Here is a 71,386-nt window from a genome sequence, read left to right as displayed (position 1 = left end):
GGCACGGGCAAGCGGAACCTGTTTTGCCTACCATGCGAAAGTCGCTGCTAACATCAGCGCCACCGCATCTTCGTGACGTCGCGGGGTGAAGGAGGTCCATAGAGATCTTCTGGGACTAAAATAGTTTTTGGCTACGGCATGGACCATCGCTGTATTTCCTTATTAATCATAACTTATAATTTAACCACTATATTTTTGTTTGCGGACAAGTCTTTTAAACTTCCTACAGGAAGTGCGCCGGTAATAAAGGTGAGAAACAAATTCTTTGTCATAAACCTTATTAAGGCTAGGTCGCCACCTGTGACAATGTTGTCTCAAGACTAAAGAATAGCAGAGAGCTGGTTTGAAGCTTATTGGAGTCGGTCTATTGTCACTGCTTTCTTTGTTCCTGCCGATAATAAAGACGGATAAATCTCCGAAGAGATAAAAAAAATGGTGCAATCACGGACCTTGCGTTTAATGTGCGTAACCACCCCTCCAATTTTTCTCTGAGGATAGAAAAAAGAAGGCTAAAGACGCCTGCATATTTTGTCGCGACAGTCGAACCTCGAACATAATTTTCATATGTAAATATCTCCTTTCGAAGAAATGTCGCGACGATTATTTTTTCCCCCGAATAACCAGCCTATTAATATTGCTTTCCTCAGAATTCCAAAAATTTTCTTCCTCAGAAGTTCTGCGGTTTTTGCACTTTTCGAATGCGCGATAAGGGTGTACCTTGAAGTCTCTGTGCCTTATTACCACTTATAAAACAAGCAACGTTTGCTCTTTTTCTTTGTGATGTGATAATCAGGGCCATAGTTAATACGCAACGTGTATTTTGGATTTAAGACCCCAAATACTAGAGGGGGAGGAGAAGAGGAGGAAGGAAAAATAAAGGAGAACGGAGAAAAATAGAAGCACCAGCTGAGAAATTGCAACAGGGTTGGCGCTCTTGGCAGTTTTGTCAGTCGCCATGCATGAAGGAGGAACCATCCTTTAATTCCCGACGCAATCAAACCCACGTTTTTTTAATTTTATTCGTGTATAGGATGAAAGCTCTCACTAAAAAAAATAAAGGATGGAAGGACAGCAACACAAAAGATCCTGCATGAAAAGCAGCCCTGAACTTCAGATATCGTGGTTAACTGGTTACAGTTCTTAAAACTTTCATTTAGTTAGGAAGAGGGGTATTGAAATATATTTGTTTATTTTCGCTCAGGTCCATGATATCGCAAATGGAAGTGAGTTACGTTGGATCAATGACATTTAGAAATTTTAAATGAGTGCGTCAGGTTACACATTTTCGTTTAGGATTGTCTCGAACACATGGACGTCATTGAATATATGAGGCGGAAGTTGTTCCAGTCTGATCCATTTTTTGGAATTAAAAACGTCCAATTACTTCGACTGCTGGGTACGCCAACCTTGATCTGGCGGTCGCTGGGGGATGAAATCAGTTGTGGTTCGAAGACAAGGGGTTGAACTAGCTGGTAAATAATTTTAAATAGGTACAGGCGCGAGATGCTTGGACATAAAGATAAATTACGGAAATCGGGATTATGTTTCATCAGGGAGGCCCTCACAGGTATCCTCGTGGCTTGATAATAAAAACGTACAGGCCGGTATTAAATAGTTTCAGCGTTAAAGAGACATTAAGGACAAATTAAAGTTGGCCTGTATCGCCATATTGACAAAAACACTCTTTTCACTGAAAACGAAGCCTTTATACGCTAGAAAAGTTCAAGAAATGAAATACAGGTGTCACCACCACCAGCCGTTTTCGCGAGCAAACTGGGGTGTGAACGTTTTCATTCGCGAATCTCCGAGGCTAGACTACATCACCATTCACTTCAAAATGGGGATCACGGAGCCCGCCCCGGTCTTGACGCTACGAGTTTGAATCGAGTGGCGGCAAAATTTCCAAATCCAATTTTCTCAGAAATAAATGCGTCTTGCTTGCTGCTAGACAAATATCAATAGAAGCCATGTAGCGCCAAAAATCGAATTTTAATAAAAATAACTTGGCTGAATTTGTCCTTCATCTTTTCAGTTGTTCCTTTAAGAACGACAGTATTGATATGAGGACCCCAAAAAAATGCGTCCTCGAGCGCCGAGCGAACGAGGCTTTAGTCGAGCATCAAATTCAAGTTATTGAAGTTTAAAATTTAAATGAACTTTGAATAATTATGAGAAATGTATTAGTCGCCAACTAATTTTCTTGATCTCTTTATTTACTCAATCTTAGCGGTGCCCGAGACGACAGCGGCGGAAGACTTAAATTAACAGAGATAATATGCTGCGCATATGTGCAGTTACTTCAGTCTGCTTGTGACACCCATGACATGCGTTAATACAGCCTCCCCACGCACAAGAGGTAGACGACTTGGGCAGTGAATTTCTTAGCAAGGCCCTAATTGCAGTGCCCTAGTCGCTTTTTGAGCAGAAGGCAAAGAACTGAAAACGGAATTAATGTGCGTTTGTATTATTTTTCAATACGTGTACACCTACCTTACGTAATACGCCGGTATTCAGCACGTGATGAGTACAGGGTCAAGAAGACGAGCGCGCATCTCACGCCATCGTTGGCGCACCGTTGGTAACGCATTCTACGATATTGATGGAACTGCATAAACTTATGTAAAAAAAAAATAAACAGACCCTACTATGGTAGCGGATAATCAGACAACATTCAATAATACGTTTCAAGAGATGTGCTACAACCTCAGGGACTCAAAATAACCCTTTCCAGCTACAGGAAGCTCACCTATTCCTATTAGCATGTCACGCGCTTCCAGGGGACAGATACATTGCACTTCGGGCACCGTTATGAACTGTGTATTCGAATGTGTTGCGAACTCGATACTGTTTTCGGACGCCTTAGAAAAAAACCAGTGGCCCCGGAACGAGACAGCGGGAAAAGGGTCGTGGATGGCTGACACATCATCACCTGATGTCGCAATAGAGAGAGGCGTCTGAAGCCGAGCAAACGCTGAGCGCTTGTCAACTGACACATGACGCGATGGCAAGTCGACCGTTATTATTGGAGAGACTGCTGCCTTTTGATATCGCTATTTCTTTTTCGCCCGTACCACCCGCGTCCGTCTCGCCCGACGGGTTTCCTCATCCAGGCGCTGTCTAACCCTTTTATCCTGTGGCACACACAAAAGAGGAGACAGGAAAAAACGTCTGCCGCCACATTTGTTCCTCTGCGGCTGCTCTCTTGATCGCTGAACTGCACTCTTCCAGGCGCGGTCGCTCCTCGAGTGTTCGACCGTGACCGAAGTCGGGAGTAAAGCAAAGTCTACCGCTCCGCCGCAAGATCTCCGGGGGCTTTCCCAACTTCAGGCGAGGAAAGAGTCCGGAAGACTCGACCGCTTGGCGTGATGGAACGAAGCGACGCGTTCTGGTCTGGGCGCCTGCTTTGGTTAGCTATAGATATACTTAGATAATCTGTCCGCTGTCGAAAGAACACAGCGCAGGTCAAGGCTGCAGACATCTCCCAGCCAATATGGTGTCCGCCAAACGCAGGATCCGTGCGTCTCCGTGGTGCTCATATTTGTGCACCTTGAGAGAGTGTGCGTGCTCCACTGCTGCAGGCAGATGAAACCTTGCGTATTGTCAGCATTTGTCCACCCCTGGGTCCGCTTGTCCCGTGTGCGGACAAAGAACGCCAGCGTAGCGTCGAAACACTGACATCCCTTGGCTCCACGTGCACCTGACGCAACGCGACGGCCAGAAGACATATCGACACTTGGCATAAGGCCTCTGAAGAGCGCCAAGTTAGAGCAGAGTGTTCTACACATGCAACAACAAATCGAGCAATGTCTAATGTAAACCATGCTAAAATATATTTCCAACGAGACGCGATGAATTCGCTTTAATATATCTTGAAGTGACGAAACTGAGAGTGCAAACTTTGGTTATCTTACACACTGTGCTCACGTGGCTATCAAAATAGCGTGCTGTCGATGCAGGCTTTGTGGATCCTGTCTGCACCGACGACAGTTGGACATCGGTGCAGTATACGAATGCAAAAAAATAAGAAAGAAATCGCTGGATTTGCTCAAACATTACTGTCATCATGCACTTCCTCATGTTAGTGTTTTGATTTTTTGTTGTATTTTGTTTATAAACGGGGGTTGCTAGACATCTGGGATTGAGAAGAGGTGCTAATCGCACGAATAAGAGGCAAGAATGAACACGCGTGTATTGGCTGAAAAAAACAAAAAAAAACAGACCCGTCTGTTTCCCTATATTCACTACAATCGATGAGCCATGGTGGTAGGGTTGAACTGTTTTCGTCCTAAATCATATTCGCATGCAGTGCACACTGGCAAAGACGCTAAACACTTAGTTTATTTCGAGTGTCCTTTACTGCTGGCAACCAGGGGCAGAACCAAAATTGTGGTTGTAGAGAAATCCAAGGACATGACCGGCCGATTACTGCGAATGCAGACGTTAAATGCGTCCTCGCATAGAAAAAAATAAAAACAAACAGATGCTTGAGGAGGCGAAGGAAGGTTACTATATGCGTAAAAGACTCAAAGATATTGTCAACACAAATAAAATTTTTCTCGCCCATTTTTTTTTCAAGCGTAACAAATAAACAAAAGAGGCGCGCGCATGTATTTCTGCACTTGCTGCGTGTCAGAAATTACTTCTTTTCTGTGGAATGAATCCCGCCGCCACTTCTCCACAAGTAATCGCACGGTAGCTTCTTTTATTAGTACTCTTATTAACAGAAAAAAGTTTGACTGCTGAGTGTTTTAAAAGACTACTCACGCACTTTCTTCGTGTCTGCTTTCTCCATCTTGGCGTACGTCCACACGGAGCCCTGTGCGTTGCCGGCTGGACTCGGACTGAGCTTTATGGACCAGAATTGCCGCTTTCGGCAATCGTGTCCGCCCGTACATGTACACCACCAGGAACAAACGCGTCGTGTAAATCCTGCAGGCTTCGAGGGAAGATTGCCAAAACTGCCTGCGAGCTGAAACAAAAGCAAACGTCAAAGGCGCAATATATGTAGTAGCATGAAGTACTGTTATGTTGCGAAAACGGCCGTTGCTCAACATGGCCTCAACACGGTCCCGTCCCGCAGACATCGTTAGTGTTTTTGTTTTTTCTGCCACTGCTCGCTCCTCTATTACTCAGAGCGCCTTGCCAGCAGCTGCCAGGCCTCCGCCGCTCAAAGGCAAATTAGGCAGACAAGTTGGGAAAGTTATGTTCGAAGCGAAGGCGGGCGACGGATTCGGGCTGAAGTCGGGGATTTGTGTAATGCGGACATGCATCGTAATTTGCTTGTTATTTGATTTGTTCTGCACGATATTTTCCGCTCGGTCGTGCTTGGACTTTTCAGCCTGTTCTTTTATGGTGCAACTAATGCTGGGCGTTTCACCCAGCACGAAACGAGGGTCAAAAATATACTGGCTATATCGAGGGACTGGAGCTCAGCTGTTCTTGACGGTGGACTATTGTTACCAGCGGTATTTCGATTTCTCTACTAATTACTTAGTTATGATTGGCCAACTTTTAAACCAGCGAAAACTCGTGAAGGCCTTCAGTTAGAGTGCAAGAGAGCATCAAGGAAAGCAAGAGAACGCCTTAATTTGGGAAAAGGTATAGCTTTTGGCAGAGCTAGCTGAACTAAAGGGCAGAAAATGGACTTGGGCGGAGACATGCGAATGCGAACAACGAACAAACGACGGTCTATTAGGGAATACAAAGCGCATTGCAAAGGAAAAATAAGGTAGCATGGGGCGGCAGTGCATTTTTAGTGAGAAGAGAATTGGGAGGTTTCCTGGAATAGGGTTGCTTCGGCTGACTCAGGACAGAGCTAAGCGGATATTTTTGGGAGAAAGCCTTCTTGTATAGACCCCATAAACCGGAATGAAGGCGATTGTAATGATGCTGATGATGATGACGATTATATTGAAAAGTAACCCTTTGACAACTGGAGGCACGTAGAAATAACCAGTGATAATGCTGGACAGCGTTAAGCGAAACATCAAATAGCGCAGTTAGCAGCTGCGGCTGTTGGCAAACTTGTGCGCGCTGTGGCAGCCACCGTCAGACGCGGATTTAGCGAGACAGGCGCTTGTGATGCATTCTCCTTTTCGCATATATCGTTCGGAACGTTTTCTTGACGCTCTGTGTGTTTATAAGGACGACACCACTGATGGAATTCCGCGACTCTTTACACCTACTGATTTGAACTTTTTCTCGAAAGGGTTGAAGTTTTAATATGCACTAATTACTCACTTGGATAAAATGATTAGAAATAAAATTGAAGTATTCGAACCTTCGACCGAATGACGTCCTTCTTATATAGATTAAAGGAGTGAGAATATTCGGAATGTTCGAATAGTGAATCGAATATCCTCTTATTCGATTCGCTGAATGAATAAACTACCGCTCTCTCAAGGTTATCTGAAACAAAGGGAACACGATCGTAGGTTTTCGAATAATTTTAGTATGATAGTCGAATATGGTACGCTGTAGTTTTCTTCGACGGGTGTTCAAAAAAGGGGCCACTTTGACTCCGCACAGTCTGCTGCCGCTACGCGGCCTGTTCGTGTGGAGGCGTTTATGGTGCGCATAGATATGGCCTCCATGATTGAGCGACGTGGCAGGGTTCAGCAAGGCTCAGCAAACCCTGACTTCTTGCCCGATTTCACAGACCACCCTTACAAAAATGGTCTATAGGCAGTCTATAGACTTCTTATAGCCTCTATTCCCTTCCTATAGATATTTATTTTTGTCCATTCATAGTCTATAGACTTTCTATACACAAAAGTCTATTAAAAGTGTGTGACCATAAATCTTTAGATTTTCTATAGACTGTCTATAGGGTTTGTATTGCCTGTAGACTGTTCTTTAGGGTTTTTCTATAGAGAGTCTATAGACTTTATAGACAGATGTCTACGGACAGACAGATGTCTATAGACAGTCTATAGACTGCCTAAAGAAATTCTTGTAAGGGCGTGGCTCATAACTCTCGTCTCTTTGTCACCCACTCAGATGTGGCGCTAGTTCGTTCGCCGTCGTCGTCGGCCTGTAAAGGTAGCATCACAGTGCGCGTGACATAAAGGTCACAGAGTTATTGTACTGTCTTCATGTTGCGTGACCCGTGCTACGTCTTCCGACAGTTACAGCTTTAACTCCACGAGTTATAGCGCCGTCGCTGGCGCTTGAGCTGTTTCGCATGAATATTGGTCTTGTACGAATATTCGCACTGCTAGCGAAGAATCATACGAATATTCAATTCGTATTCGATTCGGTTCTGTCACTATTCGACTCGTAGTCGATTCGGTTTCGAAAAAGCAGTATCCGCCCACCCTTAGTACCGATCCCACAGTTACGCGTAGAAAATCAGGGCACGAGAACCGCCAACGCTGCGGAATCGGTTCTACTGTGACTCTTATCTTTGATCCACTGTCTAAAAGTTTAAAAGCTTGCTCCAAGCACCCACTACTGCCGCGCTCTACACGCATGACACGCTTTTCGTATAGAAACGGCAATTGTCCTCATATTATTTATACAGGACCTGATGATGATGATGATGATGATGATGATGATGATGATGATGATGATGATGATGATAGAACCACCATTGCACGTAGCATGAGAAAGCCATTTCTTAGGGCGCCCTGATGAGGGTGTGCCGCCTTAGGCCTGATTCGCCAGCAAGTATGAGAAGAAAAGTTTTTTTTTTTTAATTGGTTTTTTTGGGGGAAAGGAAATGGCGCAGTATCTGTCTCATATATCGTTGGACACCTGAACCGCGCCGTAAGGGAAGGGATGAAGGAGGGAGTGAAAGAAGAAAGAGAAAGAGGTGCCGTAGTGGAGGGCTCCGGCATAATTTCGACCACCTGGGGATCTTTAACGTGCACTGACATCGCACAGCACACGGGCGCCTTAGCGTTTTTCCTCCATAAAAACGCAGCCGCCGCGGTCGGGTTCGAACCCGGGAACTCCGGATCAGTAGTCGAGCGCCCTAACCACTGAGCCACCGCGGCGGGTAGAAGAAAAGTGCAAGAACCTCTTTCTACACATGCCCGACGATTGTTCCCAATGTTGGCAATGGCTCCACAACTGCGCGTTGCGGCAAGTGTCAGCAGATTTTTTCAAAAGCTTCTGTCCTTCCTTTGAAACGGGGAAGGAGAATTCCTCGTAAGGTGCAGATGCTTGGAGGCGCAGCTGTTGCTAGTCTAGAATCGATTACGCGGAAAGTTTCATGGGCGCGCGCCCGGAGGAAGGGAGTACAATTTCGTAGTGATCGGGAAATGTTTAGGGCGAAACATCGCCGAGATGTTTCTTTCGTTTTGATGAGCCGCCCTGCAAGACCGGATGAAATCTTGGACGAACCTGAAGGGGTGCAGATGGAGAAACACTAAAACTGCAGACGTTGAACTGAAACAATTCTGTGACTAATGCGTTTTATAACATTTACTAGGACTGCCTTTAGACCCATGACATTATACTTTTATTACCTTTTCGGACATTATACTCTTCGTTTATGAACAAAAAAAATCAAACAAGAAAAGGTGTTGATAGGAACGATTCTGTTACCCTGGCTATTAGTCATGCAGTGAGATTTATTAATTAAAAATAAAAGATTGGCATGAAGCGGGAAAGAGTTAAATGCGTTGGGAAAGCGAATATGCGCTCCTGTTTATTGCTCCTTTGCCAGTGATTCGCTCGTGCATTATTTTGTCCACGTAGCTGAAGCTTGTGCAGCCCCTGTACAGAAACTTGAAACAAACAGGTGTGAACAGCTCAGTACCACTTCAAGCTTAAGAATTATGTCGTTCCCAAAGCTCGCAAACTAATCCTTCCATTCTATCAAACTTAATCAGTGTAGCAATGAGCACTATATAATGAACAAATAAAACTTTATTGCGCTTTCGAAATAGCATGGGCGGTGGTATCCCAAAACGCTCGCTATACAAACGCATCCCAGTTCCCACTGGTATTTCCTTTTCAACCACCGTGTTTCTTCAACGCTGCGTTCAAACCTACACCTAACTAATGTACAGGCAGAAATGACGCGCGAACGAAAGCAAAGCTGAAAAAAGAAAGCGTGAGGGATGATTTAGGAACCCGCCCCCTGTTTGGCCGGTACGCGTGGCCGCTTGCGTGTTTCTATCCTTTCTTTCTATCTTCTTATTAGCGGGACCATTTAGCCAATGGGCGCCGGAAACGAAATGAAACGTGGACGCGTAGAGGCCAGGAAAACGAAGTGGGTGGCCTCGACGAGCCGGAAAAAGACCCCGGATCGATGGCGTCGTCTCTGCCGCCGTCGCCGCAGCTGCGTCAATTCGTCTCGAGGCCTCGGCAGGGGCGCGCAGTGCTCGACCCAAGCGCGTGGCTCTGACACGTACTACAGAGCGCGTGGGTCTGCGCGTGCAGGAGGGCTTGTATTCCGGTCCCATTGGCAAGCACGCCGGCGAGCAAGAACGCACCCTGGCGCCGTGAAAACAAGAGACAAAACAAAGACCGAAAGAAGAAAGAAGCTTGGAGACGATAGGCTATGTTCTAAGAAGAAGAAGAAGAAGAAGAGGAAAAAGAAGAAGGAGAAGACGACGACGACGATGGTTCTAGATAGCTTGGCCCGTTTTTCGAGGAAATAAACGAGTAGATTCACCATGCTTGATGGCCAATAAGAAGCGTTCTGCTGAGGCTGTTCGTTGTGCTGTACTTGCGCAAAACATGTGCTTCAAGGTTGTGGATATTCAGTTAACCAAGCTAGCTTGGTTAACATAACGGTCGCAACTGTCCATGAAAAGTTCTGCAAAAAAAGACGCCATCGTATTCGTTGGCTAATAGAAGATATAGAGAACGGGAGCTTGTTGCGACTTCTGCACATGACTAGCCCGTTGTGCCTGTATTCTAAGCATGGACCTTGGAAGTCAGAGCAGGTCAGGTGAGCCTTCGATTTTGTAGAGAGCTGCCAGTCGAGACGAATTCATGCATCCCTGCCTGGTAATGAGACGGCCCACGAGTTCGCCCGAGGCTTTTCTTTCCGGGCGGACCCGAGCGCGGTGGTCTTTACAGACAGGGATCGCATGGTGACCTACAGAGAAATTACACAACACTATCGTTTGCAACGAGCTAGACTTCCTCCAGCGGATAGATCCTTGTCCAGATACCAAGCCATCAACTGGCGCCGGTTACAAACTTACACATTTCCAAACCCGGCCCTCTGGAGTCTTATGTACCCAGGGCAATTTTCAGAAAAATGCGCGAACTGCGAACTTAGGGCCACCTTGGACCACATACTATGGGAATGTCCTCATGCTCCCCGGGAGGGACGAGGCATTAACACAAAAGATCAATGGGAGACCTTACTACTGAGCTCCGACCCGGCGACTCAGTTACAACTCGTCCGACTGGCCGAAGCCGCCGCCGAGAGTCAAGACCTTTCGGCCGTCGTCTAGGCGGGTAGCCCTCTGGCTACCCTCTTTCTGTTGGATATTAAAAGTTTTCCTATCCTATCAGAGCGATCAGATGGTTCACGGGACTGTGGACAATGTAATTCCCCCATGCGCTCCGTGAGGACCTCGCGAACAGAGCAGAGAGCGGAATGGAGCATCGACTGCTGTGTATTATCAGTGAGCTATAATAGGGCCACTCTGGCCACATAATGTGTGCAGAATTTTTTGCTGAGAGTGACTGCACATGACGAGCGAACCTGCCTCGTCGTCGTCAATTTTCTTTCATGCGACGGAAAAAACGCCAGACAGCGCAAAAAAACAAAAAAAAAACAAGAAAAGACTGACTTCGTCGTCATCATTATCCCAACCATGTCTAACATTCTTCGACAAAAATTTTGAATTTTGCAAAATTGTGAGGTAGCACTGCGACAATATTGAACGCAATTTTCCATCCTTACAACGTGTATCGAAATCTTTCTTTTAAACTTTTTCCATCGTTCGCATCGAGCAGTTAAGACTGCCACAGAAAACAAGTGGGGAGAACTTTTGAGAATAGAAAAAATACTTTAATAGTAAAAAAAGCAAGCCTGCCGACAGGAGATCAGCGGATATATATTGATTGTTACAGTGAAATCTCACAATACATGAAAAAGTTGCGTTCATAAACTCTTTCTAGGTTAAAAATGGTTTTGTTCAGAGTTGGGTCTGTCCACCACTGGACAAACACTGCTCCTATTTATGTCCAGTTAACCCGGTCGTCCATATAAGTAATAAGTGATAACTGTGGGTCGCGATCTGCTCAGGAGACTTAGACAGAAGCACGTCATGCATGCACAAGCACAAATGTATTCGCAGGTGGCACGTGACAAAGCGAAGGCAGACGGGACAAAATTGACAGGTACTATCGGGGACAGAACTGCCCAGGACGTGGCTCCAATGGCTGGAGCAGAAAGAACTGCATCGCAGCGCTATCTAATGATGATCCACCTGGTTCAAGATCAAAAATAAGCGCTTGCGCGTCCTAGCTTGCCTACAAACGTGTACTGTCTGTCGCCTTGACGCGAGTTGCTTTTTGCCCACGAATCTTCCGCGAGATGCCGCCATGAAGGCATCGCTTGAAAGCGTCTGCTTCGGTGGTGACCAGGCCGCTTTCACCTTTCCTCTGCGGCCGCCTGTTCTGCTACCCGGGCCCAAAAGAGTGAAATGAATGAGCATGTGGCGACCACACGCAAGCGCTAACAATGACGCTGCCAATAACGCCGCATGTGCCTTGCGTTTAAAACTGGATCGCAAGCAAGTCACGCTATTAGCCAATGCCCACATAGCGGCATCTCGCGGAAGGTTCCTGGGGCGAAAAGCAACTCGCGCGAACGAGCCAGCAAGTACAGGCTTACATCCAAGCTAGGGCGCAAGCTTGATCTCGAACCAGGCGAAACATCGCTAGATGGCGCAGCGATGCAGTCTGGCTTGCTCCGGACGTCGGAGCCACGTCCCGGGAACTTCTGTCGGCGATAGTACGTCCCATAAGCTACAACAGCAAGTCTTATACTGTTCAGAGAGCGACCATTACTGGTCGTGCCGGCTGAAGGTCACCAGCGTTTGTCTGAACGAACTCGACCATGCTCGCACGATAACGTGCGCAGGACTCCACTTTGTCGTCAAAGGAGCAATCCAGTTCATGACAGGCATCGAGCTTAATATGTAAGTCGGCCACGGCGACTACAGTCATAGACAATAGTGATGGATTAGCGCGATGATGCAGTACACTGAACGCATAACTCCGTGAATTATTTTTCCGACTTTTTCCTCGAACATAATTGAGTTGTAAACTGGAATGCTCATGATTTGAGCTTGGAAATCGTTTAACTTCTTTTCCTTTTCACGAACAACTAACTTGTCTTGTTTTCTGCTTCATAGCTTAATGTCATCTTACGAAAGCAGTTTTTTCTGGTCTCCCGAGCTGTTAAGAGTGTTGTCTTATATTTATACTTTTCTACTGTCTTGAAGAAACATTGTCTGCAGGCCGGTCACGTAGGATTGGGTTTCAGGGACGATAGAGTGTGGAAGCAAACTTCCAACTCGTGAAACTGTACATTTCACCTTTACGGCTGGTATTGATCCTCGTGCTGCTGTCTGCGGAGATAAACTTTCGCAAACTTTGAGAAAGAGATCTTCAGAATTCCATCGACCATTCCTTCTCCCTGTCGTCACTTGGGTATTCGAAGTATCTAAGACACGACATCCAACGAGTGAAGAAGAGGGTGCTTGAATCGGTGCTTCCCTTGCTTTTCGGGTTTTGTAAATCGTTCAGGCAACTGGCCTTGAAGAACGATCGAACGAAGTTCGCACTGTACGAGGAAGACGTAGTTGCTATGCTCCACAAGTCTTAACATATATGTCCTCCCTCACCGCAAAGAGTGGAAACAGACGCTGTGCACTTTGCGTTCATTTCAGACGGCGGGTTTTGATTCACTTACTGGTGTTCTTATAGCTGCTTGCAACAAACAGTACTCTGTGGAACTTAGGCGAAAGCTTGCTGAGCAACCACTCTGCTTGCTTTGGGCATGCGAGGCTGGCGCTTGGTTCACACCTCCTGCCAGCTTGTGTTGCAGGCATCTAGAAATTTCTGCGCAGTGACTGCAAGCAGGAACCAGCGCTTCAGCATCGCCATCTGGTAACTGCGCTGGACTTTATTCGGCTAAGAATAGCCCATGGTCTATGCGATTGTCTCTCAGACCAAACCGTTGCGTCAGTGATTCAGTGATTTGTTTCGTCATCGACAAACTTACATCCGTCTGCGGAGGTAACTAATATGCGTGAGCGTTTTTGGCCGAAACAATCCACTCCGTATGCGGGGGAGCATCGAGTTTCAATCTCTGCGCAGGCAGGATCCCACAGGATTCCTAATGAATTCGACCGTAATCCAGTCTGGTGCGCAGCTTTTTCCGGGGAGATAGACGAGGAGTGGTAAAGCGGATGGAATCTGCGCTGCATATTTTCCAAGGCTAACCCACATGAGTGATCCTTAGTCCTTCCTAGGCTAAATAATACGGGTGCAAGTTAAAATCATCTAAGTGGTCATCTCGCTCTCTCGACATGTAAAGATTGCACGCCTCGCCTGCGCCATATTTAGCCTACTGTAACGACCTAAGGCGTAGCGAAATCTCGGGATAACGGAAACAAAAGGTGAATTTGAATTGATACAATGTGCCTTGTGAGCAGCATCATAGGAGACTTTATCGAAAGGCACATTTGTAGTACGTTACTGCTCAGTCCGGTAGTTTGCATGTCTCGTATTGGCAGTCGCAACACATCGGATTTGGTTTTGACTCGGTTCCTCGGTTCATTTGCTTCGTTGACGATCGGAACATATCCGATTGGGTTTGAAAACAATCACTGAACTTTAAAACCCATCAGAGCATAATCGCTTAATAACTCTTCCGAATAATAATAATAATTGGTTTTTGGGGAAAGGAAATGGCGCAGTATTTGTCTCATATATCATTGGACACCTGAACCGCGCCATAAGGGAAGGGATAAAGGAGGAAGTGAAAGAAGAAAGGAAGAAGGAGGTGCCGTAGTGGAGGGCTCCGGAATAATTTCGACCACCTGGGGATCTTTAACGTGCACTGACATCGCACAGCACACGGGCGCCTTAGCGTTTTTCCTCCATAAAAACGCAGCCGCCGCGGTCGGGTTCGAACCCGGGAACTCCGGATCAGTAGTCGAGCGCCCTAACCACTGAGCCACCGCGGCGGGTGCTCTTTCGAACCAACAAATTACAATTCGTACATCTCTAACATGTAAGAGTTTTTTAGGACACTGTTTAGTAGTGATGCTCTCCTTTTTTCCGACATTGTTGAGGAGAGCCGATTACCGTCACGCGTTCATGTACCCCTCTAGATCCACCACAGTCAACCTTCTTGCCCTTTTCTCTCCTGATCACACACTTCTAAGAAGCGACAGAAAAGTATGATGTAAGCTAAGAATGAGTCATAGATTCGGCTACCGTGGGCCAGCTGCGTAAGGTCCTGGCTGTTTTCCAGCACCAGACACAATTCAAGACCAGTGCTTCCCTTGGATATGCCCAGCGCTGCTTCCCACCCCCGTTCAGTCGACCAACGGCATAAACATCACGCTCTCGCATCTATAGACGAGGAAGAGTTGTTAATTATAAGCTCACACCATCGCAACCTTCTCAGCTAATTCAGAGATACTATTGCGTATGGTCAAAGACCATCATCATATAAGACGCAAAGAAGAAGACTTCGCGTCTGCCAAAATATTCCAGTCAACAAAGACGAAACAAAAGAAGCGGCGCTCGAACTTCACGAGCAGCGCGTTGTCCCCGGTCCCGCATCCTAGCATCGCCGCCATTATTTGCCTGCTCTGACCCGCTTGCCTACAGACACCATGCAACGTCGACTTCTGGCGCTCCTTAGCTGCATCTGGCTCAGCTTCGGGCTGGGCATCGTCTGCACCGTGTTCACGGTCAAGCTCAAGATTCAGACGGAGTACATTCTGCGCGCACTGGAGAGCTTCTACTCGCAGCAGAAGATGATCGAAGAGCCCGACGGCGAGTGCAAGACGGCAACGTGCCGCTGGCAGGGCGACTACCTCTGGGGAAGGCTCAACGAGTCGGTCGACCCGTGCGAGGACTTCTACGCGCACGTCTGTTCCTCGGCTTGGTTCCACGACGACGGGCGCGTCGGCGACCAGCCCTACGCAGACTTCTCGGTCGCGCAGCTGCTGGAAGACTTCCGCGACTCGCTGGCCCGCTACCGGCCGCCGCTGGACGTGCATGGCTTGTGGAGCTTTCCGGCGCAGGCGATCTGGATGCTGCGCTTCTGCGACCGGACGTCGTCCACCAGTTGGAAGGAAGCCCGCGACCTGCTTTTCCGCGTGGGGCTGGGCGGCTGGCCGTACGCGGACGAGCCACCCGAGGACTGGAACCTGCTTCCTGTGCTGTCGAGCCTGGAACGCGACCTGGGTGAAGGCGTGCTGGCCAGCGTGGCTCTGCGCAGGGACCTGTCGCAGGCGGAGGAGTACCAGCTGCACGTGGAGCCAACCCCGACGCTGCTCCGCCGCTTCCTGCTCCACCGGCGCTCCTCGGGGTCGCTGGTCGAATACGAGACCCAGCTGGCGCAGCTGCTCTCCGCGGTGGCCGGCAACGCGAGTGGCGGCCACAACGCGAGCAGCAGGGAGTCAGTGGCGTCGAGACTGGCTGCGGACGTGGTGGCCTTCGAGAAGCGCCTGGAGGCCATCCGCATGGTCCCGCTGCTGCCGCTGGAGCAGCGCTATATCCGCGCCAATCAGCTGGGCGCCGTGGCCAAGTGGAACTGGACCGCCTTCCTGGCCGAGACGCTGCGCGGCACTCGCGCCGTGGCCCACAACACGACCATCGTATGCGACCGGTGCGCGTACTTCAGCAAGGCCATGCTCCTGGTGCAAGAGACACCGCAGAGGACGCTGGCCAACTACGCCGGCGTCAGGCTGATGGTCCTGCTGTCGCCGCTTCTGCCCGCCGACCAGCCCTGGTCAGCCTTCGTGAACAGGCTGGCCAGCAGGGGCTTAAGCGGGCTGCCCGAGCGACTGGAAAGCTGTATCGGCCTGCTGGAACGAACCTACCGGTACGGCTCGGCCATGCTGGCGCGCATGTCCCTGAGCCGCCAGTTCTCCACCGTGTACCGGAGCCAGTACGACCGGCAGCTGGCGAGGCTCGCCACTTCGTTGCTGCACTCAGCCGGACAGCGCGCCTCTCGCCTGTCCTTCCTGCGGTCGGAGGAGCGGCGTAAGGCGCAGTCCAAGCTGGCCGGCATGAGCCTCCAAGTGCTGGGCACCACGCCGAGCCTGTACTGGCCGGCGCTCTACTACGGCGTCTCCTCGCCGCGTCTCAGGGAGTCCGAGCCCCTGGCGAGCACCGTCGCCCTGCTCCAGCACACGCGTCGCGCCTACCTCTCGTCGCGGGCTCCGAACCTCGACCTGGACGCGCAGTACCCGCTTCCGGTGTTCGGTGCCCCCGACACCTACTACTACCCACTGCGGAACACTCTTTTCCTGCCCCAGAGCCTGGTGTCCTTCCTAACGCGCGTATCCAACTTCATCGACGCGTCCTTCATACCCGTCGTGGGCCGACCGATCCTGGCGCAGGCCCTACGCGCCGTCGACTCTCTCGACGGTAAGCCCGTCGACGATACGCTCGAGCTGCGCACCTGGTGGAGCCAAAACACGAGCGTGCGCTTCGAACAGCTGACGCAGTGCCTACTCAACCAGTACGCCTCGCTTTACTGGACTTCTAGCCCGGGCACCGCGAACTGGCGCGAGCACGTGGACGCGCTGTCGTTGTTCCGTGACGTCGCGTCTGTGGGACCGCTCCTGGACACCTTCCGGCAGTGGCCCGGATCCGCCAAACTCTCCGTTCGCGTCAGCCGCACTCGGGTTCTGGACCCCACGCAGCTGTTCTTCGTAAACTTTGCGCTATCGCTGTGTGACCACCACGGCCGCGGGGCGATGAGTCGCCTTCAGACGAAACTGGGCTTGGTTCCTGCCACCGTGCGCGCCAATCTGGCCCTGTCGAACACCAGGGAGTTTTCGCGCGCTTTCCGGTGCAAGCCGAACCGTACAATGAGTCCTGCTACGCGGTGCAAGGTCTGGTAAAGGCAGGCGGCCGTCGAGCGGCGTAATAAATTCTTGCTTTGCAATTTCATTTTTTTCTGTTTTAATGCGAAATCACTATTATTACAGACGTACCAACCCTGAGCAAAGAATCTTGTCTTGTGCACGAGCAAGATACTTGCCTTGTCTTGTGCTCCTAACTAACCCGAGTAACTCGGGGTAAGCTCGGGTTAGTTCGGAGGAGTGTCGCGCCAGCTGTAGCCAATGGGACGAGGGCGTCGCGCCGCCTCGGTCACGTAACCTTGTGACGTCATCATAACCTGCTCACCGGATTGTGAACGAACTGACCACCGGGGCAGGTGGCAGTTAATGATTGGTCTCGAGAGATTGCTCGGGAAAAGCAACATGGGTCACACAATCCCTACCGGTGGCTGTGATTGAAACAGGCACCTGTAAGTGCAGTGGCGCATCCCTTAACCGCTGCGCCACTGAGCTGGTTTTGGTACGAGGACTTGCCGCGATATATGAATTTTACGTAGAGAATTACCGGCTCTGCATATATCGACATTAACCCACTAGAGCCCTTAAGGAGGAGCTTAAGTGTGCCCTGCTTTCGCACATATTCGATTTAACTAGGTTAAACTTCTACCACTTTTTGTTCAAAGGTGCACCATTTAAATATAGCACGTCTGGCTCTCCAACAGCACAGGTTTGTTTGCCGGCATGAATATATGAAGGATAAAAGCACACACCAACAACTTTCAAGATACAAAATACTATGCAGTGCATACAACGCCAATCAATGTAGAACAGCGAAACGAGGTCCAGCACAAGCGGCAATAGGGATGCCGTAAGTCAGTTAAGACAATTGTATAAGCCACGCCAGCGCGGAAAATCTGTACGAATAACTTAGGGGGTAATAACAGCCTGTGGCGCAGAGTAAACACAGTGGTTATAGATCTAACGTGAGAGCACTGCTCATAGGGAACTGCTTTTTGTCTGAGGGAAGCAGCCTTACACAAATAAATATCCAAGCGTCTATGCCGCTTGATGGGTGATAATAGCTAGCCGTGAAGAATAAGCAGCTTGCGTAAACGCGTCGAACTTGGAGAAAGCACGTCTCATCGCTAATACAGCAACCCGGCACGAGAGATTGGCGCGAACCTAGCGATGACTAGTTCTCCACCGGGTCTCCATGAACGCACTTCCTGTAATGGTTAGGTTTCTTGCTGCTTATTTTGGCTTCTGCCACTCTAGGATGACTTAGCTAATTTTTTTCTGGTCTATAAGCATAAGCATTACCATCGCGCAGATGGGGCGTACTTATTGTTCCAAAATACCTGCAGAAAACGAGGAGCATTACAAGGTTGATTGCCTGTAGTGTTGTGTTTCTTCGACCGTTTCCTGTCCCTCCTAGTCCTTCTGGCCTGTAGCAGTTGATCGCAAAGTACTTCATCTTTGCTTCACGGCGCATGAATGCACTCATAAATCCACACTAAATGTCGATAATATTCAAGTATTTTCTTTGAAATAGGTACGTAGACTTTATCAAACTACACGTTATCTTTGGTCGGTATATAACGTTAAGTTACTTGAGCATGATATAAAACAAATACTAATAAAATGATTTGAGTTTTAACGTAGTTACACCGAGTAGACTTGCGAAAGCATGTGCTTGGATTGATTGGATCATGGTTTTGCTTTGATGGGTCGTCGGCACGTCTGGCGACGATATTAGATTCAGGTTGAGCAGTGATCGAGGTTAAACTGATGTGATAACGGAAGTTGATGAATACGACGATGTGCAAGGTTCAGCGCGAGAGTGTGTTGCAGTGTGTGGCAGTTGCCAGCGAAGCTGATCTGTTCGAGCCGCCGCGGGTTCGAATGCCAGTCGCGGCAGTATTTTTTATGTATGTATTTATTTACTCAAGGCCAAGGTCAGGCTTCAGTGATGAATCCTGTTTTGCAGCTTTGGTCTTGAAGTAGAGCTTCCGCTCAAAAAGCAGCGGCTCCAGCCGGTATGCATGAAGTGTGTTGGTCATGACACCAGCCATATAGTATCATTTCTTATCTTGCCATTAGAGTTAATACATGCGTGCTTACACGTAAGAAACAGCGACAATAACAGCCGAATAAGATATCGAAGCAGCTGAGTTGTAATAACCAGTTTTGGTGCCTTTAAACTTCGAGGTTTTGTGATGTCTGTTATAGCGTGATATACGGGGTCGGTTGGAAGGAATTGTCATGCGGCGAGCAGAGAAGTGATGGTAGGTCAGGGTGGCATAGTGGACTCAAGAGAAGATAAACGCAACAGGCAGTCCGCTGGGCAAAGAAGACTATAGGAGGTAGCGAGCGGGTAAGGGGGGGGGGGGGTGTAGCGGCAAAGGCTTGTTTTTTTTTGAATAGGCAGAATAGGTCAGAATACATTTGATACGCCGTCCAAAAGTAGAAACAGCAGCCTAACCATTTTTCTTAGAAGTAAAGTACGCTATATCCTGCCAGTACTACCATGTAGTGCTCAAACTTGGAGTGAAACGAAAAGGATTCAAATTAGATTGAACCCAGCGCAGTGAGCTACACAAAAGAAACTGACACGGATAACGTGGGAAGAGGAAGAGAGCAGCGTGAATTAGGGAAGAAATCTGAACTGATGATATCCTAGAGAAAGTATAAACAGGATAACATGGGGTCATGTTTGTTCGGGCATGTAAAGCGGAAAAGAGATAAATAATGTCCTGTTAGTGTAACGCAGCGGAAGCGTAGCGAGAGGCTACGTTGGCTGCTTTTCCGTTCCGGTGAGTAAATGGGATCAGGAACGTTGCTCGTATAGGTTGGGCCGTGGCTTTCTTGGGACAGGGTTAATGGGAGATTAACGAGACAGACCATTGCTCTGCGATTAAAATATACCCTGGTTCTTGCTGACGATGATCCTGATGCTATGCTCTTCTTTCGAGCTCGTTAGTCGCATGCACGTTTGCTCACATCGAAGTCTGCTGCATCAAATCCGCCCAGAGGCCAACGGCTGCAAAAGTTATTCGCGAGGGAGCATTAAGCACGTGAGAGGTGCGTCTGGTGTATCCAGGCTTATCGCCTTTGGGCCGTCGGCCAGTGCAATTAAGCGGATCAGTATGCGTGTTAGTATGTTCCAACAGTACTGCATTATTATCGCCCGAGAGGTGGGTCTGAGAAATGCTCATTACGTTGGTGTATTGGTCATGAGTCGCCAGCGTTGCTTTTTTCCAAGAGGACCGGAACATCGGTGCGGTTCTAGTCAATCGCGAGAAAATATCCGTACGACTGCGTATTCACAAACTCTGGCCAGTACAGCATGGCGTCTTCTATTTCTCACACTGTGCATACTCGAATGGGTCTAAACTGTAATAAAAGCCTTTTGTTATCCGAGTTGAATTTTCGCGCTGTAAACTTTTGTCAAGAAGCAGAACTGGATTATCAAGCAACTGGGGGAGCGCATTACCAGGAATTCGAGAAAGTGCCCAGACAGTGTCGCTAAGCGTAGAGGCCTATCACTTTCTGTTCTGCAGCCCATCTGTCGTTTTCTTTCTTTCTTACGTCACTGGTGATGTCAGCGCACTGTTTTTGAATGCTCAAAGCCATGCTCCACGTGGTAGAAGCGAAGGGAACTAGAAGCGCTTTTCGGAATTCCTGGTAATGAACCAGCGTCCACCGCGAACAGAGCCTGCCGCTGCCTCGGCGCTGTCCACGCTGCATACCTTCCTCGATTTGTAAAGAGGCCACACGGTTTATGCTAAAAACTACAGCGTGACTCCGGCACCATGTTTCTCCTGGGAAGCGCAATGTTTTCGTTTTCACAGGCCATTTCTGTCGCTGAATACAATTCTACGAAGGCTTCCCGTTGTCGGCCGGCAGCCAAATGGTCATCCGTCACCACGAGGCCATTGTCCCAGCGGCTAGCCTGCAGGCTGACGCGAACGGGCCATGTTGCGCTCAGCAGCCTTTGTGCGCGCTGAGCGGTTGGCTGACAGAGACGGTGAGCAGCGCGCTAAAGCGGATTCGATAGCAGTTTCTAGCGAAGCGACGCTCCCGATTCTGCTTTGTTTTTCGTTGTCTTGCTCTCCAACAGCGGACTACAGGTGGCCAGGGCTCCAAACGGTCGAGTTTTTCTTAGGTCCCCGTTTTTTCCGCTGCGTTTCCTGCGTTACCGTCCCCCGTGTCATTGTGATTCCATATTCTGTCTCTTTTTCCCAGAGCGGGAAAACGCTGCTCTCTTTTCTTGGTCCACACCCATCAAACATGGCTTTGAAGTTGCGCACCTTACAACATCAAGAAAAAAAATGTGTTGTCGGTGTTTGCCGCGATAGTAAACAGACCATGTTTTCGCGTGGTGTGTGGAGGCTTATAGAACTGCGCACGCGCTCTGAAGTTAGCGGCATGAAAGCAGATTTTTCCAGGTTTGCCTGAGACGACCGCTGTTTCTGCTACTACTAGAGTCACAGTAGCGTATCAGTTGCTATGGAAGCACAGCATCTTCTGTACGAATTGACGCCGTCATGCTTTCTGGAGCACAATGCAGTTCTGCTTCTTGGCAAAAGTTTAGAGCGCGAAAATTCATCTCGGACATTAAAGGGCGTTTATTAGAGTTTAGATTCATTCGACTATAAAAAGTAGCAAGGCTTTCGCATTTAAACTAATGTGCGAACGCTTGATGTTGACAAGTCCGTCTACTAGGTATATGCCGGGAGCCTTCTCCTTTATAGTCCCATCAAAAGAATAGCCGGCGGCGTGTGTGTGTGCACTCGCAGATTGTGCAGAAAATCCCAGCGATGGCAAGCAGAAAGGGTGGCGTCGTCAAGCAGCCGTATGACGCCCACAGCAAGCCAAGCACCGCCACTTCAGACAACCGCATACATGTCGTTCGTCTATATATACTCGTCACTGGCCGACCTCCACGTGACGTCATTCATGTGGTTACATTCGTACTAAAATTGTGTTCTGAGCGGTGTCATATGATTTCTCGTTGCATATAGCTAACATGCGTTAGTAAGGTTGGAGGCCAGCTTGTGACACGGATTCGAACCGACGACATGCGCACCTTCACCTGTATGCCTTCCCAGACTTCTGCATAAAAATTTTGAGTGAACTGTTCGTCGTAAAGCGTTCCGAGTGGCGTCATACGCGCGCGTGTGTGCGTGGGTGGTGTCACACTTCGAAAAAGAAAAAAGACTGACCGCATGAAATAAATTCAATTCTCAAACCGCAACCAAACGTCAACGTCTTGCGTCCATGACTTGCTTTCGCATTCCCGTATGGAGAGTCTTGTTTGTCGCTTCCAAACTTTTTGACGAAAGGAAAGACGCTGTAACCGTCTCACTTCTAGGCGGACACCTCAATCGCGCTGTCAGGAAAGGGAGGAAAATAGGAGTGTAAAGAAAGAGAGCAAGGAGGGTTACGCAACCACCTGGAGTTCTTTAACGTGCACTGACATCGCACAGCACACGGGCGTCTTTTTACGTTTCTCCTCCATCGAAACGAGGCCGCGGCGGCCGCGTTTGAACAGAGTGATCCAGCGTCGCGTCCAGATAAGACACATGACGCTAGAAGAAAGCGTTGTGCACGAGGAGACATGGACGCATGATTCATAGCGTCGTTCTGCTTCACTCCTTCCTGACGCAGGCCATGTGTTCACCCAGTGAGAGAATGCTACAGCGCCTTAAACCACATCCTCTGCGGCTGCTATGCCAATCCTCCCGCAGGGACAGCTCGACACCAGAACATGAGAGGAATGGGAGGCCCTCCTTGCGTCGCAGGATCCGGACACCCAATTTAGCTGTGTGAACCGGGATGCCAGTGCCGTGGCCCTACATGGGCTGGACACATGCGCGTAATGTGAGGGTTGTGCGGTGGCCCTGCGCCCTTGAAGGGTCCAAACTCGCTCGCTCAATAAATCCAGACGCATGACACGCACTCAGTGGCTTGAGCGACCCTCGTTGCTTTAGGCCAAAAGACGGAGCCTCCGCAGAGCACGGGTGCTCAGTCAAGCTATGCTATGACTGGCCGCGTCACAACACCGCTCTGAGGCCGCCTCGAATTTGCTTCCTTCTGCCGCTAGGCTGTGTGTTAGGGCGCTGCAGTCGGCTTGGAAAACAATTCCAGGTGGTCGGGGAGCGCAGAACGTAGGACGGGGCGCATTTCACGGCAGGAGCACGGCAGGAGCGATGTGCAGAGGCGAAACGTACGGCATGTGCGAACTCCGAGTTGCGGGCGCGCGAAGTCCAAGCCGGCGGCGAAAGATGGCAATATCCTTAAGTACGCCGAGTGGAAGCTGTCTGTGAAAGACGCCAGGATCCCAAGTCCTCCATCTGCTTGCGGTAGTGGTACACCCATCATAGCCACGCTAGATGGACTATCTAAATCGAAAATCTCAAAAGTATAAATGCAAAACAACGAGTCCCAAGAACATCACGGAAACACCTGCCAGCGGTCATCGTCTGCTCTACTATGAATATAATAATTATTGCCTAATTAGAACTTGCCTGGTTTGTTGCAACACCAGTGGACGACGAGCCAATTGAGCCCGTAGTCCAAATACTGCAGAAGGCGATATCACAACGTCGTAATTTCTTTACTCGGGACGTCACAAAGTATGGAATAATTAAAGATGTGTCATCACGAGAAATGAATTACTTTCTGCGCTTTCCTGGTTCCTGTCAGCCCGCACTAAATGTTCAAGCCGCTGGCCTGCACACTGTACTACGAGCTCATATGCTTGAGTAGATTAAGCGCACAAAAACACAGCACACAGCAAAAGAAAGACATGGCGCCTGTCTCGTGTCTTGCTTTTCCTGTGCGCAATGTTTTTGTGCGCTTCATCTACTCAAGCTATGAACCAACTTGCCCAAGAACGTGTTCTACTGAAATAGCTCATATACTACTTGGGCCCGCAAAGGTAGCATATAAAGCCATAAATATAAAACCAAGCTTCACCACCGAGACTGGTGCAAATGAGAATAAAGGGAAGACAGGACATCAGGAAAACCTGGGGTTCCGACGGAGAGCAAAAAGCCAGAAAGGTTGGAACACGCGGCCTCGCGACGCAGGTGCAGCGGCAGCAGCCCTGACACGGGCACAACAGATGACCAAACACTGGTATCACACAGGGTCCGCAAACGGGAGGGGAAGACACGGGCCTGCCTCGCAGCGCGGGAGATAAAAGGGGCAGCGCATGCGCCGTTCCATTTGTCACCGTGCCTTTACCGTGTTACGCTGCGCTAGGGGTTGGTTCTCGTCGCGCGAGCCTTTCTCTTTACGCAAGTAAGCACCAAAGCAGGCAAGAAGCAGCAACGCGATAAATTCGGACGAAGGAAGCAAGGAGAGGCCCTGTCGCGTGTTGACCGTAACGAAAGGTGCCGGAAATCGAGCACCACGCAAGAGCCAACCAAACAACGTTCGGTGAAAGAGTGAGAGGAGGATTTCGCGAACAAGGCGGCCTCTGGTGGCGTTTCCTTGTCGGTTTATTCACGCACGTCATGCGCCTCTTCCGTGTCCGCGAGAGAGCTTGTCTTGTTTTCGCTCGTGTACGTCGTGCGCCGCCGTCCCTCGGGAATCTCTTCCACGCTGGCTCTTCAGAAAAAAAAAAAAGCGAGAGATGGAGAATTAGGAGATAAAAAAAAAAGCAGAGGCCCAGGCTTTTATCTTCCGGCTTCCATGTCACAGCAGCGTTGCCTTGCGCAAGTCGCAAAAGCTTCAACTCCCTTGTCCGCTAAGTGAGAACGCTGAGACCCCGTCCACCACTGCATTTTTTCCTTGCCGCCATTTTTATTGTTGGGCAGTAACGGGGGTATTTCGCTAGAGTGATGCGTGCGTGAGTGGCATCTACTCTTGGGGGCAAAAGTTGCGTATACCAATCGAGTCCCGACTAAACTTTATCGTACCGCCACATACCACGTCAGGCTGTGTCGAGGCTGCCTGGGGAAGAATGGAAAAGGGGGGTCGTTTTTGCCTGCAGTTTTTTAGCTTCGATCCATCCTCGCGCTCCTGCTTATTTAAAACGCCTGAAACTTGGTGCTCCGATAGGAAGAAATATACAAGCTGGCGTGGTACAGAACACTTTTGCTATACCTACGTGCGATGCCTTCGTCTAGTGTTTACAGCCGGTTCGCGCTCGGCAGAACAAGCTTTCGCTACTCGAAAATGACTACAAAAGCTGCCTAACGTGCCCGAACTCCGTTTACCTGTTGAGCGTGCGGGTTCGGTTAAATAGTACTAGTAGTGGTTTTATTTAAAAAAAAAACGAAAGAGGCCATCAAAATTCTCTCTATCTCTTCGTATTAGCCCGGTTGCGGGCAGGGCATTATTTTTGTTATATATTTCCACTACCCACCCTAACGAGTGTCTCTTCACAATGACTGACTCCTAAGCGCCCCTATTCAGCTAGTCGATAGAAGGCTGCAAAACATGGACAAATATAGCCGTACATCTTCGCAGCGCACTATCAGTACACTTTCACCTAACCGTTCAACGTACTGATAATGGGCATACTTTATTGTGAAGGATAGTAAAAGAAACAGCAGCAGTAACACCAATGCACCATCGCAATCTTCGCTAGCCATCACTGCGAGGTAGTGAACTTCCTACAAGGCACGTTGGTGCCTAAATTCAGCGTTAGGCCGGATTTTTTTTATTAGAATTACTGCAAAAATTTCTGTAACTTTTCTGCTCTTTTTCTTAGCTGCCTGAGTAAAAACACTGGGTGGGGGTGGGGGGGGGGGGGGAAACTGTTGCGTTTTGAAACACTGAAAGTGGAAAGTTGAGAAATTAAGCCGTTCCTAAAATCTTTAACGCATGCACGCCATCGCTTACAGTGCCGTTCTCGACCAGAATAGCTCTCGGTCATTTCCAATCAAGCAAAGTGTTTCTGAGCCCAGTTATTTTGTGTTAAAAACAAAGCAGGGCAAGAAAGAGAGAAGACGCTGGTGGAAATGAGCGAAGGTTCTGCTTTTTCGTCGCGACAGCCAACTCCATCTTGGACGAGGGATAAACGCGCACCTATAAGAAATGTAACGAATAGACAAACGAATTGGTACGTAATCCCACATTTTATTACGAGGTCGTCCGTTCAAAATATTTGCCTGAAAAGCGCAGGATTCTGCCCTCTACGAAGTGAGGCGTCCATTGTGCCCTAAATTGCTATCGCATGGGCGACACGTGGGTCACCGCGAATGAAAACCATTTCTTCTGGCAGAGACAAAGAGAGATGGAAGAGAGTCAAAGATAGGGTCTTCTAGGAGCGCTTGTTGAACACGTTCGAGGTTCTTTCGCGCGACCCTCTTTCATGGCGAGTGGTGGTGCCGAGGCGACCATCAAAGCGGCCCGCTCATTATATTTCGGCTACGTGCAGTGGCACGCAAAGAGCGACCCCAGCGCCCCCACGGCCTGGACTTCGTCGTCTGCCGTCCCTCTTCTTGCCCTCCTCAGTTCGGGGCTTCAGTTTTGAGGCACGCAGTAGCCCATTCACTAGCGCGCTTGTGTCGTACGCGATTAGAAGGCAGTGGCCTGACCAGCGCTGCCTATTGAAGAGTGGAATGAAATAAAGGGAAAAAGGGGGGCGCTGCTGGCCGGTTCAGCCTGCTTCCACGGCTGTCTTTTGTTGTAGACTATAAGCGCGGGCGTACGACGGCCAAGTGGACGGTTGAGTGCGGACCCGATATTAAAGAGCGCGCATGTCAGAGGGGCGTAGAACGAGGCAGAATATGGGTAGAGGACGAAGTGTCATCCACGAAGTTTGAACAACCACCCGCCTCCTCGCCTGTACATTGCATCCGTGGGCAATTGGTTTGACTTTGTGTACACAGCATGCAGGACTGGCTTCCGGAAACAGCTGTACCAACTATTTGAAAAACACCGGCTCTGTACTGAAAAAAAAAGCATTCGCGATGTTGCTGTATAAAGGCACTCCGGAAGCGTGGAGGTCACTCGCGTTGGCATTGGGCTACCGCGCTCTCCCCCCCCCCCCCCTCCCCCCCCCCCCGTCTAAATTATCTAACCTCGCTGCCTGAAGGCATCGCATTCCTAGGCGCATAAGCACACCACTGAGCACGCAAAGGAAAAAGAAACGAAAAACACCGCAGTATATCATGCAGTTTGCTGCCTACATATTGTTTCAGAGAGGTTAAAATATCGACTTTTATTTTTTTCTTTCAGAACCAACAACCGTATTCCTCTCCTAGAGAACGCTTCAACCAAAGTGAAGCACAACGCCAATTTAAACGTGCTCAAACTGTAAGGAATACAGAGTCCTTGATATGAGAGACGCGAAGGCCGCGTTTTTAGCCCCGTTCAGACGAGAGCGTTGAGACCTTGATCGAAACGTTTATATGCGGATGCGCGGTGTGTGTTTCTGTCTGACTAAATTGTATTTTTCTTTTGTAATTCCGTTGGCCGTTTTCGCATCAGTTACTTTGACTCAAAGTTTTTACTGATTTATGTTAGACGAATCGGCTTGCGCGCCCCCTAACCGAGGACACGGCCTCAGCAAAGGACAGATAAGCTTCACTGCCACGAACAGGACGGTGTTACGCTACTTCGCACGCATTCATGCGAAATGGGGTGAAGCAGACGACGACACAGCGCGGTTCGGTTCCTTTTTTTATTTTTCCTTTTGGCGGCCGTTTGCTTATTCTGCTGTTAGCTTTTTTTGTGTGTGTGAGAAACAGCTCGACCTTAGTTTTCCTTCCGGGATCCGCTTCCAAGGTCAGCCGGCAGTTGTCAAGGGCAAGACATACGTGTTGTGTTTGCAGAAACCCCAGCAACAACACTTGTGAAAGGTCAAGGCGGGCATTTGCCAAACTGCGCGTTTTGTATGAGAATGGGAAGCAAGTTGTGTTCAGAAGCAGAGCACATTTCTGTAGAGAGTGGTTTTTCGTGATTGAGTATTCTCGCCGCAACTTGATGCACTGTTGTACTGCATTCGATCAGTGGGAGGACCGCTAAATTTTCTATGGGAGTGTGCATGTTGAATTTTGTTTATGGAGATCATATATAACGGAGAAGGTAGAACGAACAAAAAATGACGTTACTTATCCTGGAAACTACGTCCGTACTCTTAGTATTTTGTCTTTCGTCCCTCTGACATGATGTGATACCCGGTTTGCGTTGTCAAATTGCAAGGAGTTAACAGTAGCTTGAAATGATTGATTACTCTCATTACAATATTCTTTTATAGTCGATTCTGTCTTTCTGCATGCTATTAATGTCACGAGCATACAGTACATTAAAAGAGGTTAAAAAACTGTTAACTTTACTGCGATTATTGTGTATATGTGATTCTGGATGGCAGTCTGTAGGTTTCAGAGCATAAAAATTAAATTGGACCCAGCCATTCCCGATGACGACAGTCCATGGCCTTTATCTACACTTTACTATATCTCTTCAATTTCACCTTTTTCACCTGTTTCCCCTCGGCGCGATTGATGTGTGCCATGAGAGTAACACTATGGGCCGTACAGGTGAGGGCAACCTCGAGAATGGACACCGTGTGGTCACGTGATATAGCTGGGTTGATTCATTCCAGGCTTACCCACATGTTTGCCTTACGCATCCTATCGCTTCCTCTGTCCACTTTCTCAAACTCTCTCCACTGCCCCGACTTTTCCTTAGATTGCAGCTGTCAGCAGCTTAAGCAAAACAGCAGATGTAAGAATAGCGGATCATTCCCTTCCTTACGGGCGGTGCGATGTCACATTCCTGTGCATGCTGCCGTTCCTTAAAGCGAGCACGAAAGGCCGTGGCTGGAGACGCCTTGACGTTCTCGCACATCCTGGCTTCCCTCCTGGGTTGGTTAACCTAAAGCCCCTAACCACTACTATCTCCACCGAATTTATGATTTTTTTCAGCTTTATTCACTCGTCCTGACGCCCTTTGTCATGAGTTCTACGGAATGTCGTTGCACCGAGGGCTCTCTTTCTCTTCCTCTCTTCCGATTGAGTGTGCATTATTTGGTGACGTGCGCACTTCTGGTCCTCAGGTGGCACCCAGCGCACTCATTGCGAATGGCTTCACATTGCAAAAAATACAAAATGAACCCGATGATCCCCACAGCAATGCGCGAACCGCTGTACGCAAGCTTTTCACATATACTGGAACTGTCTGTGACCCCACAGACCGCACCGTCGCTCAGTTTTTCTCAGCGTACTCGCGTGGGAGGCGTGAGTTACGTACCTTGGGCAGAGTGACCTCTCTGTGAGGCATCCCATTTCAACTTTTGCTTACTGTAAATGGAGAAGACCCCTTACCATGCGTTACCGCGGTGACCGTGGAAAAAGATATCGTACTGATATATAAGATCTGTTCTTCCACTCTCCTTCCCCTTCTAACGTTAGGATTTGTGCGAAACTAAAAAAAGAAATCACGGGCTCGTCCGGGATTTGAACCCGGGACCTCTCGCACCCAAAGCGAGAATCATACCCCTAGACCAACGAGCCAGCTTGCTGCACTCGCGATAAGCGCTCCTGACAATAAGACGCTAAGCACTGCTGACTCCCGCACAGAAGTGCGTGAGTTTGTCCTTGAACCGAGGAGAAACCACGTGAAAGCTATGACGTTACTCAGCCGCCGCCGCCGCCGAAACCGAGCGCTCGCCTCTGTTGCTATAGGCCGTCGGCATTCATTGTTATCGTTGGCGTTGACAACAATCTTAGACTACGATGATTTTGAGAAAAGAAAGGGCGCATAACTGGCTCCCTGGGTCAGTGGACGCTTCAATCGCGCTTTGAGATACGCGGTGGCTCAGTGGTTAGGGCGCTGGGCTACTGATCCGGTGTACCCGGGTTGGAACCCGACCGCGGCGGCGCTCGAATCTCTGACCTCACCCAGCATGCTGCCGAGTATGCTGCCCAACTCGCTGACAATAACTGGGTAGATAGATGCAACAGCGCAGCAAGACAGATGTCGAGCCGCAACACTTGGCGGCTCTTTACAAGTCTCATAGACCCTAGGTTCTTTACTGCGTGCAACACCGGAAACGCCACCTCCAGGCGTCGCCGTACTTAGTTTTCCCGAAGTGGTGAAAGGCTCTCACGGCGAGATCCGCGAGAAGGGGGTGATGATCGGCGAAGCGGCGGCGACCGGGAGGTGCCAGATGGAGCTGACCTTGGCGATGGAGAGCGTCGAAGGTAGTCCTGTATCTCGCGGGGCTGTTCACCGTGGCGGGGGCGCGGATCTGCACGGTTGAAACCTCGAAGGCAGAGTTCGCGGTAAGGACAGTAGCGGTACATGTGGTCAGGCTCACCGCAGTGGAAACACAGCGGCCTCCGGTCTGCAGTCCTCCAGATGTCGGTTTTCCTGCGGCCCAGCGGTTCCAGGCGTGCATCAGACGGGGGCACGAACTCGTGGCGTCGGGAGCCGGAATCGGCAGCGGCTTGGTAAGGACGATGTACGGGAGGTGGACGACGGACGGCGGCGGCGTAGCTCAGAGATGGTTGGTCGGCTGTAGCTACAATGGGTACGTCTTCGGACGCCAGCGCCTGTCGCAGCTCGTCCCGAACAGCCGCCGCGATGGAGACAGATGCAGGCTGTTCAGGGGCTGGGAACATCCTTTTCAGCTCCTCTCGGACGACGTCGCGAATAATTTCGCGAACATCGGCGAGGCCAACGCCGCTAAGCAAGACTTGAGACGACAGGAAGGGCGCTCAGTCACTGGAAGTGACTGATTCTTGTCGCCAATGCGTGCTCGATGTTGGTAGCTTCAGCGACGAATTCGGCCACTGTGGTAGGAGCGTTGCGGATGAGGCCTCTAAAGATATCATTCCGGACACCCCTCATCAAGGCCCGCACCTTCTCGTCAGTAGCCCGAGGGTCAGCGCGGGCACTCAGACGCAGTACGTCTTCGATGAAACTTCTCACGCTCTCGGTGGGAGCCTGGATACGAGCGTGGAGCAGGTCTTCAGCATGCTGTCGCCGGTGCCGGTTTGCGAATGTGCGTACCAGTTCGCTCTTGCACACGTCCCATGATGTTAGTGAAGCCTCGTGGTTCTCGAACCAGTATTTCGCTGTGGCATCTAAGGAGAAGTACAGGCTCTGTCGACATTGGGCGGGTGTCCACCCATTATGTCGAGCTACCCGTTCATAGTGCTGGACCCAGTCTTCAACATCATGAAGTCCATCGCCACGGAACGGGGCGACAGATGTTGGGGGTGACAGGCACGTAGACAATCCTCAGCGCAATCGCAGGGTCGGCTTGTTGTGACTGGGACGGCATGGTCGCGTTGGCCCGAGATGTCCTCAATTCCTGGGGCAAGAGTCCGAATTCCGGCGCTTGGCCTTGCGGACGTCGGCTAGCGCGAGCCTCTGCTTCTCCCGAGGGCTCCAGGAAAACCCGACGGCCAGGACTTAGTACCGGGCTCGAATTGCGAGGCGGGGTGCGCTGCATGAGATGCGTTACCCAGCACCTGCACCAAATGTCACGGCTTGCTTGACGTAGAGGCCGGCGTCGAGCACAGGTGGTGATAGCAGGAGCACAAGGACACAGGAACAGGCAGGTCCGCCAGCAGCAGCGTCGTCGTCGGCACGCGGCAATCGCGCTTCAACTTTCTCTTCGCTACAATATATCGGCGGACACCCGAACCATGCTGTAAGGGAAAGGATAAAAGAGGGAGTGAAAGAAGAAAGGAAGGAAGAGGTGTCGATATTAATTTCGACCACGTGGGGACTTTTGGCTTGCACTGACATCGCACAGCACACGGGCGCCTTGTATTTCGCCTGGCAAACACATGGCACTCCAGCAATAGGCAGCAGTGTTCATTGGGTGACGAACCTCTCGCGATCAACCGTTAATTTAACTGCCACCTGCCGGGGTGCCAGGGTGGACGGCGCTGCCTGTCCAGTGCGTCCGTTACAGAGGCCAAGCCGCCTGTAGCTGTCCGATACACCACAGCTCTCGCTCTCTAACCAGGTTCAGCAGTGGTTTAGTAAAAAAGCAGCTAATGTTTTTCTGAAACCGAGTCTTCGTGCGCAATGTTTCTGTATGTAACTTGTGGAAGGAAGACTTAGTGCAAGGTGAAAGTAACATTTTCGCACCCGCGTAAGGAATGCCCTGACAATCCAAAGTACATCGAGCGGTAAATAGGATGAGGGAAAAGCATCGAAATCAAATGTTTGTGCAAGAGTTTTCGCGACACTAAAAAAAAAAAAACTCTGTTGAACACCCGGTTTCCAGAAAACACCCAGCAATATATGCCTGATGCATAAATCCCCATAAAAAAGGTGGGTCAGTGAAGTTAGAGGACATTGTCAATGTGGGCTACGCATTAACCAAATTTGTCTGCATAAACGCTCGAAGTATTGGGTGGGAAGTGTCACGAAAAAACATACAGCGAGCAACAATCTGCCCCGCATAAAGATGGACTAAACCTAGCCCACCCGCGCTGACAGGTCGGAAATCACGTCGCATGGGTTCCATGGAACAACCCCAAACAAAAGTTGCAAAAACTCCGTGGGAGAGATGAATAGAAGTCCTGGCGCAATTAATAATTTGCAAAACATAATAAATTTTCGTTTCCAGGAACAATTTACAGGCGCTAGCCTTGCCCTAATATTTGCAGAAGATGGGACACAAATGTCTGAGATTACCTATGTACAGTCGATACGTGACCCGGTTTGGTGCAGAGGCGATAGCACTGCTGAGAAAGTTTCGAAGGAGACAAAACAGAAAAAAATACTGAAGGGAGGTGGTCGATTCCTTTAGAAAAAAAAAATCGGGCTCGTCCGGGATTTGAACCCGGGACCTCTCGCACCCTAAGCGAGAATCATACCCCTAGACCAACGAGCCGCTGTGGCGTATAAGCAATAAGCACTGCTGAGAAGGTTTAGAAGGGGAAAAGGCAGAAACAAGTAGTGACGGGAGGAGTTTGATTGCTTTGAAATTGAGAGAAACAAAAAAACGAACACGGGCTCGTCCGGGATTTGAACCCGGAACCTCTCGCACCCTAAGCGAGAATCATACCCCAAGACCAACGAGCTTTTTTTCTTTATTGCCAGTTTTTACAACAGTCACATCATTCCACTAAAACACGCTGACCGCGCTCAGGTCAACGCAGCAATTTAAAACTTCTTCAGAGCAGCAAGTTCATCCAACATGGGAAGCCACTCAGTTGGCTCTAGTAGGGCACGGTAAGCTTCCCGCACGTACATAACACTTTCTATAAAATGTTCTCTCACTGGCCGAACGTTTATATCAGCATTTCTAAATGCCATCCTTGTCCATAAACTATGCAGGCCGAGTAGCATGATGAGGTCATAAGGAAAACCCCCCTCGTCACCTACAGGCGAAAACCGGATCCCATACGGTGTGATTGGCAGGCCTTTAACGTCCTTTGAAGGATGTCTCAATGAAATACAGGGCCCCACAGTCGATGAATGCATGTTCGATCGTTTCTGGCTTTTTGCACAAGAAACAATTTACTGTCCATGGCACAAAAATTCTCTTCTTATCTAGCCATGTTTTGACTGGAAGTGTGTTGCTATGGGGTTGAAAGAAAGCTTTTAACGCAGGGTTTTACTGACATTCTTTTCACCCATTTGAGAACATCCTGCCCTGATCCTGCACAACTTAGCTGTCGGTACATTGGTATGAGTAGCATGACATCCAATAGATCTTTATACAATTTCTTTTTTGTTACCGAACTTAAGTACTCTAAAGAAACACGCACTTTCAACAAGCGAAAAGACAAAACAACTTCAATGCCAAAATTCTTTTACCCTGGCACTTCTTTTACAGAACATGGCACGATGTACTCGGGCAGAGCATTTCGCAGATTTACTTGAATGAATGTGCGCAAAAAATCATCATTCTGGTCTTGAAGAAAGAAAGAACTCGACACAATTTGTCTCGAATATAGGTGCACAAAACACACACCACCATTACGAAGCGAATGGAACAAATTGGTCCTGCTCGTACGTTCACATGTGCTACGCCACACAAAAGCAGCAAATACTCTATGTATATTTTGCAAGTTCACACGTGGCATAAAAAATACCTGCAGAACATACCGCATCTTTGCGACTAGAAAAAGATTAGCAATAGTCGCACGTGCGAACATGGAAAGATTGCGACCGTTCCATGCAAGCGTTTTATCCCGAGCACTTTGTTTTATCCTTCCAGTATTGATCGCTGTCATCATAGTGCTGGAGGGGCACACCAAAATATTTCAAGGGCAGCGCTGTCCATTTTAAGTTGGCAAACACTTCAAGTTGTTGGTACCACTCGCCATGCCAGAAACCTACTGACTTGTCCCAGTTAACGCGACATCCTGTTTTATCGCAGAAATCACCCGCCGCCTACGCAGCTTCTTGAACGCTGGCTCGATTATCGCAGAAGATAGCGACATCGTCCGCGTACGGAAGCACCTTAACTTCTGCTCCCTCGAGCGTGAAACCGCGAATGCTTTCAGTATGTATCAGGCTTACGCAAAAGGGTTCAAGCGCAAAAGGGTTCAAGATATAACGCGAAAAGCAAGGGGGACAATGGATAGCCTTGCCTCACAGACGATTTTGCAGTGATACTTTCGCTAAGTCTTTTATTTACAATGAGGTGCGCAGCCCACAGAGTACGCAATTTTGACACCTTTTGTGATAATATTCCCAATATTGACATATTCTAAGAGCTGAAAAAGGATGTCATGGGATACTCGATCAAACCCTTTCGCCAGATCGAGTTGCAACATAGCAACTCGACTTCCGAGAGCGTCGCAGCACTCGAGAATGTTTCTCGCCACGTGTATATTGGTGGTAATGGTGCGCCCTTGAATACCACAGGTTTGATGTGGACCTACCAGATATTTTATAACGCCTTGTGTCCTTCTTGCCAGCACATTCATTAAGACTTTATAATCGATGTTGGTGAGGCTTATCGGCCGATAGGACCCCACCAACAGTAGCCTAGTTGCGTCGTCACACTTCGGAATCAAGACAACATGAGCCGTCTTCAAAGTGGGTGGCAATTGTTCCGTATCATAAGCCTCCTTGAAGACTCTATGCAAAAAAGAACTGAGTTCTCATTTGAAAAATTCGTAGAAGCCGGCGCCTAGGCCATCAGGTCCAGGTGACTTTCTTGCACTTAGCTGGTCAATCGCACATTCTATTTCGGTTACACTGATTGGCGCTTCCCATCTTTCTTTAAGCTGTCATCTAATTTGTGCATTCGTCGCAAAAAATTAAGTTCAAAACCTTCTTCTTTGGAGTGGGCGTCTCTCCCTTTATACTTATCTTCACTTACAAGCTCAAGTTTGCTTTTCATTTCCTTTATATGCTTCATACAGAAACCACGCTGCGCACTTTCGATGTTCAGCAGTAACTTCAGCTGGCACTGCAAATCCTTTTCTTTTTGCTTTTCCTTGTGTTGCAGCACAGTTGCTCGCTCGATAGCTTTCAGTTTTACGTTGGCTTTAAAGCCTTCCCAGCTGGCTGCAAAGCTACTATAATCATTCGCTGCAGTGTGCAGCAATTGTTTCACATCGTTTGAAAGAGATCGTCGTCTAAGAGTTTAGCATTCAATTTGCAGAGATCCCAGTTAAATAGCGACTTCCTTACTTTGGAACCCAGGCTGAACACACGAGGCAATGATCAGAAAAAGATACTGGTATAACGTCATAGCTTTCACACAAAGGTGCCAAATCCATCGATATATAAATGCGATCAAGCCTACCACGGCTCTCACCTTGGAAAATGCGTGAATTTAACCTGAGTGCTTGTGGATAAAAGACAGCCAACATCTATTAACTCATAATCGTCCCATAAAATACATTAACACTTTGATCTCTTACTGGCCGACCTTTGGCTCGGTCCTCTGGCCTACAAACACAATTAAAATCTCCAAGAAATATAACATTCCGCTTGGATTTCAGATACGGCTCTAGATTTTCAAAAAATCACCTTGCGATCACATTCTTTGTCGGGTGTGTAAATGCACACTACACGCCAAAAAGACCCAGTAAAGGCAAAATCCAGGACAATAAATCGGCCATTTTCACAAACAAAAGCTTGTTCCTCCACAATTCCCACACTCTTGCGTATAAATAGCGCGCAACCTGCAGATGCTCCTACAGCATGAGAATGCACACGTTGTAGTTGGCAGTGAATGCCTGCACCATGCGGTCTGTCTGCTATTGGCTGCTGACCTTGGTTTCTTGAAAGGCAGCGATGTCAATGCCGTTTTCAATGAATAGGCGGCTAACCTGGTACTGCCTACGCCTACTTGCCAAGCCTCGTACGTTCAATGTGGCTACACGTAGGGTTTTCTTAAAATTCGTTTACAGAGACAGTCGACCGTCGCTCCCGCCGCGCAGGAAACGCCGACTCCCTGCCATGTTGCTGGGTCTTGAGATGCTGCCATGATGTACGCAAATGTTGGTTGCTTGCACTGAGGGACAATAAGCCCCCGCTCTTACGTGGGCTCCTGGTTGACCGCTTTGCGGTCAGGGGGAATTGTCTGTTTGGACTTGAAGCCTGGCCGCCGAGTCACAGCTGTTTTGGGGGGGCGGTTCCACGCTGGAGCTGTCTCCAGCAGCCACCGTCTCCTCATGCACTCTTTTTGCTGGCCTGAGGGCAGCGGTGGCAGTATAACTTGGTAGTCCTGTTCAGCTTCATCAAAAACCCTGCCACCGCCCCCCCCCCCCCCCCCCCCCCCCTCCCCCTAGACCAACGAGCCGCTGTGGTGCACAGGCAATAAGCACTGCTGACAAGGTTTAGAAGGTGAAAAGGCAGAAACAAGTAGAGAAGGAAGGCGGTTGATTCCTTTCAAAGTAAGAACAAAACAATAAACACGGGCTCGTCCGGGATTTGAACCCGGGACCTCTCGCACCCGAAGCGAGAATCATACCCCTAGACCAACGAGCCGGCTTGGCGTCGGCGTGGTAAGCATTGCTGACAAGGTTTACACGGAGAAAATGTAGAAAGATGTATAGAAGGGAGGCGTTTGGGGCTGGAATGGATCGGGAGAGTGGAGCGGGTATGCGGCGTGTCACACAATGCTCGACGGACTGGAACACGCCCCTCACGTCGCACGGTCTGAGCGATTCAGCGGCAGCGGCTTCTCTGTCCTGGTGGAAAGCTCTGATTTCCTGCTCCTTTTGTTATGTTCTTGGTTCAGCGCACTGCTGTTTGTTACTTTGTCACTCGTTCATGGCAAGGCTTTGACCCTGTCCTCCTACTTGATATTTAATGACTGGCAATGTGATTAAAAAATAAAAATATATCATCAATGCCGACGTATACCCTGCTTCATGAATCGGATTGATCGTCTGTATTTTTTCTTATTTGCTTTTATCGGGAAGCGGAGGAGAGTTATGAAATCTGGTTTATGGGGTTTAACATCCCAAAGCGACTCGGGCTATGAGGGACGCGGTAGTAGAGGGCTCCGCACAACTTAGACCACCTAGTGTTTTTACCGTGCACTGACATTGCACAGTGCACGGGTCTTTAGCATATCGCCTACATCCAAGTGCGACCGCCGCGGCCGGAATCGAACCTCGTCTTTCGGGTCAGCAGCCGAGTAGCGTAACCACTGAACCATCATTTTTTAGTTGCCTGCTTGGACATTTGGCAACACAGATACAAAGAATAAAGCAAGATGGCCATTCTGCGTTCAGCATGGAAATTTGTAATCGCTTCATGTTGACAAGGCCGTACAGGAGCCAACCCATTTGGGAGGCTCTGGCATGGTACGAAGGCGTCACGCGCATACATAAGGCTTTCTGTTAAATTTTTTCTAAGTGGGCGAGTGTAAATCTGCAGACCTTACCGACATCCACGTTTTCCATATGTTATCGGGGCGCAAAACGATAAACAACTCGTAAAGTAAGCCCCCTTCATTTTCAACGGGCACAAATCGGATTCGAAACGGTGTAATTGGCAGGTCCTTTTTAAGTGCACGCTGTAATATGTCCCAATAAAACACCGGCTCCCAACAACCTATAAAAACTTGTTCTATCGTACCCGCTTTTTTGCATAGTAAACAATTAACTCTCCAAGGTACAAATATGCCTTTTTCTGCTGACCATGTACTAACGAGAAGTGTATTTGTGTGCAGTTTAAAGAAAAATGTTTTCACGCTTGGTTTAATGCTCGGTATTCTAACCTTTTTCAGAACATCTTGCCCCAGGGCTCCATGGTACATGGTCGTGTACAAAGGCGGCGTTAGTGACAAACCCCGGAAAACTCTATAGAAAGTGTTTCTCTTCACAGACCTCATAGAAAAACGCACTTTCAACATTCGGAAAGCGAGAGCAACTTCGATCATGCCAAAATCCAAACACATCACGACATCTATATTCACAGGATGAGAAAATGAACTCTGGCAATGCAGTCGCCAAGCGGGCTTGCATCCCTGCACGCAAAAATGGGTTCCTCTGATCTCTCAAGAAAAGGAAGCGCGACACAGTTTGTTTGACAAAAAGACGGTAGAGGTCTAATCCTTCATTGCGAGCTGAATGAAACAAATTTGTGCGGCTGGTTCATTCCCACGTTCCACCCCAAATGAACGCTGCAAAGATTCTGCGAATTTTCCTCAGGTTGGTGCGCTTCATAAACAAAAATTGCAAAATGCACCACAGTTTAGCTACTTTAAAAACATTACAGACCGTTGCACGGGCTAACATCGGAAGACTGTGACCTTGCCGAGCTTGTGTTTTTTTCCTGGCTCGGTCTGTTTATTCAGTCCAGTACTGCTCACTGTCTTTGGAGTGCTCGAGGGGCACACCAAGGTACGTCAAAGGCACGGATGTCCATCGCATATTCGCATATACTTGAGGCGTTTCATTCCATTTTTCATGCCAAAACCCAGCTGACTAATCCCAGTTGATTTGGCAGCCTGTTTTGTTACAAAACGCTCCCACAGCTAGCACCACTTCTTTTATGCTCCCTTGATCTTCACAAAAAACTGCAACATCATCTCCGTACGCTAGGAATTTCATTTGTATATGCTGCACATCTCCAACCAAAAACTTTAATTTTAACCCAACGTTCCGAAGCGAAGCTGTGATGCGAAAGGCGTGGGGGAGGGGAGGAAGGGGGGGGGGTTAAGGCTGTTAGTCACGTTATCGCACTGTGGGGAGGTGGCCAATGGCGACTTTTTTTCGTTGAATCGAAGAGCGAAGTCCCTTGGCATATACTGGGGGCAGGTTTCCTTTTGTGCGGTTGATGTTGTTCGGGGTGGTTGGGATGTGTCAGGATTCCAGAAGGAGCCTTTTGTGGTAATTTCACCCCGTATTATTTCATTATTAACCAAACTTAAGCAGAAAGGCTCGAGGTAGTGTGCGAAAATAAGGGCGACAACGGACACCTCTACCTGACGTATGACGGCCGACCTCAAGGCAGAGCTTCGCTAAGGTGTTTGCGTTATGGCGAGCTGTGCAACCGGAATAAGGTATTTTAACGGCATCAGGTATCTTGCTGTCTATATTAACATACTCTAGCATGGTTAAAAGAAACTGATGGGAGACATTATCAAATGCTTTGCCGAGGTCGAGCTGCTGCTTTACAACGTGGCCGTCTTGAGCCACCATGGCGGTTAGAGTACGCGTAAGCATGAAACGTTTTGCAGTGATACCGGCTTAGCACTGTCTAGGATGGGTTATAGATAGTAGTAGTAAGTGGTTTATTAAAATGATAATAAAAAGGAAGGAAAAGATTTTTGCAACCCCTGCATCTGCCCATCGATACTGAAGCACCTGAGCTGGAGCAGCGGAAATAAACGTTAGCAGTCAGAATGGAGAAATGAAATGAAAAAGGTGGGACAAGAAGAGGACAGGAAGAGAGGATAGGGGGAAATTACAGATAGTGCTGGCCCGCGGTCTTATAGGTCTCGTCCAGGACATGCCGAGGCATAGCACATCACGAAGCACTTGTGCCGCCGAGCTCACTGAATAGCAGAACGAGGCATAACGAACACGCTGACGAGTCATCGACACAGGTATCGCGTCCCGGACCACCCCCTAATCGCTGCCCTTTATTTGCCTTCTGCCGCAGATTTCTTCATCTGACGGAATGACGGCAACAAGAGACAAGGGAGAGCACCGGGGAGGGGGGGGGGGGGGGGGGGGGGGAGTGGATGAGCTAGCAAGGTCACGTGGCTAAAAGGTGAGTTAGAGGAAAGATTGTGGTGTGTGACGACCTCTTGTCCATTGCGCAGTATTGACAGTTTTCGCTCCGTCCAGGAAGGGTTGAGTTGGTGTCCGCGGCAGTAAATGAAAAGTTCTCGAAAATGCCACCAAAGCATGTCCTAAGAATAATTGAAACAACGCCGTCGTCCCCGCTCCGAGAAAGCGCGCCGACGCTAGTCTTGCTGCCATATACGTTGGATTTCTGCGATCCACTGACAGTCACGGATAATTCAGCCGGATAAGGAAGACATTCGCTTACTTAGATAATCATATTCTATGGTTTCTGCGTATTTTTTTTTTTATGGCCGCTCCGCGTCAGCTCTTTCTTTAACCCCAAGGTGGGCCGAGAACGAACGCAACTCCGGCATTTAAGATTTCCACACAGGCTGGCGTCGCGGTTTTGCGAGGAACGGGCAGCTGAAATCGCTGCGACACACAAGGTGTTACAGTGTTGTCGCCGGCAACCTGATCTTCGCGTTGATAGCAGAGCCCTTCGAAAGCCCGCTCCACCCAGTTCCACGCCGGTTACACTGGGCTGCGCCAAGCTCATAATCGAACGGACTGGAAGCTTGCTCCATGTTCTTCATCCGGTTCGCCGCCGTTTTTGCCTGAGTTTTACCAGAAATGTATCCGAAAGCATTGCACGTTTAATACGAAAAGGAAGTAATCTATTCACTGCCCGTCAACGTCAATTGTAAGAGGGCAGTTTAGTCGTAGCCAGAGTGCGACGCCGATCATGCCGTAATTACGCTCGCGTGAAATTTGCTGCGTTACTATTTGTGGTTGCAGACCGGGCGACCACATGCTGCGCCGGCATTGGCAAAAAGGAACGGCTTCATCCGAGGCTACCTTTGCTTAGACTACCGCCTGACATTCAGTTTTCCGTTCGTTCACTGCTCTCCGCGAAATATTTTTGGCGCCAACCACGCAGCTGGCCCAGATTCATATTTGGGAGAAGAGGGCGTCAGTCCGTGTTGCGCATGGCCGTTAGCTCGAGTCCGGTTTGCAAGTAAGACAATCGGATTAAAAAAGAAGAGTCGGGCTCGACCGGGATTTGAACCCGGGACCTCTCGCACCCTAAGCGAGAATCATACCCCTAGACCAACGAGCCAGGACTGAGGTGAGTAAAGTATCCACTTGGTGCAGGCTGATGTGGACAAGCCATAGCATCAGGGCAGCTGCGTGGAGGCAGTAAAACAAAAAAAACAACTACAAAACTGCATGCGATGTTCACGCCGCCTAGCCTCTCTCGGCCGAGACTCCAGTGGGACTCTTATATTTCATTGCATGTTGTTTTTCTTTTCCTTTACCAGTACAGCCAATTCATCCCTTCCTCTGCGCAGGACTGACATGTCAGCTAATTAACCCGGCCGAAGCGGCCGCGGTTTTCGACAGAGGAGAAATGCAAAATGCACCGGGGTCTCTGCGACGTCAGTGCACGTTAAAGGGCCCGTTAAAGGGCAAGTTGGTAGAAATAAGTTCGGAGCCCTCCACTATATGTCACCACTTCCTTTCTTTATTTTATTCTTTCACTTTCACCTTCCTTCCTTTCCTTATGACGTGGTTGGTGTGTCCACAAAGAAGATTACTTTGGATTAAGAACGAGAAAATGAAATCTATGGATTAAATTGTCATTTATAGCGATCAAAAGTGCAGTTAGGCTCGCACTCATAAAATACGCCATGTGCTTCTGTCACGCGCTGAAAAATTTGCGCTTGGAGGTAAAACGAAATTGCCCACCTGAATCATTGAGGAAACATGCGCTGTAGTTTTCCACTCCGATCAGCGGCCTAGTAAGCGGGGCAATAAGTTATGCAGCGCTTCACAATGCCATTGCCTGATTATATCTCTAAAGGCTCCTTGATTTTACATATATCAAGGCACGAGTATCCCCGCTGTGTGGAAGCTACAAGCAGTGTGCGTCTGTGTGATGACTCGGGATGATGAGCGTGACGATAGTTAAACGTGGTTACGCTTCTGTCACGTTTCAAGGGGCTGTCGGCGACATGTTTTGTTCCTGCCATGATTACAACCCCTCGATGCAGCGCGCCGCCTCTGCATAGAGGCAACGGAGCAATCACAGTGGCGGCTGAACAGCGCAGGTTTCCTCAGAGGTCCCTAGATAAGTTCCTAAGTATGTTTATTCGAGCACTTAAGTCTTCCCTAAAGAGAGGCGCACTAGGTTGCGAGAAGGAAATGCAATGCGATTGTCTCAGATATCGATGGACAGGCCTTAACCGCGCCTTTATAATCACTCCCTCTTTTATCCGTACACCCTTAGGGCGCAGATGAGGCGTCCGCGTTTCCTCAAAAAACCATAATAATAATATAATTTGTTTTTTTGGGGAAAGGAAATGGCGCAGTATCTGTCTCATATATCTTTGGACACCTGAACCGCGCCGTAAGGGAAGGGATAAAGGAGGGGAGTGAAATGAAAGGAAGAATAGGTGCCGCAGTGGAGGGCTCCGGCATAATTTCGACCACCTGGGGATCTTTAACGTGCACTGACATCGTACAGCACACGGGCGCCTTAGCGTTTTTCCTCCATAAAAACGCAGCCGCCGCGGTCAGGTTCGAACCCGGGAACTCCGGATCAATAGCCGAGCGCCCTAACCACTGAGCCACCGCGGCAAAAACCACAGCTTTTTTATAAAGGGAAAGGAACGACAAGAGAGTGAAATCAGAAGAAAGGAAGATAGAGGTGCCGTAGTGGACTCCGGATGCCGTAGTGTAATCCGGAATAATATTTGCCACCTATAGATCTTAAGCGTGCCACTGACTTGTTGTTGTTCCCCTCACAAAAACAACTGACTTCGTACAGCACACGGGAGTCATTTGCGTTTCGTCCTCATCGAAGCGCTGCTGCTGCTTTGAGTGCGCACTCCAACCGCGTTGTGAGTTAGTGGTGTGAGGAGGTGAATGCAGTAAATTAAAGGAATTAAAGGAAAGAAGCGCAGGTACCTGCTCCCCAATTCATGCACAGCTTTAAGCGAATTTTGGTGGAGACTATACGCATCACGTCCGATGCCTGCGCGAATGCGCAGATAAGATTAGCTCGGCGTTTCGTCATTTCATTACCGGTGAACGACATAACAGATAAAGCACTTTCCTGTCGAGACGTGCAACTCAACATGGCCGACGGCAGCTTCCCTGTGATTTCAGCTTCGGGAATTCCGTAATTCAATTTGGGGCCCGACTGTCACGTCGACGGACACATTTGGCGCTGCCCATAGCGGCACTAAAGCTGGTAAGCTTTGCGGCAGCGAGCGACTCTAGCTTGTTAACGTGGATTTTGGTTTTCACTTGCGCTTATAAGGGGAGGAACGAACTGTACACCCTTCCAAGTTTTTGACATGAACACGCCATAGTCGGGTGCCGAGTCGATGAGCGCCGTATCACGTAGTACAGCGTCCAAATAAATACGCTCGTGCGCGCACACTCTAAACAATTTCCTACCCGTAAGGTGCAAATCGGCTGTCCCCATAAGAACACCCTTTTGGCGCTAAAAAGGGTGCAGAGATCAGCAGCCTTCAGGAAGGGTGCATAGCATGGAAGTTTAGAGGGCGCGCATCAATCCGAGGCTTTTACTTCATGGGTGAATCAATGTGAAGCACCCTTCCAACATGCATTCGTAGAGGTGTTATGGAAAAATAGTACCCTTTAATGAGGGTGCAATCTTTAATTAATTGCATTAATTGCACCCTTCCTTAAGGGTGCTGATCTCTGCACCCTTTTTTAGCACCCAACAATTGGAAAAGGGTGTTCGTCTGGGGACACCTGATTTACACCCTTATGGGTGAGAATTTGTTTAGTGTGCAGTGAACAGTCCAGTAAAAGTGTCGTCTGCTAGGCTGTTTCGAATAATGGATACAACCCCTCTTACTTTTGAGTCAGTTATCGCGCCTTGAAAATTGTTTTTTGTGTAAATAGTTTGTGTATATTACCTCTCCCTCTATCCTCTCGCCCTGTCCTCCCACCTCTTTCATTTCATTTCTCCATTCTGCCTGCTATCCTTTATTTCCGTTGCCCCAGCTCAGGTGCTTCAGTGTTGATGGCAGATTCCGGGGCTAGCAAAAAACTTTTCCTTCCTTTTTATTATTATTTTAATAAAACCATTTACTACTACTTGAGAAAAGAAATGGCGCAGTATCTGTCTCACATATCGGCAGACACCTGAACCGCGCCGTAAGGGAAGGGATAAGGAGGAGATAAGAGAAGAAGGTGGGATCCAGAATAATTTCGACCACCAGGGGATCTTTAGCGTGCACTGGTGGTGCACGCTAAAGATCCCCGGGCGCCCGAGTGCTGATCGCACAGCACTCGGGCGCCTTAGCGTTTCGCCTCCATCGAAACGCAGCCGGCGCGGTCGGGTTCGATCCCGGGAACTTCGGATCAGTAGTCGAGCGCCCTAACCACTTAGCCACCGCCGAGGGGTGCCTTTTTCTTTGTTTGCTGCACGCCGCTGAAAGGAGATTACAAAAGACAACGTGGTGCCACCTTTTTTCCAGTAGCAAAGAATATTGTGAAGTATTAAGTCAAATCATGCCAGACGTCCTCGCTATTGTGCCCCCACGTGTCCACTTATTTATAACTTGACTGCAGCTTTCAGAAAAAAGAAAGGACGCCAACGTGCTCAAAAGAAATAGGGGTTGGGTTCGTTTTCCTGAACAGCCTAGCAGAAGGCGCTTGCAACGGACTGTTCATTGCGAGCACGTAGGAATTCGCGCGCATTTCTCCGCTTTTCTCCGTGATACGTCACTTATCGACTCAGCGGACGACGCTCGCGTTGGATTTCAAGCGCTCGATGCTTCTAGTGGTCGGAATTTGTCGTCGTCCTATAGCGGCTTGCTAAAAGCGCTATATACGGCTGCAAAAAAAAAAAAAAATTCGGCCGCAGACGATTCTGCGCCTGAGCGTTGCCGTATGGCCAATATCTCGCTGGTCTTTCCCTATAGCCTGCAGCGAAAAAGTGTGCGCCTGATCCTCACTCACTGCGCTTTTGTGCGAGGAACGGAGATGGACTCTTGACAAAGGGAATGACTTGCAAAGCAACGTGATGCGCGCTGCGCAAGAACGTTGCAATCCCAGAGTACCGTTTCAATATATGCATCCTTCATTCAACCCAATCCTTCCCGTTGGTGGAAACGCGCACGCGGTAATGTGCGTGCGTTTTTTTTCTTTGTTGCCCGCTGGCCTTCGGTCTATTATTATTTTTTTTTTTCAGCGAGTTCCTTTTTCCGCTCCCAGTTCCTTCTCTGCTGCCACATTGTGTATGCACGGCATGCAAAGATGAAACTTTCTCGTTTTCATGAAATAATTTCTTCTTTCCCTCAGAAGTCAGTGCGTTGAAATATGACGTGCTAGAGGGAAATAGCAATAAAAACTAAAGCAGCAAAAAAAAAGAGGAAAAAAATACTAGGCCTTTCTCACAACCGAAGTGTTCCTGTTCGCTCCCGATGTTCCATCCTTGTGATGCACACTTACATTCTGTCTGCTCTTTTTTTGTTTACATACTGGGCGGTTCTTTCTTGATTCGCCAGCAAAAGCGAGTATTTTATCGCGCCCCTGGTCCCGCATGAACAATATTCCCTCGGCGGAATAAGAAGAGCGTGTATTCTCCTCCGACAGCGAGGAACACTAAAGTTACCTGGAGACTCGACCGCGAAGCAACTGTACGCAAAAGGTCGAATCAATTCCATCCGAAGGCAAGAATAGGAGCAAAAAGTAATAGGAGGGAACGATTTGCGCGTTTGCAACATGCGGTTTTTTTTTTCTTGAAGCGTGGGCTAACGGGAGCAGGCAGTCGCCACTGCCAGGTGAAATATGCGCATATCATACAGCCAATCCAGACTCCTTTTACAAACGTACGGTCTGCAAAGCACTTTTTCCGGTTTTTGCGTTTCACCGCTCGCATCTCTACATAACTCGTGTATGTATAACGGGGCCGTGTAGGATGCATGTTGTTTGTGGCGCCGTAGAGTGCGTGGCGCGCAACTGAATTTTGGCAGCCGTGGCAAAAGGCGGAAATAAATTTAAGTGAACGGCTGTGGATTGCCGAAAATATGCTGCGCATTCCGGGGACGTGCTCATATATATATATATATATATATATATATATATATATATATATATATATATATATATATATATATATATATATATATATATATATATATATATATATATATATATATATATATATATATATATATATATACCCGCACGCGCAGCACCGCCTGTTTCTAGATAGGCTCGACGTGTCTCGTTTAAAGCATTCCCCATTGCTCTTGACGCAAGCAACGCCGGTTCCGGTTGTTGGAGGGGGGGGGGGGGGTTAAGAGCATAGAAGCAGCAAGATAGGAACAGTCTGTGTGGTTTGGCGATTTTTAAGCTGCGATTTTGAAGAAGTGGCCAAAAGCAGCAGCGCTATTTCTAAAGTTTTTATTGCTTCGTTTGTTGGAGGAGCGGACTCGAAGGACGTGACCGGCGGCTGGCCCGGATGATATATTACAGTACTGCGGTACAATTTGGTCGTCCCGTCTAAAGAGGTGCGCGACTTTTTTGCCGACAGTAACGCAACACTTTCCCAGCGGTTGACGCTGACGCTGAGAGACCATTTTTCTGTCGATGCAGGCATTTATTCCAAAATCCGATCACTACTGTGAGCTAAACTAAGACGAGCTTTATTTATTTATTTTTTACTAACAGTTCTGTAGCAATCTCTGGAGGACCTGAGAATGGAAGTACATTAGCGGTAAAACAAATAAAACTGGAATAGATGGTGTGGACATATATGTGTAGTGTATATTTCCTGTTATATGTATAACTTTTTCATGGCATGATATAGAGCATTTTCTTGTAGTCTGATGTTTTAGCTTGCTGCTGGTTTGTGTTAGCACTCATCGCATTAGTTTCCTTGCTACCTATCTCTCCGTCCTCTTTGGAAATGTACCGCACTTTTTTTTATCCTTTACTTTTGTTACTTCCTTTTGGTTTTCCCTTTCTTTAACTCTGCTGTCCTCAACGCTATTTCTATTGCTGCAATCGGCGTTTTGAACGTTCAAACATCAAAGGGTTAAAGGTCCGATGCTTCGACGACGGTTCTTTTTCTCCCTTCCTCTATAAAATACTGCGCTCTGCAGATTTTTGTGCTTCCTGTCTTTGTTACTATCAGCGAATAGCGAAGGCACGAAAAAAAAAAGTATAACGAGCTAATTTTGAGCGAAAGTAACTGGACGCAGGACAGCGCGTTCTTGTCTAGCACATATTCTAAATGGTGTTGAGCGGCTTCATAGATGCATTCCTGAGTTTGGAAGCGAAAAGCTTCACTACGCGGGTCAGAGCCGAGCTTCGCGTGAGCCGAACTGGTGAGTTATGCGCATGCGCGAAAACGAGTGACGTCACGCGCCGCGGAGGTGGTCAGTCCTCGCCGCTGCCGCAGCCGTCGCCGCCGCCGATTCCGTCGCCTGACCTTTCGGCGCAGCCGCGCGCTACTGCACATGTGCGTCATGTGCATGCGCAAGAAGGCTATATAATGCGCTTGCCAGAGAATAGGCGTGCACACTCGAGATGGAAGGGAAGGAGAGTGCGGCTGCTGCTAGACTACGCAGAAAAGCTGAGAAATTAAAGTCGTCCGATCCAGAAGTATTCGCTTGGGAGTTGGCTGCACAACAGCGCAAAAAAATAATAAAGCCAAAGCTAAACGTGCGGCCGAAACGCCTGAACAACGGGAAATACGCCTTGCTAAACGACGTCGGAAAGAAGCCGAAAAGCGTGTCTTGGCCGCATCTTCAGCCAGCAGCAGCCAAGCGAGTGAGGAAGAGGAAACAAGAGAGTCAGAAGAGCAAAATCCCAAGGCTCGCCGTTACAACGACCACGTGGTACGACTTAGTGAAAGTTCGAGTGCGACTAGCGTGTGGTTATGCTACGAGGCATAACCATGACGTCAAACCAAGCATAACTGAAGCTTTTCGCTTGTATATCCAGGCTTAACTAGTGCTAAGCCACTGCCTAATTTTTTTTCATTTATTACGGAGAGCTATTTGTCAGACACTCGCTGCTAGCTCCACGGATCACCCGCTCACAAGTTCCGTACTTGGTGACGAGCAGATTGTGAGAGCTTTCTACGCCTCCAGATCTAAAGCTCACCATCAGCCACTCATTTTCATGGAAAGTGGCAGCGCGAAGCAAAAAGAAAAGAAAGAGAGAGGAGAACAGTGGACAAGTGTTCTCGTGTCTCTCTTTCGTTCTTGTTAATTCGCGCTGCCACTTTCCATGATGGTTCATGAGCTAGCCCGCACCAAGATATTAACCTCTATTTCGCTGTGCTATGCGCAATGTTGCTCAAGTTCACCGAATGCTATATGCAGATTTTCGGCTGGAAGTGTTCCGAAATGAGATAAGGGATAAATGTTGATTATGGAGGCACTGAAACACCTTTTGTAAATCTCGCAGCTATGGCTACTGTTAAAAGTTTCTCCCTTTTTTTTATTACAAATGCAGGAGTACGTGACGTTTTTTATCACAAGGGAGGCATATACAAACGACGCCGTAGCGATGTGATGTGCACCATTGGATTTGAAGCCTGCATTAAGCAAATACCGCATCTTATCTCGGATCACAAGCTGCTCCTTTTCCTGCTCAGAATTTATGCCCTGCGAAAATCGGCCAAGACGACCACTTACTACGCATCGGAACCTGCGCAGTCCCCTGGTTCGGAAGACGCGATAGTACCAAGAAAACAGTAACGAAAAGCAAAGAAGTCGCTGAAGAACGAGATCTGGTTTAAAAAAGAATGCACCAACACTTAAACAAAAACCAAAATATGTATTATCATTGTCGCCAAGAAGGAAACGCGTTGAGAACTCGATACATACATAGAAAAATTTTTCGGCCTGGCCTCAGAAATGGAGAGTGTTGGGACTTGTCGCTGGAACCCCAGACATGGCACGTGGCGGTCACGAAACCTTCAATGTCTGAAAGCCACAAAAGAGCGAAATCATCCACCCGGTTTATTGCTCCATGTTGCAATCTTTTTCCAATACTTCGATACGCGGGCCATGCAGTCAGTGTTTCACTCCTAATAGCCTTTTGAGCGCCCACACGCGCACATGGCGCCCTCTTCAATATTCCTTGCGCTTTGCCCAACAGCGAAGAGTTAACAGTCGCAAACTTCGGCCTGCCACAGGCAGCGCTGATCGATAAGCCAAAAGTAAAGTAAGCGTTCTCTGTGCGTGATTACAGTGCCTCGGTGTTTGGAAATCCGAAACCTTCACTTGATATGCATTCTCTACTGCAGCCTATACGCTAAGCGGATCCAACACTAAAGCTACACGTATAAAAATTCGCCACTTCATGAATTGTACCGCGAAACGGGCAACTTGATGCCATTGCGATTTTAGCGGGTCGATTTTTCATGGCGACGCCACAGAGTCCCAGTTTGTGCCCTCCACCCCGTAACTGCTCACGCAGAGCAGCTGTAGACAACTAAGCTCTTTCAACTGTACTGTCCTGGCTGTCGTCAGTGTTCACAGCAACGCAAGTAAACAACGTTTTTTTTTTCTTGGAAGGAAAGTTTTAGCCTGAAATCTAAGACTGACGACGATTGGGGGTATTGCGGGTCGGCTGGCCCGATTTTGTCACTTAGTTTTTAATTACTTAACAACTCCTGTTAAGAACCGAATGGAATTGAAAAAAGTTGTCGACAGGCTTCTTTCACTGTGCTTTTGCTTTCATTGACTGCGTAGACGTACCGTCTTTGAGAAAAGTAATCAGGCAACGAGACTGCTTCACAGTCGTACAGTGGAGCCCTCACGGCGCCCCTGAAGACCAAAAGGTCTCGAAAACTGATGACAGCGGTTGTCCCTACCTTACACATATTAAGTGCTTAGGTGGTGCCATAAGTGGGCCTCTGGGCGGTTAAGAAAAAAAAAACCCATTTCTTGGTTACTCTTGGCAAAGTCAGTATCTGGAAAGGCAGGCAGTTTACGTGTTGGTAGCTACACCGAACGTGCATACTGAGTGCAGACAAACCTTAGTCCTCAGATGCCGGTGTGCACTCTGTACTCATCGGTATGCTCGTGACGGAAGGCTCAACACTGTGCATTGCGCTACCTAACACCTATAAAAAGAAAATGATTCGTGCAACGTTGAGATACAGGAAGAGGGCAGAGTGGGTCATGGAACAAACGCTGGTTAATGATATCCTAGTCGAAATCAAGGGAAAGAAATGTCCTTGCAGGTCATTACGTGCTGAACATTAAGTAATAGCCATTCATACCAGACACAGATTCCAGGCGTATATTGCGTAGCCAAATCCCACATCATTTTACGAGCGGCATTCAAGCAGCTGAGGCGTTTTACAAAAACAGCACGAAATAATTTGGCATCAGTGCTGGCATTTTGTTTCTTCTCTGGCGTAGTTATCGTTCCTGCGTGCGCCGTTGAGGGTCGGCGGTGATAAAGTCTGGCATTCAATTCTCTGCTGTGTTCCCATACACGCCAAAGAGACCATAAAAAAGTTTTGTTAGCACTTCCGGCCTCTAAAGTGTTGATGCTTACATTCCTTTACAGGTTTGCCTGGTATAGTATTCTCTATTAGCGACCACTGTTGATCATTCTTCGATCGGGAGCAAGACGGTGGTTGGCTCGTGGTGTTGGAACAACGGCTCTGACTTCGAAACTCTTCGGCTAGCCTTCCGTCTCTGCTTTGCGATAAAGTTACGAAAACTTTTGTGGGTTCTGAGAGTCGTTAATCGATGCACTCGTCATCACGTGGTGTCCATGGAACATGTATTTTTTTTTGTGACTGTTGGCACCGTGCAAGCAGGCGGGGGTCATCGCGGCGCCATCGATCGGTGCCCCAAGATTTCACCTTGGGCTCCTGTTGCTGTCTCGATGGAAGAGACGTTGTCGTTCGCATCGATTCAGGTCGGCTCAGTGGCCGTTCTTGGCAAACTCGATTCATTGCTGTATATGGACTATTTGCACACACAGAGAAAGAACGGGCGGTATAATGGTGAGCACGTGTGTTCTCTGTGGGCCTGTCGTCGGACGTGAAAGTGAGACACGAAATAAAGTATGGAGGCAGTTAATAGGCCTCTGGTTCCGATTTTTTTCGCACCGCCGTCTTTCTGTTTGTATACCTCTTAACGCTTCCCGGCATAATGTTTAAATCTTTGTTTTGTTTGTGTCCTGCATATCTTTGCCTTGTTTTGGATTCTCCGACGGCTATGTTGTCGGCTCAATGAGTGGCAAAATGATATGCACTCATGCATTCGTAAGGCTCAAGCGAACTTTTAGAATATTTGCAAGATCTAACTTACCCTCAAGAATTCATTTCGTGCTAGTAGGCCCTGGAGAATAAGCCAAAGAAAGTGGCCGTAAAGGCCTGTTTCTCTGAGTTATTTCATGAGAAGAAGGAGGAACTCTTTGGTCATCTCTGGAGATGCTAGTCTGGTAATCTACCTGGCAGGTTATTTCAGATGAGTGGGAAAAAGATGAAGCGGAACACGCGCACGAAACTGTCGCGCTGCAGAAGATAGACCACGGATCCTATGTCGTGGAAAGAATATCCCGACACTGCAACCTTGATGCCTATAGATTGATTACGCTGTCGTTCCAGGCGAAACTTCACACATGCAGTCATGGAAAAAAGTTTGCGGGATGCGAGTTTGCGAAAAAAATAATTATTTGTGTGCGGTGAGCCACAACAGGTCAATTTAAAGCATAGAAACATGAATGGATATGTACGTTCCATCTCCTGAAACGAGTAGCATCTCCCTTTCTGGCGAAGCAATGCAGAGATAAATTTTTGCCTACTAATATGCATCCCGTAGACATTTGGCAAAAATTTAACTCTTTTTTTCCTTTGTATATGGGTGTGCTCATCAGGGTTGCTGTAAGAAACCTCGGTTCTGTAATTCTAGGAACGCAGCAGGCAAGAAAATACATTGTGCTACATGATAAAAAAAATTAAAAACAAAAAGCTGGGAGAAAGGGGATTACGGACTAGAGCAGCTCCATACAGTTAATAGATAAGGAAGAAAAGGAAAGAATAAAAAACGATGGCAATAAACTTGTTTAGCAAACTGCTGAAGCCCAGCACTTGTCCGTTAGAACAAAACAGCACGTTTCTTTGGGAAAATAATTGCCGCGGGTGAAATTGAAAACCGCCCTAAGCACGTATAACCGGAGCGATCATTGTTAATGAAGCTGTCGTGAGCAGTGGTTGCGAGGTACCATTATGAGCCCTTGTATGATTATCGCGGCAGCTATCATTAGAGGACCACACCTCGTCCCACCGTGCACTCCGTTCCTTATGTCGCGAACAAAGGCTAGAGCAAACATTACAAGAGTTCCTACAACTCGCATGGCTGCGAAACACAATATTGACCTCGTTCTTTTTTTTTTGTTTCTGAAGAAAGGAGAAAAGATATAACTGGATGTGGCTGCTCTTCGTCACTTGTCCTCAATGCTAGGCCCTCACGACACGGCGGGTTGACCTCGCCTTGTACACGCTTGACAGGCCGTGGTCAAGCTTGAACTGCATTTCTGCCACCAGTGTTGACAGTAGACAAACACTGACTGCCCACCGCATAGCAAGATCCGTGCACTACTGACGTGTATGCCCGTATATATGTCTGCGTGCACGGATGAGCGTTCGTGCCACATATAGGAGCTCATGCGTTTCTTGTGCGTGCGCCCTAGGCTCCTCTATACACGAGACATCGATCTGCGCCCGTACCTATACCTGCTCACAAAAGAAGCGATTCCTGAGGCTCGCCTCAGTCGACCAGCGTTAGCCGTGACCTTGTTACGGCTACACGCTGATAGAAAGCTCTGCCGTGCCTCGCATGGCCGGGGACACTCTTATGACCTCCGTTTCGCTTGTCCATTTATATTCTTTCCCTTTCTTGGCGAGCGGAGACGATCTCGGTACGGGTCACGTCATATCAGCGGGGCGATCCCCGAGGCAAGAGCGGATCAGGCTTGCTTTCTTTCGACTGCGCGTTTTCATTCATGAATTATTTTGCCTTTTCTGACTCTTTCTGTGTCTCTCCCAGTGCGACATGGCCTCCCAGCATGGAATCCTCATGCGTGTGACCGAATGCCGTGCCGTCTCCACCTGTCCACAGCATACCTTTGATGTTTGGCCAGCGAATGAATCCGCCGGGGGCGCGACGGTGGCAGTGTAGCCTTTGGCCTCGGCTCCACCGCTTTGCTTCCGATGGCTGTGCCGGGCTTTTGTCTTTGATCTATCCAGGTTAGGAGCGCGCGCTATCGATCAGAAGTAAAAACGGCAGGCCGACTGCTATTGATTTGTGTGGTTGTGTAGTTCTTAGTTGCTGTGGACAAGGTCACCGAACCCGTAGCTGCATGTGGAGAGGAAGAAAACTATTTGTGATATATGTTTTCTTGAAAGAAGGAATAATATTTCACGAGAATAGCAAGCTTGTCTGCTTCAGTATAACTTGGTGCTGGGCTAGTTGGTCGCTCATTGTTTGAAAATTGGATGTAGCGTTGCATCCAGCTTTCAAACGAAGCTTGACAAGTTGGCGGTAGCTCATTCTGGTGTACCGGCGTAAAAATAATGTCATTGCTTGTTCACTGATTACACGTCAGAATGAATGATATTCAATATAATGATACAGAAAATAATTTATCGCCAGTTATACTGAAAGCGTTTAGTATATAGTGAAACCTCGTCATTATGGCGAGTTTCTTACAATTAGGGGTATAAAGGACCAGCACTGGGATGGCAGTAAAGAAGTACTATGTGAACGTGGGTGAATGCTTACATATTTCATGCAAGCTACATCCCAAAATATGCAAGCGCTGCTGGAATTCAGCACGCATTGTTCCGTCTTTCTAGCAGTATTCCGTGAAAGAACACGGGGTTTGTTTGTGGCCTCGAGATAAATGTTGCCAGAGTTACATACACGGTATGAGTTCACCTACCAGTCAAGTCGCGATCGCCTGGCTGTTTTCCAAGTTTTGTGGCGCCGCGACTTCCCTAAATAATCTTGGCTCGGCAGAGCACGAGTCCTCTTTCTCTCTGGCGTCAGCTCGAATGCAGCCTTCTCGTGGGTTCTGTACCGCAGAGATAGGCCATCAGGCGGTGAACTGATGTTTGACGAAGCGACAAGCTAGCCTAGCTGTTTAAGCCTCTAGGCTGGTCTAGTCCAGTTATCTCTGTCCACGAGAGCTTAGATGTCACCTTGCTTGCCCCCAACGACCTGACCCTCTTCTAGAGCATTTTTTTTAAATGGCTTTCGCACGGACTTTCCAATGGATTTACACGCTGCGAGTGAAACAGAGTCAAGTTTGTAGAGACCGAACTAAGCACTGATAGTAGCTTATCTACAGTCAAGATGTATTTGCGCAAAACGCAATAATTCTCGTTCGGCAGTTGTGCGGTATCGACGCACATTCACTCACAATGCGTTCGGGCATTCAGGGTGATAAGTTGGACAATACAATGTAAAAACATAGAAGCAGCAAGAGTCCGTACCAGAATGGGGGATGTTCGACCTATACAAACTTTGAAAACTCAAACTATTCAGCGCCTGTCATTTCTCGTCCTGCGTGTGCAAGCAGCATGTATGTGCTGTATAAATGGGCCACTGCACTATTTTCACTAGGAGTTTTGCGTGCGAGTGAAGAGAAGTTTTACTGCGATAGTAAAAGGAGCCTCACAGGCAAAAAAAGTAACAGTCTTCCGTCACTTAATTCCCATTGGCTAAGAGGAGTGTGACGTCACGCACAATGTCGGAGGCTCGCCGAGGGCGAGGCGGCAGTCGCCCGGCCATATGCGTAGTACGTGCCAAGCTCTCTGTTGGCATGGGACCAGATGCAGGGTCGTCGAGCGCTGTGGAAAATCCCCGCAAGCGGAGAGGGCGCCCATACGAGTGCATTGGCTTTATGTATCCTATGGTACATTGGCAGCGCAGCAACGGTTGCACGGAGGCGCTATTCTCTCGCATTGTTCCCCGTGATGATAATTAAGTCCTCATAAATTTTTAAATCTGACATTGTGTTTTCTATGCGAAGTCAGTGTTACCGCATGCGAAGTTCCATTTTGCGTTTTTAAGACCGGCTTTCCATATCAAACCAGATGATATACGATACCATATTGCATGTCAAAATACGATATGGTTATGCATGTGCCACAAGTGAAACGTGAAATTTTCACTAACTAGTGCTGTAAGCTATATTTTGTTACTTTTGTAACTTAATTTGTTGCTTGTTGTTACGAGATTTTTTTCCTATGAGAAGCCCCACAACTCTACCAACAGCGACGATTTTCAAGGCAAAACACTATCCATCACATCAGCAAGCAGACTGGTGTGTTCACGCGGACGGGCCTCCTCGTAGCGGCTTTTGCAGATTCACGTGACCGGACCTCTTAAAACCGCACCTTGCTTATAGATTTACATAAGAAACATTTGTGCAGCGCAAATTTCAGATAAAAGAGAAATAGAAATGGCATCTCTAAGCGAGTTGCGTGCAGAGGAAGTACTTATCCTAAGCTACTGGCGTTCACTTTTTGCCTATGAACTCAAAGTAGCGCCATCGAATGGCCGCCGCGCAGGGAGTTAAGATATACCAGACCGGCTTGCGCTGTTACTGTAGCCCTTGCAAAAGTTTCGCGCTGAAGAAGATAAGCGAGAAACTTTCCCCATAACCACAGCTCACGCTGTGTAATGCACTCTAGGTGTACTTATTGCCGTCATACGATGCTCCTTCGAGAGAAGGGTTTGGCGTGCGCTGTAACGGGCGAGCTGAACTCTGCGTTCGCTGCTGGGAGATAAATTAACGAGTTCCTTGCCTCTGCTAGATTTCTTTTACCATCCATTGCTAAAGTTTGCTATATGTTACAAAGTCATTATGTTAAAGATTGCAAAATGTGGCACGTATAGAAATTCACACACACAAAAAAAGTTCTCCCGCTTGGGGCAATAAATCAGCCTCCCAGGACTCATCGAAGATGCTGGTTCCTTGCCGGTGTACAGCTAACGCTAAAGAACTCAAAACTACGCCTACATTCACTAGCCTCCGAAATACAACCGTATGAGTTCTCTAGATTTAAAAATAATTTCGTTGCTGGTACGAACTGAGAATTGCGTTTCGGGCTATCGAAATATTGATCTCGGGCATTCCCAGGTTTCTTGTACTCGACGTTTGAAACCCCAATACTGGAGCAAAACCACTACCTACGACACGCGGATTTAATATCAACCTGCACCTGACTTGGACTTTGCAGTGGCAGCGGAACCAATTGCGCAACCTAAGGGCATTGAGAAAGCCATTTCTCTTTAAATCTTTTGTAACCTACAAACTTACTTACATCATGTATTTCCCCCCACCCCTACCCACCCACCCCACATATGTCTAGAATGTGCCTAGAAAGAGACCTCACTCCGAAGGGATGACGTCGGCCCACAGAGCAAGAGCAAACAAATTTTGCTTGCACATGCGCAGTGCACCCGCAACTGTGGACGTATGTGGCCGTCACGAAGTTTCACTCACCGCTCAAAGCATTGTGTTTATATCAAGTCTGGCAAAAATAGTAATAAAGAAGACGCCTCATTGTACTGACCACTACGTAATTCCTCTTAATGCGACATTTAAAGGTTCGATTCCAGCGTCCGTCTGCTCGTTTGATAGGAAGCGGCTGCATGGCGAAACGTTCCCAAAGATGGCCAATTTTCTCTCTCGTTCTTTGTAAGTTAACGGAGCTTAGTCAAAAAGAAAGACAAGGGCACCATCTGCTGTGAACGAACGCGCAGAAATAAAAAAAAAGCAGAAATTGCGACGCCTTTGTTCTAAAACGAGCAGCTGCGCTTGAAAGTGCGGTGACATGTCCCGGAACGAGAAGTACCTAAAATATCCCTAGGAATTCTCCAGGCACGTGTGAAATATCACGGGGCTAGGGACCATAACAGAACTTGTTTTCCACATTAAATTCAGCAGGAAATGGAACCGGGGCTGGATTAAGGACGCAGAATAAATATATATTGTTTCTTATAACCGTAGGCGGTCGCGGTTTTTTTCATTTGCAGCCCTTCACTACGGTGCATGCCACAGGCCGAAGGAATATTTGGCACTAAAAATACGCGAATATGTTAAATAGCTTTAAAACTTTCGCCTTACGAAAGTCTGCAGGCAGAGCAAGGTACTGCGAGAACTCCTATGCATACGGACGAGGTGGCCGAGTGGTTAAGGCGTTGGACTGCTAATCCAATGGGCTCTGCCCGCGTGGGTTCGAATCCCATCCTCGTCGCAAATGCCTTTTTTCTTTTACACCACTTCAACTTAATTCTTTGGCCGAAGACGTGACGTCACGCAATCCCTGCGATCGGATAGGTCAACTGTCCGGAGCGAAAGATCGCTGCCCAGGAATGTCGGCGTTAGGGAAGGGGCGCTTTCCGAGCGTTGTCTGTGTATGCCGTCGTGTGCCACGTGCTGAGATAACGAGAAAGTGATCAAGGCATAAAGGAGCAACGCGTGTGTAATTTTATGGGTATATCATAACAACACGCTTGATCAGAGGAGATTTAGAAGGACGTTATTTCGCAACTCTGTATCATATCCAGCTGGACTGCGGGCACAGGGAAGAAGGAAAAAATCGGCTGCAGCGAAAGTACCATGCATGCTGGTTTATCTTTAGGGATGCCGAATAAATCTCGCACTTGGAGCTTTCAGGCCAAGAAAGACAATTTTGCTGTTGTTTTTCATTCTTCTTCAACAGGACAGCGGGAAGTATTGTTATTTGGTCGCTTAGCCATGCTCTACCAAATTTGACGTCGCTCTATCATTGCGCACATTTGTAACGCTACCATACACGTATATATGCTGAACAGCATTCTTGGAATCATCCACACATGTTTAGTGCCATCTGGGAAAAATCGGGGAACGAGACAACAAGAGCATCTTTGGGGCCTAGTTTTCGTTCTTATTAGTGAAAACAAATATTTAAAAAAGTTACAACGCAACGCTGATAAAGGTGTGACCGCTTGTTCACGCGTATCTCCTACGCGCTTTCCCTCAAGTTTGTGAGGCTTATTCGTTGCACGAGAAAAAAAATAAACGCTCGTTTTGACCCTTTCTCTCAACAGGGGACAGATTTAAAACAGAACAGTCTATGCTAAAAAAAGATCAACGTTGCGACGAGGATGGGATTCGAACCCACGCGGGCAGAGCCCATTGGATTAGCAGTCCAACGCCTTAACCACTCGGCCACCTCTTCCGGATAGCGCAACGAGTTCGCGACGCCCAGCTCTACACACTAGGAAGGCAATCAATCTGCGGTGCGGAGTGTCTGATAAGGCCGCGCATCCGAATGAGACAAAAAAAAAAGTTTTTTAGAGGCCTTGCCCTCAATCATGTCAGTAAAAACAAACATGTAAAAAAATCCTAGACAACGGTGTGGGCGCTTGTTCATGTGCAACCCTCACGCACTTTCCTCCAAGTTTGTGAGGCTTGAACGTAACATGCAATAAAACAAACGCGCATTCTGCTAATTTCCCGCAACACGAAACAGTTTACAATCAGGCGAAAAAAATATCAACTTTGCGACGAGGATGGGATTCGAACCCACGCGGGCAGAGCCCATTGGATTAGCAGTCCAACGCCTTAACCTCTCGGCCACCTCGTCCCGACGGTGCAGGAAGCTCTCGCTGCGCAACTCAATCGAGCTACGGTGCGGAGTTTCCGATAAGGCCGCGTATCCGCAACAGCTGGCAGAGAGCCAACCTTTGTGAAAGCGGAGTCGCCTCTCTTTCCATGCCCGGCTGGCAAAGCGCTCGACTGCAGTCGTTGAAACCGGAATAACTGCCGGCATATGTTACCGTAAGGCCCCGTTCGTTTTACAAATTTATATGCAGCAAACGAAAACTCTTTTTTTAACTTTTCTAAGGCTCTGTGCTGCCTTTCTTTCTGCAGGAGGTTCGTGCGTGATTTAACCTGAATCCGGTGATGTAAGACGTACAGATTCTTTAACTGAAAAGTTTTCATTATGGGCAGAAGTCGGAGGTTACGTATATCGCTGGTACGTTATGTGCCGTCATTGCCAGAAGCAAAACCAGGAAGCGGAGTTTGGTTTTCAGCCGCGTAGTGTGGCACTTAAGAAACTCCGTATGCTCTAAATATGTGTAAGGTAGCGAGGGCCCTTGTCCTGCACCTTTCCGGACCTTTTGGTCTTTATGGGTGCCGTAAGAGCTTCATATATGGCTCAGAAGCAAACTCCGTTGCCGGGTAACTTTTGGCAACCACGGTACAAGGCGTCTAGTTTTCCGCCGCCTTCACCACCACAACCAACCAACCAACTAACAAAAAAAAATACTATCGTCTAGAACTGCCCAAGTAGTAAGCGAAATGAGGGATGCCTCATAGCCGTAACAGCGCCAAACCGTTACCCTACCCTTATCATGACTGCTCAAGCCTAACTCGCCTCCGTGTTACGTAACGACTCCTTGGGGATCCGTTTACAATTAAAAAAAGGGTGCGAAGAAAGTGCTCGTTTGTGGTTTCGTAACTTCGCGCATCCGCCTCCCAAGAGTTGTTAACGGATAGCTAGGTTGGCGTCGTTGCTTGTTCTATGGGCACTCCAAGAATGCAACGCATGTTCGCTTTCTTGCTGGCATCCTTAAACGACTGCGCGGGGACATATAATCGTGTTACGCAAGTGAGAACCCGTAAGCAGAGGAACTGCTCCCATGCGAACGTCTGCTGCCAGCGTTCGGTCGTATCCAGTTTTTCACGTGAGGCCTTATTGAAACAGAGGGCCGGTATATACAAGCGCTGTGGCCTCTCTTTATGTAACGGTTTTTGAGATAGAGGTGCGCTTCGATCGCGAAAACATCTTGAAGGGGGGTCCGAAGCGATAACGTCAGTCCCTATACTTGTTGCTCGTAAGCCTTTTGTAAGCCGATCGGATGCCGTCGAGCGGAATTTGGTGCGCAAAGGCTTACGAGGCGTCGCCGAGCATGCAAAACACTAGAGAAAGCAAGGCTTCCAAGAACATTCAATTCTTTGGCTATTCAAATGAGAAGAAAAAGAGCGCTTACGATCGCTCCTGCGCGTCTCGAGCTTTGTTTAGGCGATGCAAGCGTGTTTGAGATGGAATTGCGCACCAAACGAGAAATAATTTTGCGGTTAATAAAAATAAATAAATTCTCGCGTAAACACAGCAATAATAAGGAGAATCCATTTCAACGTTAATATCTTGTCCTTCGTGAAAAATGCATGTGCCACCCTTTCGTATATTTGAAGCTTCCCACAATTAACGTGGCCATAAGAGTAGCGCTGGGCACGACTGCTTTGTAAACAAATTGTACCTTCAAAGATAAATATCTATAAATTTACGGATAGACGAGAACGATTTGGCAAAATTGATACAGCCCCGCGGTTCGATCTGCCACATGAACTGAATTGATAGTTCACGCCGTTCGCAGCTGATGTCAAAATAATAGAATGATAGGCACTGGACGTGAAGTATAGACCCGGCCTTGTATAGCCTAGATTGCTTTGCCTTTACAAGTTAGCAGTATGTATCCCTTTGTGTGTTGTGTGAATGCGTGTATGCGCGTGTGTTATGTGTGTAACTTTCCTTTGTCACGAGAAAGGTTTTTCCACTACATCCTCCTCTATCGATTCAAACATGTATACACTAATACTGCTAGAAAATAGCGAGAAGACTTCGTATAAGACGGTGCTTTTTGACGCGGTCGTAGCTATCACCCACTGGCAAATTAACAGTGTTGCGTGACCATTTCTTTCGATATGCCATGGTGCCTTTATCAGACAATGTGAGCCAGAGCAACTTCTGCAACCAGGCAGTAGCAATTTCATTTCGTCACAAATGATGGTAGCCAGCCAGACATTGCCTCGTTAACCTCTCCGCCTTTTCATTAATCTTTCTCACTCGCTCTCTCTCTCTTTGTACACATAGGTGTTCTAATGACGAGAAACTATATGCGAAATAATCTTTTTGGCGTCATTTTCCAGTTCCGAACGTAAGTCTCCGTCGCATGCCGCTATTCTACACTCGCCACAGCTGTGACTGTGCTATTTCCTTTTTCAGTCCAGCATTTTTCGGCACATCTTAATCTGCCGGGTAAAATTTGTGTACACTTCTATTTATCTATCCAGTAATTCTGCATTGCAAATATGTTACGAGCCTTACGTTGGCTGCATTGACAGCCTTTTGGAGTTTTGCTAAGTCCTAAACGTGCACAAACAAATATTGCGCTGTTCTTGATAGTCTGTCGCACGAAGACATGTCATCAAGTTGGACGACGGCATTCATCCACAGTGAATGAAGCGCGCATTGACACCTTATCGATATGCATCGATAAGGCCTTTTTGTTTCTACATATTATTAGTTTTAGTTTACGAAACACGTTCAATTACGAGCTCAGTGTTGAAAAGGAGAGAGACGGAATGGTTTTAAAATTTACCAAAATCAACATTATCAGGAAAGATAAGTAGAAAGTGTAATGGGACCGACTGGCAGGAGTTCAAGCAGCGCAGAGAAGAGGTAGACGAAGTGCAGCTGGGATTCTCGAGTGACGCCTTTGAGTGTGTCCGTCCGACCAACGCTTACCGAGCTGCGGTTCGAATAAACACCTTTTCAAAAGAGAAAATAAAAGCAAAAAAAAGGTTCTGTGATTGCTGAAGTGGATCATTTAATAATATCTTAATATCTGGATTCCAATATAGCGCGTATTCAGCAGCTCACCTACTAGCAATGAACCAAACAATAATCATATTGAAAACATAAAAAAGAGTGCTCTGTTCATATTTGCATAAGCCTTTCCTGTCCTACGTTTTGGCGCTAGTATCGAGGTCAGCGAGCGGATATAAAAGAATCAGTAAAACACTGAAAATAGTTAGATCAGGCAAGGGAAAGCGATGGCACACCATTTCGACAGCTGCGACATGCAGCTGCGCTTTTAAAAAGCTCGAAGGCCGCCTAGCGTGAAGGAGTTCTCTTCGCGCTAGTAGACACGCATAGTTCTTACGTATGGCCTGTAAAACCTAAGCGCTGGGACGACCAAAAAAACTGCAAAGCTTCGGAACTTATAGAAATTCTGCTGGGCTTGTTTAAGCAAGCAGATCTCGCTAGAGTTTTATTGAGAAATTCCGCTGCACACTACGCTAGTTAATGAGTAGTAAGTGTGTTTAACAGCGCGGAACAACGGCAGCATATTTCAAGTCCTTATTCGCTATGCATAGAGAGTGGCGTATCTATAACATTACCAACCGTAACCTCTTCCCAATAACTGCATGTATAACTAGTTTAGCGACCACTTCGTGTGTGTGCTGGTCGGAATCCGAAGATTCGATTATAACTTATAGTGACCAGTGAAATTTATTCGTGAGTATGTATTTTCCATGGGCGCTCAGTGCCAGAGTTGGTATTTCCGTTCACTGCTCGTCGATTCGGGCGCGCTTCTGCGCAGTTAGCATGCGGGTATTCTGTTCTTTCTGATGCTAAATAACGCGACTTTTCCTGACCTTTAGAGATAGTGCCGTCGAAGACGGCCTTTGCCAGTGGTTTTTACTGCACTACCCCCTGTCTACATGAGGTCAGCTTGAAGGACAAAACCGCTAACATGGTTGTGAAGCATGCCGCGTTCAGGCCTCTTGCAGCCTGTATTTTCCGAATTCAACTAGACATTTTGTTGTTTCCTCTTCAAAAACATTTCTTTTTCCCTCTCACCTATTTTTGCACTCCGAAATAATATCAGTTGTCGTTTCGGGCATCGCATGCTCTGCACTATTTCAAGTGCATTTAGAATTAGTCCACATATTACATAGAATGTTTTTAATCTCTGTTCTTGCTCAAAATTGTCGGCACGCGCCTTTACCACTTCGTTTGGGACTCGAGAAGCGTCAGGTTAATCTCGAGTGATCGCAGCCATGCCCAAGGGCTTCTACGTTGTTCAAGCTGTTGTAGTTACTCTTGCGCCTTATCTCGAAGGTTCATTGCCGGCTTTAAATTTAGCGGCCGAGGGGGGATTTTGTTTTTAGACGATCGCCAAGCAGGTTTGTTGCTGTCGCCGCCACAGAGTTGTTCAGTTCTCTGCGAGCGCAAGTCAGCCCAACAAAGTGTTTGTTTAAGAACCACTTCAGCCTGCTCGTCCATCGTTCACGGCGTGCTCTTACAAAAATGGTCTGTAGATTTTTTTATTGATTCTATTCGCTTCCTGTAGATATTTCGTTTTGTCTATTCATAGTCTGTAGACTGTCTATAGACAAAAGTCTACTAAACGTGTATGGCCATAAGTCTATAGATTGTCTATAGAGTCTATAGATTTTTTAGACAGTAGTCTGTGGACAGTCTATAGACTGTCTAAAGAAATTTTTGTAAGGCTGGTCATCACCACGTGACAATAATGTGAGCAGTATTTTCCAGTTTCTTTGTTGCCATGCACAAATTTCAACATCTATGTTACCTGTGCTGCGCCTGAATGAACGACAATAAAACTATCAACGCACTCAGAAAATGCGAAAGACCGCCATCTAAACATATACGCCATTGCGGATATTTGACGGGAAGAAAAAAATCCCCCTTTACAGTAACCTTGTTCAACCTCTTGGTTTACCGAAGCTATATATACCATTTGATTTGTTTACTTCGGCACTTCTCAGTTCAGGGCAAGCTTTAATGCTTCTCTTCGCTTCTGCTACGGGTCACGGCGAGAATTGTCGCATCCACTGCGCATGCTCAAAAGCCTTCCCGGTACCTGGAGGGCGATCTGCGTGCTCTAAATCAGCTCCGCGCCGTCCAAGCAACTCGCAGGGAGGTAGACTTAGGTCTCTCTACCGGGGGCGTTGACCAGTTCCGCAAACACTATATTTTGTTTTGCGTTCTTACCCGGAGGCAAGGATGGATTCACTAGTGCGCTCCTGTCGCCGGCATATCTGAGAGGGGATTTTGCGTTTGGCTTCTCCGTACAGCTTTCTTTCTTTTATTTCGTTTATAGCACCCGATGGAACGACAGAAAAAATAAAAGAAGACCTCGGGAAATTGATGCGAGGGAAAGGGGAAAAAGGGGAGAATAGGAGGTGAGAGAGCCAGGAGAAGTGTGGGTGAATAAGGGGGGAGAATATCCTATTTCCTCCCAGCTACAATCGACGTCCCGTTATCGCAGAGAGAACGCGAAATTGAGTTACTATAAATGGCTGCAGCCCTGAGGAGGCAACAGATAAGTCTTCTTTTCCTCGCGCCAGAGCTGGTTTCGCACATGCATCGCGCAGGGGCGACGCGGAGTCAACTCTTCCGCTTCCCACCCACCCACTCGGGCAGGCAGACTGGGACTCGTAGCTTGGCTTCTCCACATTGCAGCACTTGACCGTATCCTCGCGTAGCTTGTTTGTTTTTCTCTCTCATAATCAGTGCTGCTTATTACTTTTTATTCTTAGTTTCTTCGCCCGCGGGCTTTAGTTTGACTCTGAGCGCCATCTATCTCCTTGCTGCGACTTGGCTTGGCTATTTCTAACAATTTTTGCAGCCCGGTAGCTGGCCAGATGCAACGAGGCCGATCAGCACACCCCGCTGCCAGAGGAGTCGGGACTCGCAGCTGAGTGCATGATATTTTTCTTACCAGTCTTCCGCTGTTGTACTTTCTTCCAAGCTATTTATTTTCACGAGACCAAAAGGTCGTTTTGTTAGACTCCGTTCTTCGCTGCTTTATTAGCTATGAGCGAGATGAGATGGTTGCTATTTAGTTCTTTTTTTCTTCTTTTTTCCTTTCTTAGTTTCTTGTATGCATTCATGGAGCAGTGCCCCAGGAATTGTCAATGAAGCCTTTTGTAATCGGCAATAGGGTTGCAAACCAAATATTTTAAGGGGGTGAAACGAATAGGTACACGCCTACCCGGTTCGAGGCAGTCTTAGCGCAGCAACCTCAGACAGGCGTCGAAATTTCCCCGCTCAGCAGGCTTTGTGTATGCAACTCAACCAACAGACATACGCCGGACCAGGTGCGATTGTACCACCTTTCACTGCTGTCGGTCCGGAAGAAGAAAACAGCCCGGCTAAAGAGCTAGCGAGTAAAGGAAGAGATTGAAATCCTACTGCTCGCCGTGATAGAGAGAGCGAGAAAAAAAATAACGAAAGAGAACAGGAGAGCTGCTTGACAATGCTCCAGCCTCGGCTGCTTTTGTCAAGAAGCTGGCAGTCTATTTAGATTTCCTGCAAAGGACCTACCTACTGTGTTCTGGAGGAATACCCGCTTCGTAACGTCAGTTTTGGATTTAGTGTCTCAAACAGCTCTCGCCTGGTTCTGTGGCACACGCATTCAACATTCACGTGCGGGTTAATAGGCAAGCATGCACGCGCACACACGCAGGCTGCCATGCGATCACGCATGCAAAATGAAAAGCGTCTGTGAACTTTTTTTTCCAGTTTCAGTGCACTTTAAATATCCGGACGTGGTCAAAATTAACTCAGGGCCCTTTAATACCGCAATCGATCGATCGATCGATCAATCAATCAATCAATCAATCAATCAATCAATCAATCAATCAATCAATCAATCAATCAATCAATCAATCAATCAATCAATCAATCAAAATAACCTTCATTACTTAAGAACAAACATTATCAGTCAGTCGATCGATCGACACACGCAAAACCACAAAGTTGCACGTGCACACAGAGAACCAGTTATTGTACCGCGTCTCTCCAAGCCATCCTGAGCGATTGAAGCTGTAGCTGGCGTCGGCCATTCGTCGTCGAGCTGGCATCGACCATTTCGCTGGCGCGAACAGCTCATCAATAAACCAGCCAATCGTCGTCCGTTCTGGAGATGTATCAGCTTCGTGACCTCGGCTTCTGCACAGGCTTCGGCTTCCACAACTCTATGCTTTTAACGAGGCAGGGTTCCGTTCACTTTGATCACTTTTCTTTCGTAATGCAGAGGTAGTGGATTCTCTCAGCAGGATACCCATTGAAAATTCAGGACCCCGACAGAAGAAGAGAGGCCTAGGAATAAATACCACGTTGTTAATTCACACTTGCCCATCCCATTCGGTAGGATTCAGGAGTACATCTATTAAAAAAAAAGATATGTACACACCGAGCGAAGAAAGAAGAATGAAGGCAGCAATGTTAATATAAAGATGAAACTTGGCAATAAAGTCCTAGAATTCGACAGGATTTATGCTCTGAAGTTTTAATATTAGACAATATCATGGCACGCCGAGCAGCGCGGAAATTTGGAGTGTCGGGGTTAAATAGAGACCTCGGGGAACCCGCTGCCAGTGCGCCGCGAAACCGTGGTGAAGGAAGGCTTCGTTGGAGATGAGTTTTCTCAGCGCTCCTCCTCTGACTTGAGAACAAAAAAAAGCAAGACACGGTGATTAAAATTGAGCACGTGTTGACGTGCCTACCAAGGAAGTGCTCCACAGAGAGGCCTGCTGCCATCAGTTTAAAATTGCAGACTGCAAGGAGACAAGCCTGTTGAATCTCGGTGCCTTAGTGAGCCGTGCAGATCGCATGACCTTAGTGCAGTGTGAGCCCATTGAATACTTCAGAAGGCGACAGTAGGGACATTATTAACGATGCGCTGCCAAACTTCATTGTTTCAAGAGCTTGAAGTTTCAAGAGGTTGACATTTTTCTGCACCGCTCTTACAGTGGTATATTTGGGAGATCTCCATCACAGATAAAAGATGGTTTTCGCTGCGCTTAATGCCAACCAAGTTCATTAAACTTTTTAGTAAACTAAACTACCAGACTTATTAAAGTTGCTAAAGTTTAGTTTACTAAAGTTTACTAAAGCTTACTAAGGCTAAAGTTTACTAAGGCTAACCTAGGAAGTGTTCTGGGTTTTTCCCAGAAGAGGAATGGAAGGGTGGTGATACGGATGACGATGATAATGGCAGTGAAGTCAAGAGGCATAAAACCCCCTCGTCATCGTTTTCGTGTGCTTGTAGCAATTCTTTTCTACTTCCCGCAGCTTCGGTTCCGTCAAGATATCCTCACTGAAAATGTCGTCGTTGGCCAGCTTAGAAGATTTCAATGTATCGTGCACCACAGCGCAGGATAAGTCGCCCAACGAAGCGTGCCGCCATCAGAGCCATTAGGTCTGGAATGCAGTCAACTAGCGCCATCTATCGGCCGTCAGTAGTAAGAACCGCGTAACTAAGTGGTAATGTTTGTATTTATAATTAGAAAGGAATCTAAACAGTGCGGTGAGAGTATGCGCGAAACTGTGGATGCTAACAGCCTACTCTTCGTATGCGCAGCAGAATCTGGCATATAAACAGACATGAAAATCAATGATGTGAACCAGATTCAAAATTCCCGCCGAATTTTTTATGTTCAGCGCCATGCAGCAGGTGGTGGCAGCCGCGCAAACTAGAAGAGTTTGCCTACATTGTCTAGGCTTTGCTGATGCTGCGAAGCTGTGAAAAACTCGCCACTGGAAAAAAATCTGTATTTGTGCTCAATGCAAGGACGAGCGTAAAACCATGAAATATAGGAGAGGTCGATAAAATACCGGAAGTGGAACCCCCTTCTTTTTTTTTCTAATAATGTTGAGAACATAGACGTCAGCAGCGTCAACGCTGTCGCACATTAACGTTGGTAATTTATCGATCAAAGAAGCACGGAATCCCCTCGGAATCTTCTTTTTTCGCTATCTTAAAAGGAGATAGCATGAGAAACCTTAAAGGGGCTCTGAAACGCCTTCCGAGGAGAGCACATTAACTCACTTAATCACTGCACTGTGTTGCCATGAAAACCAGAGCCAAATAATACTCTTCTAGACGCAGCAGACGACCCACAATCACGCGTCAAAGTTGGCGAGCCCTCCCCGGCGACTTTTTCATGCTCGCACCTTCCTCCGTCTCCCGCATCTGCGTAGACAAGGTGAGAGGTGGCCATTGGTTAGATTCTTTCAGACGTCAGGCGGCTACCATGGCCGCGGCCAATCCGGCGGGTCGGGAAGCTCCGCTCCCAGAGGGGGGTCGGCGAAGGAGCGCTTACCTTCCAGCGTGCAAAATCTGACGAGAGGAGAGGGAAAGGCGCGAAGACGCTGAAATTCAAATTTCAACTACAGATAACAGCTTCTACAAAGCGCATTTGAAAAATCCTTGCTGGACACTATTCGTGAAGCGGCGTGCTTCAATATCCCAGGCATGCCGCAACTTACAGCCCCCTTCACAGCCCCTTTAACGAAGTGGTAACAACTTAACTACTTTTGAGAAGGCTCGAATGCTACCGCAAATAAAAGTTTTCCAATGTGGCGTCGATTCTGACATTTTATCTCTTTAAAGGACGCTTTTAGCATAGTCGCCCGGAAGGCGCAGGATGGCGCCGCATGCCTTTCTTCTATAGAAGGCGAGCGGGCATCCAGGAGCCCTAGTCTGGTACGCACCCGCCTGCCGCGTCGAGACCGATCAGCGTTTGCGCAGTGGCGGCACGTAGTACGCGCTGTGCTGAAAGTGTGTTTGTAGTCGGGTTTGTGTCTTGCCCTGGCCGTGATGTTTACCTTTAGCAGAAAATATCGTGAGCCGGAAAAATTCCCCTCATTTCTCTGTTAATTAATAAAACTCGCTGAGAACTCACGAACATTCATTTTCCTTTTAGGCCCAGTTTTAGACAGGAGATTCCGCGGAAAAGAAAAAATGCCCGGAAGCGAAAAACACTGCTAAAGCCTTCGAGAACTTTGATAAAACTGCGGTGATTGAGGAGATTTTGGTAAAGCCCGGCCATTCTTCCTGCGTCATCTCTTCACTATGCATACACGCAAAGCAGAGCTTTGGATGAAATGACATGGCTTTACCTTCTTTCATTAAAACGTACACAAAAATTATGCCACGCGTCTAGTTGCTTATGCTTATAACCCCGACTAAGGGATGTGCCATCGCTGCCGAAGCCTGGCGACCACTACTCACATCTTCTGTGAATGCCTCATGAATATTCGGATCATCGTAGAAGGAAGCTCGCAGAACTTTCTATTGTTCTCCGCCCGGCTACGTACCGCCACTGGGTCTATCCAGTAGTAACCCACGGTAGCATGGCCGTCCCTCTTCTCTAGGCAAAGCGTCATGAATTTGTGGCTGAAGGCCCGAGCACCAAGCTTTAAGGCAGTCGGCGAAGACCGGATCAGCACCCGCCTCGACGGCGTGGCAACTGTGGGACCACATGCCCGCACAGTGGCCTCGACCAGTGTGCACGTGAGGGCTTTTAATCAGTCTCAAAGACCGGTGAATATATCGAATTTTCAAAACGGTAAACTTACATGAGAAAATTCACACTGACTTGCTGATGTTTCATTTGGTTTTGTGCTTACCGCAACTCCAACCTAGTCTGTTACGTGGCAATTTGAAGTAATGTCGTTCCCGCGAGTAGGGCTGGGTGCAATATAACGGGCGGCGTGTCTTTCAAGGAAACGCAGAGGCAGCGCTATAGAGCTCTGTACCCTCTCAAGCAAAGACAAGCTAATATTCTTGTGCCGTCGCATAATCCTAATTTAATCCACAGTGACCATGAGTTACATAACTTATTTTTGCGCACAAAAGAAATAGGTATTAAGCGCCAACGACTCTCGAAGACAGCACCATTTCGCTTCTGTGTAAATATGTCCTTATATAGAAATGGTATTTTGTAACTGCGTGGCCTTGAGGCTAGTTTAATTTCACAGTATTATATAATCTAAAATTCGCTTTGCATGCATGAAGGTGGGCATAGCCAGTCGAGTGAGCAGCATTGCTTACTCTGCGCCATACATAGCACATATGTTTCCCTTATGGTCATGGTGGTTATGGTGACCTCAGCAGCTTTCATTGATTTTCTTATTCCAGGCGGTATGATGGAAAGCAGCTCATGATGTCGGGCTACTCCATCTTGTGTAGCTTGTATTCTGATGCGTGGCAGTTGGAAGACGTGTACAATTCTGCGATATTTACGTGATTACCTTTCTCTGGGGAATAGATAGCCGGCGTCGTACGTCGTAAGCGAAAATATCCGCGTTTTCCTGGTGACCGAAGATAATGTTACCAAGCTGCTCCTTACCGTAAAGAACATGTGGTGTGGTATGGCATGGCATAAGCCGTGGTAGAGCATAGCGTGACATAGCGTGCCATGACGTGACACGGAACTGCACGGCAGTGCATGGCATAGCATGGTATGGCATGGCATAACATGGCATGCCATGCTATGGTGCGATATGGGTATTGTATGGTCAGTATGAAGAGTTTAACGTCCCGAACCTGCACGTGGGCTATGGGGGACTTCTGCACGAACTTCTAGCCCTTCACTTCCATCGAAATGAGACAGACCCGGCTGGGATCGAACGCGCGTCTTTCGGGTCAGCAACCGAGAACCATGCACTGAGCCACCGCGGCTGCTGGATTGCACAAAACTAAAACATATACTAGGGTCAGAACAAGGCTACCTTGTCGAAAATCTCATTCATCCGTGGTTCTTCGGAAGCTGTACACTTCTTAGTTAAAACTTTTCCGCATCTTACGCTACTTGAAAAGGTAAAAAAATCAAATTAAATAATTACGAAATTAAAAACCCAAATGTTTCTTCTTGCACATGAGACAGTCTATTGATAAATGAACATTTCGAAAGAAACAGTAACAGCCACTGAATAGAGTTTAGTGGTGGTCTGAATTTCTGGGCAAATGTTGAAAGGAAAACCAAATGACTCTAGGCTGATTATCTCTGCGCCTAAAGTTGTTACAGTTCAGCGACATCCGTTAAAAAAACAAAAAAAAACTAACCACTTCTTCAGTCAGCGCTCGTTTCTACCTTTTTTCTTTCTTTTCTTCCTTTTTTTCCTTATGCTTTGGGTATTCGAACTAACTTGCGCCGTTGGAAAGTTTTTAAAACAAAGTAAAAGATAGACACCTTATCTCAATTTCATTGCTCTTTTTATTTTCATTTTTACTCCTCACCTATATAACGAATAAACATCAACAACAAACGTGTGCATCAAACTATCCTCCAGTGGCAATTCTTCGGCATTGGGAGGCCCTTGGCAGCTTGATCTTCCTTACGGAAAGGGCAGAGTACATTTGCTTGTATCTTACTCACGCCCTTGCGAGATCGTATTAGCCGAATCTTACTTGTTTCCGGCTGCTCAGACCTCTCGACTTCGAGGCGGCTGTGCCGTCAGATCCTCCTCCCTAAGACTTCCACGCCGCGTGCAACGCTTCCGTTAAGAGTGCCCTTTCCGATAGTTCCTAGAGTCTCAACTGT

General features: G+C 47.9%; 1 protein-coding gene and 7 non-coding genes across 8 annotated transcripts; 2 read left to right on the top strand and 6 right to left on the bottom strand.

Annotated features, from left to right (window-relative positions):
• The first annotated feature begins 14,741 nt into the window (after positions 1-14,741).
• Positions 14,742-17,121, top strand: LOC144123472 (neprilysin-21-like). The gene has a single exon (XM_077656294.1). It carries the CDS (start codon positions 14,829-14,831, stop codon positions 17,070-17,072), a length of 2,244 nt encoding a protein of 747 aa, XP_077512420.1. The 5' UTR covers positions 14,742-14,828; the 3' UTR covers positions 17,073-17,121.
• A 12,295-nt stretch (positions 17,122-29,416) lies between these two features.
• TRNAP-UGG (transfer RNA proline (anticodon UGG)) lies at positions 29,417-29,488 on the bottom strand. Its single transcript has one exon. It is a non-coding gene; the product is annotated as a tRNA-Pro (tRNA).
• Positions 29,489-32,760: 3,272 nt separating this feature from the next.
• Positions 32,761-32,832, bottom strand: TRNAP-AGG (transfer RNA proline (anticodon AGG)). Its single transcript has one exon. It is a non-coding gene; the product is annotated as a tRNA-Pro (tRNA).
• A 3,992-nt stretch (positions 32,833-36,824) lies between these two features.
• On the bottom strand, positions 36,825-36,896 carry TRNAP-CGG (transfer RNA proline (anticodon CGG)). Its single transcript has one exon. It is a non-coding gene; the product is annotated as a tRNA-Pro (tRNA).
• Positions 36,897-41,198: 4,302 nt separating this feature from the next.
• TRNAP-AGG (transfer RNA proline (anticodon AGG)) lies at positions 41,199-41,270 on the bottom strand. Its single transcript has one exon. It is a non-coding gene; the product is annotated as a tRNA-Pro (tRNA).
• A 16,091-nt stretch (positions 41,271-57,361) lies between these two features.
• TRNAS-GCU (transfer RNA serine (anticodon GCU)) lies at positions 57,362-57,443 on the top strand. Its single transcript has one exon. It is a non-coding gene; the product is annotated as a tRNA-Ser (tRNA).
• Positions 57,444-58,327: 884 nt separating this feature from the next.
• On the bottom strand, positions 58,328-58,409 carry TRNAS-GCU (transfer RNA serine (anticodon GCU)). The gene has a single exon. It is a non-coding gene; the product is annotated as a tRNA-Ser (tRNA).
• A 326-nt stretch (positions 58,410-58,735) lies between these two features.
• Positions 58,736-58,817, bottom strand: TRNAS-GCU (transfer RNA serine (anticodon GCU)). The gene has a single exon. It is a non-coding gene; the product is annotated as a tRNA-Ser (tRNA).
• Between the last annotated feature and the right edge of the window lie 12,569 nt (positions 58,818-71,386).

Source organism: Amblyomma americanum, chromosome 3 (genome assembly GCF_052857255.1).
Source record: "Amblyomma americanum isolate KBUSLIRL-KWMA chromosome 3, ASM5285725v1, whole genome shotgun sequence".
Lineage (NCBI taxonomy): Eukaryota > Metazoa > Arthropoda > Arachnida > Ixodida > Ixodidae > Amblyomma > Amblyomma americanum.
The sequence above is the reverse complement of the archived record's forward strand: the minus strand, read 5'-3'. Positions and strand labels throughout refer to the sequence as shown.

Excerpts from the sequence above, each read along its gene's own strand:
- LOC144123472 (XM_077656294.1), top strand. The coding sequence starts at position 14,829 with ATGCAACGTCGACTTCTGGCGCTCCTTAGCTGCATCTGGCTCAGCTTC.